The following is a 70,507-nucleotide window of genomic DNA, read 5'->3' as shown; positions in this document are numbered from 1 at the left end:
CCTATAAATACCTCTTAACCTAATTCATCATTCTCCATCTCAGAGCCTCCAATCCTTCTCCCTCTCTACACATTCATCCATCTCATATACCACACATAATCATCCATCTTCCATTGGAGCGGAGCTCTGCAGATCCAGGCAAGAGAAGACTGAAGATTGAAGATTCAACATTGGGTTTTATCTATTTCTTTCATGTCTCGTACTTTATTTGTAGTTTTTACTTGTCTATGAGTAGAACATCAATTGTGGAATTTTTGGTGAAATATTCAATTGGTTTTCCTTGGTAGCTCTTGCAGTTATTTGATTTATCCTTGTGTCTTCTATATTCAATTGATTAGCTACCTTTTGAATACATGTTAGAGTTTATTAGAGTACTCGGGAGACGAAATAGTTGACTTGGACGAGGGATAATTCACACTTTAATTCAATAGAACTCGGGAGAGTTGAGGTTTCACGTGAGGTCATTGGTCTTAACGATCTTTTAGGAGTTAGGTCTAAGAATTAGAAGGGGACTTCAATTATTACACCTAATCTACGGATTTCTCACCTCGGGAGGGGGTTTAATCTAGTTAAGTGACCGACTTAATAACTCTAGAGACCGTAATTCAAGGAAGTCAATTGTGTTTTGAATCCTAAAATTCTACTTTCTTACGCCTGCTTTGTATCATTGTTTTTATGCTTTTTGTTATTTGTTTATTTATTTTCTGTCTAGTTTAACTAATGAAAACCAAAAACTATGTGTCTCTAGATAGTATGTGATGCTTAGTATATGGTAGTCAATTGCAATTTTATTCCCTGTGTTCGATATCCCGGTACTGACCTTTAGCTATACTAGATCTATCTTGTATGCTTGCAGGTATTTTTAGTGCTAATAAATAGTGCATCAAGTTTTTGGCGCCGTTGCCGGGGAATATTATTGCTTTAAGCTGATATTGTAGAACGGTTGATAATACTAATTTGGAGTGTAATATTTTGTATAGTTTTGTTTTGATTTTTTCTTTTTTTTTTATTTTTTTGAAAGGAGCACGAAGCGCAACAATGGATTACTCTACGCCCGTATGGAAGATGCAATTATCCGCTACAACATTTGATATGTTCCGTAGGGCGTAGGTGAGATATAAACATTTGATTGCTTCCTTGTTTTTATTAGTTTTATCCTCCGTAGAGCTGATGTTTCTCCTCCGTAGAGCTGATTTTTAAAAGAAAAAAAAAACTATAAAAAATTCTTTTCTTTTAACTTTTTTTCTCGTTTATTTTTTTCCTTTTTATTCTTTTTACTTCTTATTTTCGTTTTTTTTTTCCTTAAAAAATCTTTAAAAAAAAGAAGAAGAAAAACTAGAACCTTCTTCCCTCTATTTTTATTTTATTTTCTCCACATAATTCTCCCACACACACTTCAAATTCACATCATTTAATAAAATTCTTTGTACTCTACCGATTATTCATGTGCTTAGCTGTCAATCAATACAAGGTACGTTCTCTTTTAATTTCTGAGCTTTGATCTTGAATTTTTTCATTGAATGAATTTGTTGTTGATATATATTGGGAGTTTGGATAGGAGTTTGATGAGTGACGATTTAATTGGGATTTATTCTTGGTGAATTTGTGAGTTGGATTTTTATAAGAAATAATTGTTGGGTGTGCTTGAGTATGTTTGATCTTTGGTGGATGAAAATTGAATATTACTTTGGTTTGATTGATGATATACATAGTTCATGTTCATAGCATTGCGAAGCTATTTTATCTTGCATGAATTGTGTTTTTTAAGAGCTTAAATTGTTTCGCCGCCGGAAACCGGCGGTTTTGAACCGGCACCGGAACCGGCGGTTTTTTGAACCGGAACCGCCTAGGACCCTGCCGGGCCGGTTCAGGTTCATGAAAATATTGAACCGTGAACCACCGGTTCCGAACCGAAACCGACGGTTTTTGAACCGTGTGCACACCTATCTGGTTCATTTGCTTTTGGGAAACTGAGTAAATTTTGTTGATTCAATAAACTTAATACTCCCTCAGTCATTAACAAAACTGTCAAATCTGCTCACAAAATTCATTCTCATTCACATTTTAGTACTATAAAACTAATTTTTTTCAACTCATTTTTTATTATACTATCTCTTAAAATTCGTGTTAAATTCGTGTTGATCAACATATGACAAAATTTAAGAGATGGAGGATGCAGTACTAAATTTCGTGTCGTCACATGATATCGAAAGTTTACATAGTGATACTAATAAATACTACTCCCTCCATCCCACAAGAGTTATTCGCTTTTGGTTGGACACAATTTTTAATGCATATTTGATAAAGTAAGAGAGGTAGAAGGAAAAAGTACTCCATCCGTCCGAACTAAGTTGAGTCGTATTCCTTTTTGGGATGTCCCAACTAAGTTGAGTCATTTCATTTTTTAATAAAAACAAAACATCCAATTACTCTTACTTTATTTCACTATCTACTTTATTCTCTCTTTATCTCTCCTACTTTATTCATGTCTCCTATTTTTCAATACAATTTCTTAATCTCCGTGCCGTTTTGTCTTAACTTAGTTGGAACGGAGAGAGTAATTAAAGTACTTATTATTAGTAGAAAATGAGTCTCATCTCTTTAGAGAGAAAATAGTTTCCAAATTTAGAAATGATATATTCTTGTGCAACGGATTAGAAAGGAAAGAGTAATACTCTTTTGCGACGGAGGGAGTATAAAAATTCTTCAAAATTATGTAATTAACTGACTACTAAAATTATGTTGTGGTGACCAACAATGCCGATTCAACACAATCGTGGACTATAATAAGAAGAAAAATATGAGTAGTAATTGTTATTAGTTCAACAGATAAAGGAAATCTCCTCAACAGTACCTTTCAGCGAGAAATCTACAGTACATAGCACGAGTGCATCAAACGTATAATTCATTTTCCCCCATATCTCGATTTCTTTATTAGAACTTGCATGAAAACATAGATACAAAATAAAAACCGATTAACAGCAAATTATGTATAACCTCTCACCTTAATAGGACTACTTGTCAATAGTTTCTATATGATTCGTACAACTTATCAGGCATAACGTACTGCGGGTTGAGGCCTTCCATTTCGATTTTCAAAACGTGAAGCACCAAGTGACCAAATAACCTTCTCGGTGGCTTGGATAGAGGCACAACAAACTCCAACATAAATCTCAATAATACCAAAATTATGAATGCTACTATTTGATAGTACCTCCATAATTTCTTCATTTTCTTGAATTTCGAATGTGTGTGATTGAATGGTGTGTGATAAACATGAAAATAGATGAACCTGGAACAAGGGCCACAAATTTTAGTGGACTAGCCTGAGGCCGAAGAGAAATTACACTCATTTGGACACGTGAAAGATGGAGATATGCAATGGCTAAATGTTAAAAGATCATTTGACTCAGCGAGATGGATTGGAGACTTTATTTGTTATAAAAAATGAACTTATTTGGCTAAATGCTCAAAACATCGTTTGACTCGGGGAGATGGACTGGAGACTTTATTTGTTGTTAAACAAAAAAACTTATTTACGACCAAGACTTTGAACGGCCTTGTCGTACCAAAAATACTAAATTTTTGGAATACTGCGATTTTGATACGGTATGATATCGGTAAGGTAACGATATGATTTTTCATATACCGCGACATACTGAAATTTGATATACACCGTGAAAGATAAATATAATTATATACTTAGAAAATAGAATTTTATATATTTATAAATTATAAAATCTATTATGAAATATAAATAAGTATAATTATATATCATATATTTTATAATTTATAATTTATAAATTATATTCTAAAAACTCAATATTCTATTTTCATTGATGATAAAGTAAGGTAAGGTATACCGCAAAAGTATGATATACCGAATTTCATTATGACATACCGGAAATGAGGCACGGTATCGGTATTGAAATTCGTCATACCGAAAATTTTGGTAAGGTATAGGTATGAGTTATTTTCATACCGAATTTTCAGTAATGCATACGATGTCAGTTTCGGTAAGATATATCGTAATTACTCACAACTAACCGCAATAATACCATCACTATTATAATGAGTAGGTTGTTGAAAAAATTATACTACTGTACTTAATTTTATTTAACTTTTAATTTGATGTTGAAAATTAATTATAAAAATAATTAATTTTAATATTTTTTCCAATTTTTCTACTGAGTCTAGCTTTGATGAACTTGTATCATATATGACATTTAAAAAGTTCAACTAAGACAACACTACCCATAAATATTCACTTTTCGAAAAACTTAGCGAATAACTCAACTACCTCTCAATCTGCAAAATCAACAAAATAAGTACTCCATTAAAACCTATTGCAGTTACAGCTAATTTTCAACTTCGTAGGATGGATCAGAATCTAAAATTATGATTTTTTTCTAGTAATTTATCCTATTATAAAAGGGTCAGTATATTAGCGATTCAGGCTATTAGACTTCTTTGGAAAGCAACATAAATACACAAATAAGAAGAGAATAATCCACTAGATACCTTGGCGAATTTTAAGGATTAGTGATAAGACTCTCCTTGTGAAGGAAAATGTAATACCAGTTGATGAGTTGCGAGATTTTGAACCAACATTTATCAATCTAAGAACTGGCTTGTAGCTTGCAAAATGACTGTTCAATTATACTACCTATTCCATACTCATATTCTCATGTAGTAATATTTGTACACAAAAATTGGCACCGCTGCTATGCCCTTACAACTTTGGCTATGGGCTAAAACCTAGACAAAATAAGTGGGACAAACATGCCCAGCATCACATTTAAGAGGAACAGTCACGGTCTAAAATAACACGCACCTGCGGCACATACAACACTTCACCATGTCTAAGCATCGTTGAACAGGTTGTATTTCATTTGCTCAGATGATTTTGTGCAACCCAACGTTCAAGTCTGAAGATATGGAGATGAGGAGAGGGAGGGTATGGTGCCATGCTGCTTTGAAGACTCGTTTGTGATGAGCTCGTATTGACTGCGATGGTTTGCGAGCATTGTATCGAATGTCAAAGACATGGATTACAGGGTCAGCTGACCCGGATGTTATGTACAAACCATCCGGCGACCAAGCCTGATTAACAAGAGCCGACTGTGAATCACTGCGCTCTTGAGACCACCCAAAGGCATGAATCTCCATTTGCCTCAATCTGATGTCAAACAGTCTAAGCTGTCTCTCCGGAGTCCTGTCCAAGTGAAATGCTCAGTCACTTTAGTACGGTCAAATAAACCAGAGCCAAATAGACCTATTTTGACATTAGCAAAAGAATAACTCAGTAAAATCATTGCCTTTGATGTGGTTGACTGTCAAAAATTGCTTGACTAGTGTTAGGCTTTCAAGTGCTAAAGTTTCCATGTTTTTCACTTATTCTGGAAACATGTCCAGAATATGGCTTGCAAAATTTAAATTTCAAGCAATTCTAATCAAAATTTGAAAAGTGAGTGTAGTTTTCTTTAATTTCTACCTATTTCTTCACCTGCAAAATTTGACTTTTGCCTAAACAGTTACCTAGCAGACCTCTCAAATTCTCATCCTTACCTAGCAAACCTCTCAAAATCCACACAAGCCCATCAGCATTTTCATGTAGAACAGTGTCCAAACTTTCTGTTAGCATATTTGAATCACTAAAGTGAAGGGCTAATCTTGAGATAGAGATCTATAATATTATTACAGTATGACAGAGTTGAACTAAGCCAATTGTCTTAGAGTAAGATCTGAAGGACCCCTTAAAAGTTGATGATGACCTTAAAATTACTAAAATTCTAGGTGTATGAATGGAGGCAATACAGATAGACATATCAAGATTACTGAAAATGTGGAAGGAACTCTATAAGGCATAAACTTACCCCGTTTGAACCATAAAGAGGTTGAAGTCGCATGGATTTGGTAGAACACTCATGCATTTGCTTTCTATCTGATGTTTATAATCTGCTCTGGAAGTTGTTACATCATACCCGATAATCCGCTTGTCTACACCAACAGACATCACAATCTTTTTTTGCTTCATTCCGGCAATCCCCATCACAGCAGAGGAGTGAAAAGATTTGTGCAATGTTTTAGGTGTCCATGAGTCTTCTTCGGCTTTCTCAGTCCAAAGAACGACACCATGATCACTTCCACCAGTTACGAACAATTTATCGTCCCAGGGCATGAATGCAATGCTGTTGATAATTCCCTTACTGTGGGGCTTGTCTTCAAGAAAGTGCACACGTGTTCTCTGTCAATTATAATTTTCAGATTAAAGTTAGAATCAATCTAAAATTCAGACTGCCATACAACGTCATGTGAAAATATCTTGCAGCCCATTCATGATCAGCAAGCAAGATAACATAATAGCAAAATTAAAGATATACATATAAAATGAAAATGAAAATAGTAGGATGAAATAAGACGATCTGAACATTAACAACCAGCTTGCAGCAGAAAAAAAGTGAACCAGCAGATTTGTAATCAAATAGTACAAACTACAATAAATTTGAATTAAGATGCTACCTCTTTTCCCTTGTTTAGATTTAAAATCGATATCTGAGAATCACCACCATCCGCACTATAAACTGAAAAAAGTTTTAATCCAAGAGGATGCCATGCTATATCTTCTGGCCATCTCCTCTGCTTGTCAGATAGACAATCAGTACTACTCAAAAGACTTGCACTAGAACTGCAATTTTGTTAAATAAGAGAAAAAAGTCAAATTAAAAAACTCAAGCTAGTCAATCATATTGTTTACAAGAGCATAAAAGGATAGGAAATTCTGAAGCAAATACAAAATAAAGTGCAAACAAATTTCAAACATAAAATACAGACCCTCGGTTTTGTACTTGCCACAGGTTGACTACTCCATCCAAGGCACTGCAAAAGCATTGACTAACGAGGTTAAAACTACAGAGGTTGTCAGGGATACATTCTACTATAACGCATGCCACCTTTCAAAACTATGCAGACCAAAAAAATTGACAAGCCAAATTTTTCGCTATTATGAAATGCCCAGAGCATATGAGAAACAAGCAATGATAATGCCACCCGAAAAAAAATGTTACAGGATATTGAACTGTTTGAACAGTCAAACCCATTAAACGAGAAAAAACAGGGTAATTGTGGTGTACATTTGTATCAAATCAAAGAGGTTTAACAACAAAAGAAAATGAAATAAATGATTAACTAGGCTCGCCCAATGATGTCGTTACTACTAACTCAGGGGAAAAAAGTACAATACCAGAATATTTTGTGATCAAGTAGCATTCTAAAATCAAATGAGCAAATTGGTTTAGCTCATATACTCTATGTGGACCCCAAAACATACCAAGATCCACTAAAATTAGGTATATAGCCAGCAAAGTGATATAGTATACGATGTATTAACTTGGACTAGAAATTTCAACATTCAAACAACAAAAATACTGCACATAGTTATTTAATGATTAAAGTTTAGGATCTGTAAACCATAGAAAAATTATGCAAATATCTGTAAACATTAATTCAAGAAGAGATGACAAGAGTATATGCATGAAAATTAACATCATCCTATATCCTTCCTGGCTAAAGCGCTTAAAGTATAAAAGTATACATGCTACATTTTTCCCTAGTCCTACTTGATAATTCTAATAATTCTCTTACTATATAGGGCATGCAATTACCTGGTAGCAAACAATTGATCATTTGTTGGACAGAGAACAAGAGTTCTTTGCTTTCTTTTGTGTTGACTAGGTAAAAGTGTCCCATGCTGACAGCGTACGGTGACAGGTGAAGAGCTTTTGCCAATCAACTTGATTAGATCTTTAAGTTCAGTCTCCTCTGTAATTTACAGAAATAGTCAGAAGAACAAGATTATTATAAAAATATGAAAATTATTTAATGAAAGCTCAAAATCAATTAATCACTAGGGAACCAATTTCAAAAGAATAAGCATACAGAGCATGAGAATTGATCAATGCAAGAGGATGCAGCAGAGAAGACAAACCATGCTTCCTCTTTGTACTTTTTGGTTGTGTTGTGGAATCCAGCTCAGATGATATTTTAGAAGCTTTTTCTCCCTTGGACTTAGCCGGGGTATTGACTAAAGTTGGTGTCGGTAATGCAGAATTACTGGGATGCTTGTTTGCAGATTCCTTTGTCTTACGTTGGGAAATGTTTGGAGCCACAGAAGGAATTAAAATTTGTGGTCTTGACCGAGTTTGGTCAGGAGAGGAACCTTCGTTTCTGTATGGAGGGCTGGATGGTCTTCTGGTAACATTCAGATTATCTCCAGAGGCCTTTACATCATCCTGGCGTTGAGACTGTTTTTGAGAACTTTCGGGAACCGTCATAGGACTTTTAGATCTTTCAACATCTAGCTCTTTCCTTCCATTAGTTAATTGTTTTGAAGCATTTGAGGTCTTCTGTCCTCGATGGCGCGCCAATTTATTTTGGGTATCCTCCAGCTTCCTCTCTGCTTCTTCAAGCTGCATGCCCATTTGTAGGGATATTAGTCAACGAATTCTACTTCATGGTAGAAGAGCTATTGTAGAACAACATAGACAAATATAGTACTAATACAAACTTGCAAAAAGAGGGGGGCTGTGTTTGTTGGATAGAGTCCCAAGTGCTTGATCTGTTCTTGTTAAATTTTATTTAGCTACATTCGCAACAAGGCCAAGTTATATAAAGAGTTCATCTTCAAGCAGTGTGAAGGTCCATTAGGGTCAGAATGAATAGAAAAGTTGGTTGGGTTCAAGGTGTCAGTGGTGGCTCTCAAGTCTCAACACAATGAACGCATTGAATTCGAAACATTTTTGTACTCTCTTAGGGATTGGAGGAGTATTATGCTGCAGTAAGTAACATGTTCCTCAGAAAACCCCTACAATTTTACCTTTTTTCACTTTTATAATAATAACAGCAATGATAATGGAAGTCTTCTCTACATTATTCTCACTCTTACTTTCCTCTCTCCCAATTTATTAAATAGCATTCTCCTAGAACGAGTGCTTAAAAGAAGCGCCTCGCTTATGGTGGGACGGAGGGAGTATGTTTTATCAACGAAAAAGCAAAACAAAATCTAAACATAATCCACTTTAGTAGAATATGCCATCTAGTAATAAACATAACAGCATTAAATCCAGTCTGCCACAGGAGGTCTTAGAATCAGATGGAATGCTTCCTATGTAAGCAGAGATGTATTCAAGCAACAATACAGGAACATTGAGAAACATGTGTTGAAAAGGTAAAGTTCAAGTTACTATCCCACTTAAACCATTATACAGTGAGTTAGTAAGTTCAACATTAATCCAGACCTACTGTTGAATAGAAGTCTCTTTTGAAAACTAAAGCTGGAGTCTATAAAAAACTCACCCTGAAGAATCCTTCTCACACTCAGGCAAGCTACATAATACTGAAGCTTGCCAGGTGGATTGATAATTTCTATAAATCTGGCGCAGTGAGAGAAGTGTATATAAGTTGAATGCAATCTCTTCAAAAATTTCAGCTATTTGAAGATATCATCATTTAATATTTTCAACAGCAATCAAGAATACACCTCAATAAGGCCATGGTATCATTAAAGTTCCAGAGAAACCAACATACCTCCTTCAAAATCCATGAACATTATATTTTCATTGTCCAAAACGTTTCAGTGTATAGAAATAACTAATTTCCCAACCAACCTACAATATGATATGAGTTCAACACTAAACAATGCAATTGCAAAGTCAAAAGTGGATCCAAGATCAATCCATATTCTTAACTACTCTTTCCACAAAAAAGAAAAAAGCATATCAACTCCTACCACATTGTCAAATCCCACTCTGCAAGCTCAGCCGAAACTACACAATGATTTTTAATCATATCCCAGAATGTCAGTGAAGTGATCCAAATCATTTTTATGTATCATATATATCAAATTTCCAAGGCTCCAAAACAACTTATTCCATGCACATGTAACTGTAAAGTTCATAAATAGAAACAGTATGTTCTTTACCTACATTACCTTTTCGTTATCCTTTGATGTACAAAACAGTCCAATAGAAACTACTAATAAAGTACTAATCTTTTGTGAACATCCACAATATCATACTCTTGAAAAAGTTAGAGGAACAAAGGAAAACCTGAGCGTTGTAGTAAGTAATGCGCTGGCGCAAGTGGTCAACTTCTCTGGTGCGATGTTCTATCAGGGCCACAATCGCTTCTTCCTGCTCATTTCTGATTCGCTCTTTCATTTCTTCATCATTGTTTTCCTCGTCTTCTTCGTCTTGCCCGAGTTTTTGCGCTGTTTCTTGAGGCTCGATTTTGGGCTTCTTCAGAAGGGGATACCCGTCCATACTCTCGATTAAGGCGATTATAATTCTTTGTTTGGTTTCTACTTTAGTGTATCTCTGGATTCTCGGATAAAGCCAATGAGAGAATTGAGTGAGTGGGAGGATACGGTTTGATATTCAATTTGGAGGATTTGTAGGTAGGGTTCAGATTTAGAAGAAACAAAAAAAAAATAACATGTATGAGTGGTGGATTGGGGATTCCTATTAGAAGATTTTCCCTTCCGACCTTTCAGTTTTTGCGATTGTTCCTGAATAATCGGAAGAAATTGGCAATATTGGCACTTTCCCGCCAAGAACAATCCTATCACATTTTCAACTCAAAAAATTCGCTGTTCCGTCTCAGTTCTTTTCAAAACTTGCTGACAAATTCTCGCTCTTTTACTGGAAAGTTGATAGCGCGGAAACGATAACAGCAAAAAAACGAGTTTTAGCAGTTTCAAATTCGATTGAAACTGCTTTTGGATTTAAATCTTTAAATTTGGTTGTCGATAATAAATAACGCACTAGTTAAGAAGATAGAGAGATAATGGCATACTAGGCGGCGGCTGCGTGTTGGCGATGGATGGAGACGCGCAGACGGCGAGAGGTGCCCGCGTAACGAGTTAAGTGAAATGCGATAGGCGGCGGTCGACGAGAAAGAATTGGAAGAAGGACGGAAATGGAAGTAGAGAGGGATGGTGAATTATGTCGCAGAGGCAAAGGATTGGCAATGGCGGACGAAGAATAGAGAAAAAAAGGCACAGGGCTATTTGGGGCTAATATAAAATATTTGTGGGTTTATTTCAGAAAAATTTAGTTGTCTTTAAATTTAAAGAATCAGCACAAATTTAATACTTCCTCTGAGGATCCATAGTAATAGAGTCATTTTGTTATTTTGGTAAGTTTCATAGCAATAGAGTTATTTCCCCTATTAGTAAAAGTCAATACATTTTTCCACACATATTTTACTCTCTCTTACTTTTTTCTCTCTTCATCTCTTTATCTTTTTCATTTTCCACTTTATTCCCCCTTTACTTAACTCACCTAACACAATTTTTCTTAATCTCCATGCCAAAAAAAAACGCATCTATTACTATAGAACGGAGGGAGTAGGAACTAGTATTAACATTAAAAACAAAAACTAATATCTTTATGGTACACCTTAAAAAATGTACTTATCTCTCCATTCAGGGTAAATACGGTATACATTATCGAAACCACCATACCGTATACATTATCGTAAATTCAGTATGCAAAAAAAAATCATACCTTTACCTTACCAAAATTTTCGGTATACTGAACTTCGGTATACCTTATTTTCGGTATGGTGAGTTTCCATACTGATATCGCACATCATTTTCGGTATTAATGTAGCCAGTCGTACCAAAATTCGGTATACCATACTTTTTGCGGTATACCTGACTTTCAACATCAATAAAAATAGAATATTTGAATTTTTAAAATATTATTTATTTTATAATTTAAAAAATTATATATTAAATATATTTTATTCATAATGGTATTTATATTTTACAATAGATTTTATAATTAAAAATATATAAATATATTTTATATATAATTATATTTATATTTTACGCTATATACCTTAATTTACGGTATATAACAAATTTCGGTATACCGGGGTACCTTACTTTTTCCAACTTAAATTTTTCAAACATTTTTTTTAAATCTCATATCCAAAAGAAACGTCTTGCTTATAACTGGATAAAGGAAATTATATCATTATATTTTAAAAATATTCTTAAATTAAGTCTATCAGTTAAATTACTATATATTAATGTATGCCATGAGAGAAAATATTTTCTTGATATTAATTTTACAAAACATAAAATTATTATGAATAAACTATAAATAACTAAACTGGAACTTTCCGGCGGTGCTCATCGGACAAAAGTCAACCTCACATAGGTCTATCACAACCCGACATTCTTGCTTGTCGTTGTTAGACTGACCGTCGCACTTAGTTGCCTTCCCCTCTGCAGAACACAAACCAATCGAAAAAAGAAGAAAAAAAAAAAGAAAGAACATCTCTTCTATTCTCCACCTTTAGCTCTTTGCCACCACCGTTGGCACTTTCTTCAGATCTGCCTCCTCAAGATCCACAATAGTTCTCCTCAAGATCAGCCTTAGTTCAAAGGTAGGATGTATAGCTACCTACCTGCATATTTAGATCTATGTTTAATTCGCTCAGATCTATTTTTTTATTTTAACTATTTTTTCTTTATATTAACCCCCAACACTTTATTAATAATTTATAAAAATTAAATAATTTAATGCAATACACTTATTATTATATTTTGTATGTTAAATTATTAATTTCACATTCTCAATTAGTCAACTGAAATGAGAAAAAATATCATTATATGCATTTTAAGAATTATAAAAAGGGTTGAGGCAAAACACAACATTACATAAATTTGAAAAATAAATTAATCATACAATATTACGTTAAATATAAGTTTATAACAATAATAAAGTTGTATTAAAAAGGCAATCGAACTTATGTTCAAAATATAATGCAAAAATAATTAACCACAAACTATTTTGTTCAAAATAAGAAATAATGATTATAGAATTTTGCTTGAAAAATAAAAACTCATAGATTTTGAAAAACTCTTTTATTAACATTAATATAGTCAATAGAATAATCTTTGACATGAATCTTGTACAGGATACGAGAAGAGTTAAAGAATAAAAATAAGTTATACATACAAAAGTGAGAAGAGTCGATAAGAAAAATAAAGATGGCAGTATATATCTATTATACTTGTGAGATTCACAAATTTGATTTCTTTTTATATGAATGTTCCAGATCAATTGATATAGTGGTATTTTCATATGTATATCACCTATACATTAATGGTATTTTAAATATATATAATTTCATCTTATTTTGTAGTAATGTACACTACATTTAAATAAATATATTTACATACTATATAGCTTTAATATTAAATATAAATAATAAATTTAGTTTTAATATTGCATACGATAATTTTAATATCTAAAGGATTATAAAACATATTTAATAAATCAGTTATTGAATTAAAATAATTTAATTTTAAAAATACATACTATTATAATTGTTCCAAATCTTGATTGGGAAGCTATCATTTAATTGGACCAATTTTCTATCCAATGATTATCATTTCTCAAAATGACCAAAAGGATAAACAAAAGAGCTTTATATTTTCCCTCCAAAAAGGGCAATATTGACTTTCCATCCAACTCTCCCTTTTAGTAGCATAGATGGTTCAAGTTTTATTGGGTTCATGTCCTTATTAGGTTAATTAGTAAAGAACTCGATAATTTCAGGTTGGGTTCCGGTTGGATACGGGTCAGATGTGGATAATCCATTAAAATATTTTTAACAAATTATACATTTCTTAAATTCTTATAAATTGGGTTGAAATCATGTAAAACAAAATTTTATCACCTAGACCAGGTTTTAAAATCAGATTTAATCGTCTAATATCAAGTTCGGGTCGTTATCATGTCGTGTCAACACATGTCGTTAGCAAGTTTGTGTTCGGGTTTGAAGGTAGTAGGTCGGGTTTGTGTTTGGATTGACAGTTTGGTTTGTGTTTGGATTTGTCACCTCTAATCCTCAACTATGAATTTTGTGGGTATGGTTTGTTTTTGGTTGTCTACCAAAATTAGACCACAAAAAATATACTACTAACTATACCATTTTTGGTTGTCTACCAAAATTAGAACAATTCTTAAAAATGAAAAGTTTTAAACACTACTTACACTTTAATAATATGAACCTCATAATTCACTAACACTACTTTCACCATATTTTCGCTCATGGTCTCTTGCGTTACTAATTGCGTATTAAAACTCTTGCCATCTACTACAATTCTATTTATTTTTTATGAACGAAGGTAGCATGTGACAATATGGAGATTTTCTATTCATGTGATCCAGGTTTTTTTTGGCTTGTTTTGTAGTATTCTCGTTGTCCTATCGAAAATGACTTATTTTCCTTTTTGGTTTATCTCAATTAAGATGACGACTCATTACTGAAAATATAAATACTTTTATCTCTACTTTATTATCTATTACTTACTTGATTCTCTCTAATAATATAAAATAAAACTATACTATAAAATTTCATGTCACCTAAATAAAGAATACCTTCCTCAAGGCTGAGGGAGTATATGACAATGGGGAGTTTTCTGTTCATGTGATACTAGTTTTGTGGAAGCAAATACTTGTATAATCTAAATTATAATTGGTATGGAAAACTGGTGGAAAAGTTATGATTTTTTGGCAAATTTTAGGCTTTTCATTTTTATTTTTTTTGTATAATCTAATTATAATTGGTAGGGGAAATTGTCGGAAAAATTCTGAGTTTTTGGCAAATTTTGGTCATTCCCATTGTTTTTTAAAAATTAGTCGTCAACATACCAATTTAACTTTTTTTCTATGACAAAAGATTATGGTTTTTAAGTTGTAATATATATGTTGTTGATTTAATGCACATGTGTTTTAATTTTGAAATTACTGACATGGTTACGCAAGAATTTTGCAAATAATATAGTATTAGATATATTTTCACTCATTTTAACTCTGACGGAAATTTGAAAAATGTTAAATTCATTTTTTTTCCACTGATTTTTAAAATCAAATAACAATCCAAAATTTGACCAAATTCAATATTACAATCCAAAATTTGACCAAATTTATGATTATTCTAATTATTTTCCCTAGAGTTAGATGTAAAAGATGTGTAACTATGAATATCTTTCTTGTCGTGTCTATTTCATATCTAAGATCTTCCATATCGTGTCCATTCCGTGTCAATAATACATTGTTAATAGCATTAATTTTTTCGGATGTATCATCTATCATGTATGTCCTACACATATATGTACCTTCCATTCGCTTTAATGGAACACTTATTTTTCATTATTATTGATTAGTAATCCATTTGTCACATTAAAAATAAATATTTTTCTTTTTGGATTGTCCTATTAATATATAAGATCTCATGTCGAAAAACAAACATTTCATATTGTTATGGATGGGAAGCTATGCGTGGTGTCTAAGATAGCATCTTGAGGGTGCATGAGAAGGAGTCGAAGGGATTAATGCAGCATATCAAGAAGAGTTCAAAAGTTAGTTGGGGAGACTAGCCGTTGGAGCGGTTATCTTCTCGGTTGTAACAGATTTGAGTGAAGCCTCTTTCACTCAATGCTTTTGGTATAAATAGTATAGAGCTTTGATATGAGTTAGTAATTCTAGTAGTTGTATCTCTCTTCTTGAATCTTCAATAAAAGTTTCTCTCCTTCAAGATTCAATTGAGTTCATCTTTTACACTATCAACCTCTTACTTGTTCGATCACTTTCTTGGCTCACTTTCATCAATTGGCGCCGTCCGGTGGGAAGCTAAGATCGATTGAAGGCGATGGTTGCGCGGTTAGAGGCAGAAAAGTTCACGGGCAAAAATGATTACGGATTGTTGAAGATGAAGATGAAGGCGATTCTCATCCAGCAAGGATTGGCTGAGGTGCTCACTGCCACAAAAGCCGACGATAAGGAGAAGTCGCCCGCTCTTGACGAGAAGGCACAAAAGAAGTTCGATGAAATGCAAATGAGAGCTCACAGTGCCGTTATTCTATGTTTGGGTGACAAAGTGTTGCGCGAGGTGCAGACCGAGACCACAGCCGCTGGCATCTTGAAGCGGCTTGATGAGGTTTATATGGCCAAGTCTCTCGCAAACCGTCTCTACATGAAGCGGAGGCTATATTCATACAGCTTTGCGAAAGATAGATCCATTGTTGAGCAGTTAGAAGACTTCAGCAAGTCGATTGATGATCTTGAAGCAGTCGATGTGAAGATCAGTGATGAAGACAAAGCAATCCTAGTCTTGAATGGCTTGCCTAACTCATATGATCAGATGAGGGATGCCATCCTCTATGGGCGTGATAAGCCCATTACATTAGCTGAAGTACATTCTGCTCTCATGGAAAAGGAATTGCAAAAGGGATCAGTGAAGTGCCAAGAGCCCCAACCAGAGTCTCTCATTGTCAAGAAGTTCCACAAGTAAAAACAATTCAAGAAAAGGGTGGAGGACTCAAAGGCTGAAGGATCTGGGATGAAGGAGACCCGCTCTTGTCATTGGTGCAAGAAGCCGGGGCATTTGAAGAAGGATTGCTATGGTTGGAAAAAGAAACAAGCTACTGAAAATCAACCTCACAGCAATGTCATCAGCAGTGAAGGGGAAGAGCCTGCTGAGGTGATGAATGTGATGGAGAGTGGGGAGAAAAGCTTATGGATTCTGGCTGCTCTTTCCATATGTGTCCAAATAAAGGTTGGTTTCTTGATCTTGAGGAATGCAATGGATCTGTGTTGTTGGGTAATAACAACACTTGTGCAATCAGAGGGATTGGAAGCATTAAGCTGAGAATGTATGATGTCTCTGTAAGAATCCTATCTGATGTAAGATTCATTCCTGAGGTTAAGAGGAACCTCATTTCCCTTGGAACTTTGGATTTCTGTTTATTTCAGAAAATGGAGAGATGAAGGTCTGTAAAGGGGGTGAAGTTAAGATGGTGGCCAAGAGAATGGGCAGCCTATACTACTTGCAGGCCAAAACTATCTCTGGAGAGTCTCATGCAGCCACCAAAGATGATCTAAGAAGCTGACAATACAAGCTAGGACATCCAGCTGAAGGCACCTTGAAAGCACTGGTGCAAAGGAAGCTGATCCATGTTGGAGATCATGCAGAGCTGGGGCCTTGTGAGGATTGCTTGCTGGGAAAGGCCAAGAAACTATCCTTCCCAACAGGTAAACATTCTTCAACCTCTCCACTGGATTATATTCATTCAGATTTATAGGAGCCTGCTCCAGTGAAGAGTTTGGGTGGAGGTAGGTACTATATGTCTATTATTGATGACTTCTCTAGAAAAGTGTGGGTTTATATCTTGAGGAAGAAGTCAGAGGCCTTCACTACTTTCAAGAATTGGTGTAAGGAGATGGAGAATGAGAAGGGAAGATCTCCAATGGTGCTCAGAACAAATAATGGTTTAGAGTACTTGTCTAAAGAGTTTGATGTTTTTTGTCTAGAGAAGGGCATAAGGAGGCACAAGACTGTTCCTGCCAACCCCCAACAGAATGGGGTAGCAGAGAGGATGAATAGAACGTTGCTAGAAAGAGTGAGGTGCTTACTGTCATCCTCTGGTGCTGAGAAACACTTTTGGGCAGAGGCTGCTTCTACTGCAACATTCTTGATCAACAAATGTCCATCTTCAAGCATAGGTGGCTCTATACCAGATGAGATGTGGTATGGTTCAAGCCCTGACTACTCAAGATTAAAGCCATTTGGGTGCAAGGCATTTGCACATCAAAGACAAGGAAAGCTTAATGCAAGGGCAGTACAATGTGTAATGCTAGGATATCAGAAGGGTGTGAAAGGCTATAGGCTCTGGTGTGTTGAGCCTGGGAATCAAAAGATTGTTGTGAGTAGAGATGTGGTCTTCATTGAGGACCAGATGCCCTTCCTGATCAATAAGCAAGCAGTGAGTTCTGGTCAAAAGACTCATTCTGAGGCTAGTTTTGAGGTGGAGTCTGGGATTTCTTCTGATCAAAATGCAGATGGCATATTGGAAGATTATGAGGAGACAGTAGAGCCTCAACAGGATCAGCAACACACTTCTCAAGATTATCAAATTGGCAGAGATAGGCCAAGGAGAGCTAATGTGAAGCCACCAGCAAGGTTTAGTGATTATGAGATGATGTTTTATGCTCTTCACATAGCTGAGCAGATAGAGTTGTCTGAGCCATGTTCTTACACAGAAGCCATTAATGGGCCAGAGAGAAAGCAGTGGTTACAAGCTATGAAAGAAGAAATCCAGTCTCTTTTGAACAATAAAACTTGGATTCTGGTGGACAAAGCAGAGTTCAGGAAAATTATTGGTTGTAAGTGGGTGTTCAAGAAGAAGATAGAAGCTGCAGATTCTCAGAATGTTAGATTCAAGGCTAGACTTGTTGCAAAGGGTTTTAACCAGGTGGAGGGAGTGGATTTCAGTGAAATATATTCCCCTGTGGTCAAGCATAATTCTATCAGAGTGTTACTAGCAATTGCAGCTAAGAAGAACTGGGAGCTAGAGCAGATGGATGTTAAAACGGCCTTCCTAAATGGAGATTTGGAAGAGGCTATTTACATGACCCAGCCTGAGGGTTTTGTTGTGCCTGGTGCAGAGGATAAGGTGTGCTTGCTCAAAAAGAGCATTTATGGTTTGAAACAAAGCAACAGACAGTGGTATCTCAAATTTGGTGAAAGTCTAGCAAGATTGGGATTCTGCATGTCTCTCTATGATAGTTGTGTATTTGTGAAGAAGGAAAAAGGAAGAGCAGCTACATACTTGTTGCTATATGTAGATGATATGCTCATCTCTGGGCCTGATGCTGAGGAGATCAGAAAGATCAAGGCTCAGTTGAAAATGGATTTTGAAATGAAAGACCTTGGAGTTGCCAAAAGAATACTTGGTATGGATATTGTCAGGGATAGAAGCAAGAAGAAGCTATGGCTGTTTCAAACTGACTATATTTAGAAAACATTGAAGAAATTCAAGGTTGAGAACATGAGAAGCACCTCAACCCCTTTGGCAGTTCATTTCAAGCTCCAGAAAGGTCAGAAGGCAGATAGCCCAGAGGAGAAAAAGGAGATGCAGCTGATCCCATACTCCAATATTGTTGGGAGTTTGATGTACATGATGATATGTACTAGGCCTGATATAGCTCATGCTATTAGCCTCACCAGCAGATACATGGCTGAGTTTGGCAGACAACATTGGAGTGCCTTGAAGTGGACCTTGAGGTATCTGAAAGGAGCTGATAAGTTAGCTATTTTGTTCACTGATCAAGGTGGAGCTGATGGGGAAGCTCTGATTGGCTTTTGTGATTCAGATTTTGCAGCAAATCTGGACACAAGAAGATCTCAAACTGGTTACATTTTCACTTTGTTTGGAGCTGCTATATGCTGGAAGTCTAGTTTGCAAAATGTAGTGGCCTTGTCTACCACTGAAGCTGATATATGGCTCTCACTTCAGCTGTGAAAGAGAGTAAGTGGTTGCTTGGGCTGATATCAGAATTCGGGATAGATCAGCAGAGTGTTGCAATCCACTGTGACAACAATGGTGCTTTGTGCTTAGCTAGACATCAGACATTGCATGAGAGAAGCAAGCACATAGATGTCAAGTTACACTTCATCAGAGATGAGGTGGAGAACGGGAAGATTAGGGTGGTGAAGATTGGGACTGCTCACAACCCAGCAGACATGCTCACAAAGCCCTTGAGCAAAGAAAAGTTTGACTACTGCTGCAGATTAGTAGGCTTGCTTCCTACAGGTCTCTGATAGATACTATGCCTTAGACAAGGTGGAGATTGTTATGGATGGGAAGCTATGCGTGGTGTCTAAGATAACATCTTGAGGGTGCATGGGAAGGATTCGAAGGGATTAATGCAGCATATCAAGAAGAGTTCAAAAGATAGTTGGGGTGACTAGCCGTTGGAGCGGTTATCTTCTCGGTTGTAACAGATTTGAGTGAAGCCTCTTTCGCTCAATGCTTTTGGTATAAATAGTATAGAGCTTTGATATGAGTGAGTAATTCTAGTAGTTGTATCTCTCTTCTTGAATCTTCAATAAAAGTTTCTCTCCTTCAAGATTCAATTGAGTTCATCTTCTACACTATCAACCTCTTACTTGTTCGATCACTTTCTTGGCTTACTTTCATCACATATTTAATAGGACGGAGTGAATATATAATTGATTAGTAGTATAATTTTTATCATTATTATTAATTTTTGTATTTTAAAATGGGGATCAATAATACTATTCAAAGTCTTGGGATATATAGGAGTACGCAAGTTCTAAACGCCTCGTAATTTTTAGCTTAAAATTTAAGAAATACTCCGTACTTGATAAAATTTATGTTTTCCAACTCTCCAATTGGATTGTACTTCGAAATACCATATCCATATATAACACCAGAACAATCGGATTTATAAAGTCGAAATCCTTACAAAACAATACTACTTAGTTTCGAAATTCGAATTCATGATACAAGAATGAATCAATTTTCAACTTCTTGAAGCAGTTGGTCTCACTCAAGATGATCGTGAGGCCTGATCGACATAAAGAAGGCGGCATACTGGCGGAGACGCCGATCGCTATCATCTCCGGTGGAGCGAAAGCTCAGCGTCCGCCGCGTTCTGTCAATGTAGCGCCGCCAAGCCAGCTGGATGTTGACGGCGGCCCAAGTCCTCCAGTTGGAGGAGTAGTACCTGGAGGTGCGTGTCAGCCTCTCGTTGGCGAATTTGTAGCGAAAGTGATCGGTTATGTATCTCAGATGTTTGGCTTCCAGGGCGAATGCTTCGGTGGACTCGATGCACGTGAAGGTGGCTGAGGAAGCCGGGAGTCTGTCCATGAAAGGGCGGCGGAGGCACCATGACATGAGCTCGTCCCCAAAGAAGCCTCCGGGCTCTAGCATGCTTGTCGCCACCACTCCCCGGCTTAAGTTTTGGCTGCTCTGCACACGGCCCCGGACAATGAACACCATCCGTGGCACCGGGTCTCCTTCTCTTATGATCTATTTGATGGAAGATGTAACATTTGTAAGACTCTTTTGCTACTATTACTAGGAGCAAAAGTAGAGCAGTACTCACATAAGTTAAGGACATTTTGATCTAGAGTTATATGATAGGCAAAGAATATCCAAGTCATAATGTATCCAACCAAATACGCCAATATTAATGGATTTCATAGTCTCTAAATACTTCTACAATTTGTACTTGATGGATATCAAATTTAATTTGTTTAAGTATCTTATTCTTTAATTATTAATCATCTATACACTGTAGCGAACTTCCAGGATTCGAATATAAGATGGAACGGACGTTACCTTTTCATTTTTGGAGAACACGAGGGGTTGAACACGGTCGCATATGTTGTCGAGGATCAGGTCATCCAAGTTGTGGAATATCGGTACCTAATTAAACATGAATCAAATTGTAAACTGGAATGCTTCAAGAAAATGCAATTGTTTTGTAGTCAAAGAAGTCACCTTTTTAATAAGATCAAGGCAGAGGAAGCGTTTGATGTCTCGCCTAAGCCCTTCAGGCAAGTCTTTAATGAGTTCCATCTCATCATCACACCCCAGAGTTGCCCATTTTTGATGCTCATAACGCCGGACTCTTTGCCTCAGCTCCGAGGGCAGCTGTCTCCGCTTCATCCACCATTCCGTGTCACGGATCCTCAGTTGCATCTTTCGCTTTTTGGCCATCACGGCGTGCAAAAATACCTATGGTACATGAGAGTTGAATAGGTTTGTTAGAAATCCAACAAGTGGGATCCTTTAATTACTAACAATCCAGTCCTACTCAAAATTTATCCAAGGATAGATTTGCACAGTTACCTGAATATTACCAATTAACAAGGTGAATAGCATGAGGCCACTGAGGACAGTGCATATACTGAACATCACTTCCAACCAATGGCTCGTGGGCTCCAAGTCATTTCCGAAGGTGCTGCAATCAAAACACCATTTAATATTTAGCAGCAAATCCTAGTGACTAATTATTTTGTTGTTGCAAGAGCTATTCAATTATCACCTCAGAGTCATCAATCCCCAGAAAATGGGATAGAGGATCTTCACAGCGATGGAGTTGCTCGAGACGACGGGGAGAGCCCACTTGTATATCCCATACTGGAACGGTCCGTTTACATCCAAACACAAGGGCTTTCTCATGGTGGAGTTACCACCACAGGGGATGTCCATACTCCCTGATTTCAGTATCTGATAGCAAACCTCCTCCGAGCAGGACAACGACAGGTTACACGTTTTACTCATATCACAGCGTTTCTTCAGGCACGATGCCACACGCTGTATGGCTAGAACATACCAGCATCCACCAGCAACCTGAAAAATACAGACAATGAATGTATAACATCCTTTTTCAAGTAACTATACAGAATTTTATCTGGATATGAACTTACATGAGAAGCAATGAAGTATGCTATGAGATTAAGGCCAAAGCCCCACCAAATTGTACCAAATATATACCCTGTGACCTTTTGCATTCTTCTCATCAAACATAGGCAGTGATAAACCTTGGGAAGGAACTGGAACAAGAAGATGAGTAGGAGAATGGTCATTATCAGCTTTATCTGCTCGTCTCTTATCAATCGCGGTACGAGTAGCCAAAACGCCGCCTGCATCAAAATCAAAAACCAGATTGTAAGGCCAAGAAGCCAAACATTCAAGGTATAAAACAACGATTTCTGAAACCAAATTTGTCACATCCAACTCAAAGCACAATCTCGTAGAGATTCTCCTCTTGCTGTTAGATTAGATGGGTCATTGAAGCAGAGTTTTCAAAAAGAAAATCTAAAATTATAGAAATGGAAGAGTAGTATATTTCAATATTTGAAATTGATCAATCCTAATCTCGGTATAGTATTTAATTAAAACAAAATGTAGTAGTAGTATGACCTGAGGCAGGGGCAGAATAACAAAGACATCAAACCAGAAGCCTTTGAGGGAGCGGAGGTAGTGTGCGGCGATGACACGTGGGTCCCAGACGAGCTTGCCGCAGCCGATGACGAGCGACTCCCGTGACACGAAGGCGAGGCGGAACTGCAGCCAGAGGTGGACCAGGTGCACAGCGTCGACGCACGTGCGGAGAATGGCGACGGCGGCGGCCAAGCCACCGTCCATGTAGAGGCAGGGCGATCCGCCCCGGCCGATGGAGAGCGCGTAGAAGAAGAGGGGGTCCACCGCCAGCGCCATCCCACGCGCCAGCAGAAACGCCCTGTTCCACCGCTGCACGCGCTTCGTCCGCGGGTCCAGCACACCGCCCTGCCCCTGGCGCCGCTTCTGCTTCTCCGGCCGGTTCTTTATCGGGAGCAGCGAGGAGCCGGCCGAGGCCTCCCACTCCGACTGCCCGGCTCTCTCGCAGCTGGTCGAGTGGAACACCGGAACTCCCACTTGAGTGCATTCGTAGCACTCGCCGGAGCCCGAGAATTGGTAGTCCTCGCCGTATTCTGGCTGGACCGATTTCCGCCGGAATAGTCCAAACCACCTGCGCTGAACAAAGTTGAGTTTAGCTAAATTAAATTAAATTGGGAATTAATTAAATAATGAATTGAAGAACCTTGAGATGGGGAAGGGGAGGTGAGGCATCTTGGTGGGTAGGAAACCATTTAATTTGGTGCAAGAAGAAGCAGAGATAATGAAAGTGGAGATTGGAGGTGTGTGGTAATATGTAGGGAGTGATAGAGTTGATGAATGGATGTGAATCATCCATCGGCCATGTTGTGTTCTGTTATGAGCATGTTTTGATGCTGACAATTGGTAGGAGGCTTTGTGGAGACGAGGTGAACGTGTAGGACATGCATGTCTTTCTCTTTTTTTCTTACACTTTTGTGGGGTTGGCCATTGCTTAATAATACTTCAAGTAAAAAAAAGTTACTGCACTGCAGTTTTTAAATTTGATGTTGCAACTGTCATATAAACACTAGTTCTCGGATGTATTGGCAATTGGCATTGATTTATTTTGACGACTTGTGTGTACATTTTGGACTAGAGGTTAATGACGAAGTACTTCTACCTCATCTATTCAATTCGATATGTGTGATAGCATTTCAAGGTTCACAAACTTATTATGATCTAAATGAACTTTTTATATGTACATATATTATGTTTCAAAATGTATAAATTTTTTTATTGAACACGCATTCTAGTGCATAATTTGTAAAAGAGATATTGGTCCCTAAAATCATGAACTTTGGTCAAAATGTATTTCCCATAAACTTTAAAATTGGTCTAGACTATCACAAACTTTGCACTTTGTTTTATACTATTTCTCACGGCATGTCTATCACCATATTTGACTAATTCATGAGACTTTTTTTTATCATACATGACACAATTAAATCAATGTGGTTTTCTCCGTGACTTTTTATCATACTTACTTGTTATGAACTTAAAAAATGGTTTAAAGAATCATAAAACGTATCATGGTTGTCCACGTAAAATAAGATTTTGATGAAAATATCTTATTTGGATTAGTATTAAAGTGCAAAGTTTGTGATATTCTAGACCAATTTTAAAATCCGTTGGAAATATCAAATTTTGGCCAAAGTTCATGATTTTAGGGACCAATATACCTTTGTAAAATAAGAGAGTAAATAAAATTAAAAGTATTATTAGTAGATAATGATATACGTATTATTAGTAGTCTAATTGGGTATATTAAATTAGAAAGTTTACACTAAATAATAACTGGATAAAAAGAAAATATAGTTCCTACTGACAAAATAAGTATTTTACTATAGTAATGATCTCTTCCACAATAATACATTATTGTATATTACTAATTGGTTTCTTAGTATGAATAAAAAGTGATTAGATCTTTCATCAAATAATAACTGGATAAAAAGAAAATATAGTTCCTACTGACAAAATAAGTATTTTACTATAGTAATGATCTCTTCCACAATAATACATTATTGTATATTACTAATTGGTTTCTTAGTATGAATAAAAAGTGATTAGATCTTTCATCATTTTATTACTAAATGTAGAAAATGTTAGAGTTTCAACTAAATCACTTAACAAATTTAGCCGTGAGATAATAAGTTTACTACCATAATCAAATTTGGTTCAGTTAACTAACAAATTTCACTGAACAAGCTCGAATGAGCTATTTTATGGGATAGGATCCTCTGTGTGCAAAGAGCACAATAAGAAATACTTTAGTGGTTGTTGTTGCATTTCAAGCACAATTTTGAGTATTTTAATCACAGTATTTTCTGTTGTGCTCTTTGGCACAACAGAGGATCCTATCCCGCTATTTTAGCCGTATTTTAAATAACTTGCGTTTATTAACAATCTTCATGTCATGTTTTCGAAATGTTTTCGAAATGCATAGAGCCGTAGAGCCGTCACCCATTGTTTATATTTCAAAATGATACTCTCTATCTTATTTAAAATGGCCATTTTGTAAGATGAGATGAGATTCTATATAGAATTGTTAACTGTATAGTTAAGCAAAAATAAATTAAGTAATTGATACTATTATAATAAATAAATAAAAAAGAAATTTATTCCAAAAACAGAAAATGACCAATTTGGTCTGGACAAATAAGAGCATTCCCAACAGTTTCCCTAAAACCTCCCTTATTTCTCCCTAACTCCTGCCACATCAGCGCCACATCAGCACTATAATTTATCCCCAGTTTTAGCCAACTGCTCCAATGGTTTCTCCCTTATTTATCTCTAACTCAACATTTCATTTTTACATCATCACTAATTTAATTGTTTTATTTTTGTATATAATAAAGCTAGCTAATTTAATTTATAAGACAAAACAAATAATAGTAATAAAGTTCGTTGTATTAAACACGGGTAAACATTACAACGACGAAAATTAATTAAAAAAAAATAGTACAGGAATGGGAAAAAAAAATTCAAAGTAAAAAAATTCAAGGGCGGTGGGCGCGGTTTCTATTTGCCCACAATTCTTCGATCATATCGTGTTGTAGTGCTCGATGGGCCTCCTTCTGGTGTATGTCCATGAACGCCTTGAACCGTTCATGTTCGTTGTACGGTACACCCCGGCGGGCGGACTCGGACTCGGTTGAGCCACCGTGACTCGATGATGCAACACTGGGAGCGGGAGGTACCTCCTCTTCGGAAGAAGAATGAGATATCTCCTCGTCGGACCGAGAATGAGAAGACGATTCAGAATTCATTAAATATAGATGGAGAGAGAGAAAATAAATGAAGAGAGAAAATGGATGAGGATGAGGAGAGAATGAAGAGAGAAAAGGGATGAGGATGGGGAGAGAATGAAGAGAAGGTGTGTATTTATAGGGGGAAATTAAAAAAAAAAAAAAAACAAAAAATATATTTATCGCCGAATTATCGCCCACAGTGGTCGGCGATAATTCGGCGATTTTTCGCCGGTTGGCGATAAAACGGGAGGAAAAATCGCCGAATTATCGCCGACCTCTCCCATTGGTCGGCGATAACTCGGCGATAGACGGCGAAAAAACGCCGACTTTTAGCCGGCACCATTGGGAGTGCTTTAAAAAAGAAATATAATCATCTTGAGTGAGAAAGGAGAGCGTCAATTATTAGGTCCTTTTGTGATATCATAAGATCTATGATTGAATTTGATTTGAATAACTATGAAACTTTATACTAATTCATTTGGGAGTTATGTTTCACTAGGATGATGAGATTTATATTGCTCTATCTATTGTTTGGAAGGAAAGATAAATTATCTTGCTAGTTCATGTAATCCCCATTTTCTGCGTATTAAATTACCTCTATATGACTGTATCTTCCGACTTCCTCCATCGGGAATTTTGTGAGATTCTTTTCTTATATCACAATTTAAATTTAAAAATAAAATAATTTATTAAATAAAAAAGTAAAATTATCTGATTTATGTATACAATTAAAACAACCACTCATGTCCACCTATTTATATAAAACTAAATAATTTATCTAATTTATTAACTAATCAACTAAGCTACTAAACATAGGGACGAAACATAACTAAGTTAGTATAACGTTTTTTCTCCGATTAATAAATTGAATGTTAAATCCACCATAAAATAAATAAAAAATAATTAATAACAATTATTAAAAAATTAACTTACGATCATTTAATATAAGTAGTCTATTATAGTACCCATTTAGAAGTACTACGCGGAGCGCACTCGGAGATGACCAAATTTTAAAAATTTAAGTCAATTTTTTAACTCGGGGCCTGCTTTCTTCCCAAATTATACATTTATGCTTTCGAAATGTAGTACATTTAATGAATAATATATTCTTAATGAGGGCAATTATGTATTACAAACATCTCGTCGCTTTCTTCCTATGTTTTTAATTAAGTGTTATATTCTTCATAAGTATATCCAATTGATTCGATTCGACTTATAATTAATTTTGGGAGGCCGAGTATGATTGCCTAATTTATTTCAATAGCATATAGTATCTCTTAATTTTTACAATAATTGAAATTGAAACAATAATGCAATCATTTATAATCTTGGAAAAGATTTTGATGTGCTAAATGACAATTATGAATTATCGGTTATATTATCATGAATTTGAATTATCAATTATGTGATCGATTAGTTTCGATCTCGACCACCAGAAAATAAAAAGGAAAACAAAAAAAAAATTGAATGATAAAAGGAGGAAAAACGGGACACGATATATGCATGTACAGAAATTACTTAAGTCCGGTCCATTGATGTGGATGTCGCACTGATCGGCAGTTAAAAATAAAGATCTAATAACATATGTTATGAGAAACAATATGCTACATATTTTATGTGGGCTTCTTATATGAGCACCACTCTCATTTGACACACATTTAGCGTTGTTCGTTTCGATTTATCTATTTAGTTTTATTCTAATACATTAAAAAATGTTATTACAATTTTTAATTTCACAAAACTCATAAAAATCAAAGCTCGATTTGCTCGATTTCTCTATAATTTAAAACAAATGAATAAAATATTAACTCAAGCTTTGATTTTTATGAATTTTGTGAAACTAAAAATTGCAATAACATTTTTTAATGTATTAGAATTAAACTAAATAGATCACTCGAAACGAACGACGCTAAACGTGTGTCAAATGAGAGTGGTGCTCACATAAGGAGCCCACATAAAGTATGTAGCATATCATTCCTCCTCCATATGTTCTTTTTATTTATTTACTTATTCTTGTACTAGTACTATTTTTCTACGTGAAAAGATATATATTTTTAAAATAAAATATAAGTACACAATACCTCTTAATATTTAAATTGGATCGGGTTGGTTTATTGAGTCGATTCTATTTTTAGTGATATAATAACTAATAGTATATCCTTAATACATAATTTTGGATATTTTTAATACTATTATTTTAAATTAACTCAATATAGTATAACTGTAAAATAATGTTATAACTGTAAAATAATGTTATTACTTAATATAGTACAGTATATACTTACTAGTATATGTTATTTCAAATGAATTTTCATTTAATAATTTTAAATTCTATTTTTTTTTTTTTGTCTTTTGTGTTGTTCTTCGAAAGCATATTTCATTTTATTGTTGAATTTTCTAAAATAATTATAATTTGATAAAATATCCACAAAATATCTCAATATAAGTGAAAATATTTAAAAATTTGAGCATTTTCCTAATCACACGATTGAATTAGTTAGTTAAATAATAATACTAATAATGATTAAGCATTTTTATTTAACGTTACTTTTCTATTTTTTTTTTATCTTAACTTCATTCTTTTTTCATTAAATATACAAAAATAAATTATTTGAATATTTTCATTTTTGTTTATTTAGAGATGAGTATTTTTACATTAAGAAAATCAAAATTCAATTAAAATGGATATCCCAGTATATTCAGAAATGATTATGATATAATTATGTAATTTATAATTATTCTTAATCTTTATTATACTTTGTTTTATTATACTTTGTTCGAATGAAGAAATTAAAGATATGGAAAAGGTTCACATGGTACCTAATATGACACTGTTGTCCAAATTGATTTTAGCAGTGCTCAACGACATTACTGTTGAACTCCGTTCCGACTAAAAGTTTTCGAAACCAATGGAATGTAGTTTTTAATTTTAAATTTCTTGGAATTTTTAATTTTTAAATTATTAACAACATACTCCTCTGTCCCGAAAAATATGAACTATTTCCTTTTTAGTCTAAAAGTACGAATATTCTAATTTTGTAAACTCTTTTATCTATATTGAGGTGTGACTCATTCTCCTCTAATAATACTTTAAAAAAGAATTTCTATCTATCTCTCTCTTCTTTTACCAATTATGCACTAAAATCGATGACAAACCAAATGTTCATACTTTTCATGGACTGAGAGACTGATAGAGTATAAATTTTAGGTCCCGTAATGTTTTCTAATGAAGTAGTTTAGTTATTTATAATATTATATATGTACCTTTAATTTGTAATAAATAAATGAAAATTTTAAATGAAATGAAGGAGGTATGATATGAAGCATAAATTGGGAAGAATGGTGATTGTAAGTGAGAAGACCCATCAAAATTTGTCAGCAAGAGAGAGCCGTATGAAAACTGGCCTTTGTGTATTCATGTGAGCTGTTTCTCAGCCTCACCAATAATTCATTTTTGTATTTATATATTGATTTTGCCTATACATATTGTTATCCATCGAAATCGCGGTTGGCATGTTTCTAGATTTCATAGAATATACTACTTACCATTCTTATATTTACACATACTACTCCTTAATTAATCATGTTTCGAAAAAATCATCATTCATTAGGAAGAGGTAGGTTGATCGATTTGAAGGTAGCCCCCACTGGAGTCTTTGCCCAACTCAATTATATATGTACGAGTTTCTATTATTCTATTAGCATGTGTAACTAGTATTTTTTTCCATATTTTAAAAGATTGATTGATACTAGTAGTATATCACATTTGTCCCTGACTTTATTCTTATAGGTCTTATCAATAACATGTGATTCATCATTTATATATATGTCCAAGTTATCTTAATTAAATTTTATAATAACATGTGCACAAACAACTCAGACCATCAAGTACTAGTACTCCTATATTGCATTTTTGCTTCACCATTTTTTGCTGTTGCTCTATCTTGTATTCTAGCTAGTATTTTATTTCCATATTCCATGTGCTAGAGGTTTATATTTTGGGCTTGGATATATGAAGAGATTGGACTAGAGATCAGTTTTTTTTAATATAATTAATAGTATTAACGAATGAATATTCTTTTCTTACAAAATAATAAGTGGGCAATAGATGAAGATAGACTGCAATTATTTTTCCTATTTTATCTTTTATTGCAACATTTTACCAGATACAAAACTGAGAAATCCCACTTTAAAAAATATTATACTACCTTGTACTTGAAAAATACTCACTCTGTCCTATGAGAGTATGCATTTTTAGTTGTACACAAGTTTTAATGTACAATTAGTAAAATAAGAGAGAAGAGAAAAAAAAGTAATTGAGTTTACAAAATAAGAAAATGCATATTCTTGTGGGACGGACTAAAAATAAAAGAGTGCATATTCTTATGGGACAGATGAAATATAAACTATTGAAATGACATGAGTTTTAATGCATAGTTGGCAAAGTAAGATAAAATAATTAGTAAAATAAGATAAATGAAGTATAATGGGTGAAGTAATAGAGGGGAAGAGAAAAATAGTGGAAGTAGAGTTAGTGGATTGTGGGGTTTATATCTTAAAATAGAAAGTTTTTATTTTAAGGGATCGCCCAAAATGAAAATAATTCCTATTTTTAAGGGACTGATGTAGTAGTAGAACTTGTGTCCCACTTTTATGGAATATGAATTTATATTTAAAAGGTGTAATAATGTAGTGGAGTGTGGAGTCAACTTAACAAAAATGAAAAAAAAAAGTAAATGAGATTTTGAATCTTCGACAACACGAAACGACAAATGTGAACATTTTTTCATGAACATTATCTTCTATAAAGGTTAGTGATAGTTATATATATAATCAAACCTAATAATCTCCTAACAAAAATATTAAAACCATGGTAATTGAGAAAAGAAAAGTGGTAAATACGTCCCAATAATAAAACAATGATTGAGTAGATTGATTGGGAAAAGTTAAACAACTAGTTGAAAGGGCACCTGTCATTTGGACTGGTCTTTCAAGTTAGCGATCTCCGTACACTTCTTGCAAGTAAACGTACATCTCTTTTCCAATTTATTTTGGACATTTTATAAGTAAATATTGACGGTTAATAGAAATCACACACTATAGAAGTACTCTACGGACTCAATTCTAGATGAATAATCATGGGATAATTAGTTATAGCTAATACTTTATGATTAAAACAATTTCACAACTTAATTCTAGATTGTATCTTAGTATTATTTTATTTTGAAAATCGAACACCACCTACTAGTAATAACTATTTAATGGCTCATGATACGATTTCTTTTTATTGTTTAAACTTCTCTACTAATACTACTACGAATATTATAATACTATTTATTATTATTTCCATGGGAAACAACACGTTATTGTAACTATAGATTGTTTCATTAGAAAAGAGAAATAAAATATCGAGTAACAAATATAGAACCGTCCCTTTTGTCCAACTTGAAGAACGATAAATGCTAAGATGTGAACTACGAAGGTTCCTTCCGATTACGAATATAAATTATACTTCCACTTCAATTAAATTTTGTCAATTTTATTTTTAAAACGAATATTAATAAATACAGTACTATGTAAGGCCATGTTTGGTTGACGGGAAAGTAAAGTTGGCAAGAAAAATGATTCCTGAGAAAATGAATCACGAGAATATGATTCCTAGTAACTTTACTTTCCTGTGTTTGGAAAATATCAAGATTTTAAATTTATATTTAATTTAAACACCAAACTAAAAATATACTTATTATTTTTTATTTATAAAAAAGAATAATAATGTAAAATTCTTAATAAACTATTAATTACAAATAATAATAATTATATTATTATATTTATTATTACAATGAATAGTTTAAATATGGATTATCTATCATAATAGAAAATAATACATATAATTATAGTTTGAAATATTATACTCATTTATAATAATAATAATAATTAGTATTATAATTATAATTATAATATTTAAGGATGTTATAAGTGAATAAATTTAATAAATGAAAATTACACTATAACTTTATTGATTAATTATTAATTTATAAAAATAATAATTATTATTTATTATACGATTTATATTATATAATTATATTTTAATTATTTAATAAATTATTAATTATTATAAAATAAGTTATAATTATGATAATTTTAATCATAGTTATTTATTTCTAAAATTAAGTAGTATGATTTATATTTTTAAATTGTTTTTAAAACATTCTAAATAATAATAATAATAAAAAAAAACTATACTATATTGCATTATATATGTAAGAATCCTAAAACTGGGAAAAAGAATAACTAAGAAAAGTTAGGATTCAGAATCCTGGAAAATTGTACTAACTTTCCTTATTCTCGGATTCTGATTACTTTCCCAGTTTGATTAAAAACTGAAATAAACACATGAATTTAAAATTTAAGGAATCAGATTACTTTTCCAGATAGAATCCTGGCAACCAAACATGAAGTGTATAAAGGAATGGGGAAATAGACTCACATTTATTGTAGAGATATTATATTTAGTGTAAATATTAAAATATTGATATATTTTAATTTTTTTTTGCAAGTTCAATTTGAAGTTTCGCTGTTAGCTCTAATATTTAATTAAATCTACTTCAAAAAATACTTTGATGTTTAGATATTTGGTAGTAGTAGCAGCAGCAGCAGATGCGGACCTAAGTGGTGTTCTGGGGACTCTTGGAACCCCCAACTTTTTATTTTAATTATATATTTCCTCTATCCCATATTTGTAGTAAACATTTAGTTGTGGCACGGGTTGTAAGGAATTGGTGGAGTGTGTAATTAATGAAGTGAGAGATGGAGTGTGTAATAAATGAAGTTAGATGATGAAGTGTGTAATAAATGAAGTGAGATGATGGAGTGTATAATAAATGAAGTGAGTTGGTTGAAGGTGGGTTCCTCTTTGACTTTTTGGTTTTTTATTTTTGTTTTGATTTATTTTAATATAGATAATGGCATTTGAGTGTAATTTTAGTGAATAATAGGGTAAAATTTTATGTGCAAATATGGTAAATTCTAAATGTTACTCCAAATGTGGGACGAACTTTTAGAGCATCTCCAATGCTATTAGGCCAGCCATAGGCCAACCACTCTCTCTCCCTGCCACGTCAGCAGCACTAAAAATCCACCTGCCACATCATATTTAGTCCAGCCATAGGCCAGCCGCAAAAAAAATAATTCAAAATATACTACATTTTACGGAATTAAAATTACGATTAAATTACGAAATTAAATTTACGAGACATATACGGGAAAACTCATTAATTGCATTTAAAAAGGTACATAGATAAAAAAAAATTACATTTAAAAAGGTACATAATAAAGAAAAAAAACTATCGCCGTGCAGTCCTCCGTGCCCACAACTCTTCAATTATATATCTTTTTGGAGTTGAATATGAGCATCCACTTGGCGCATGTTGGCAAATTCCTTGAGGCGGCCGGCTTCATCGAGAGGTACCCCCTGTCGTACACTAGGGGTGGCCGTTCGTGGCTTGGACCGGCTTCATCGTCATTGGCCCAACTAGTCAGTTGTACGCCTTCGTCTTCGACGATCATGTTGTGCAGGATAATGCGGGCGTACATTATTTGGGATACGCATGTGACATCCCACAAACGCGTTGGACCCTTAATTGCCGCCCATCGAGACTAGAGCACACCAAATGCGCGCTCCACGTCCTTGCGCGCCGACTCCTGTCGTTCCGCAAAGTAGGCCTTCCTTTCATCACTTGTTTTCCTGACCGTCTTCACAAAGACAGAGCCACCGAGGGTATATCCCATCCGCCAAGTAGTAGCACATATCATGCCGGTTGCCGTTGGCCACAAATGAGACGGCTGGACCGACGCCCCGGCACTTCTCGTTGAAGAGGGGAGACGAGTTCGGGACGTTGAGGTCGTTGTTCGACCCGGCTATCCCAAAATACGCATGCCAAATCCACAGCCGGTAATCAGCCTACGGCCTCGAGGATTATCGTAGGATTTTTTGACTTGTAGCCGGTTGTGTAGGCCCCCTTCCAGGCAGTCGGACAGTTCTTCCACTCCCAATGCATACAATCTATGCTGCCTAACATCCCGGGAACCCATGCTTCTCCCCGTGCATCTGCATCAAATTCCGACAATCTTCGGGAGTAGGGCTTCGAAGGTACCGCTCACCGAAAATGTTTATCACGCCCCCACAGAAATTCTTCAGACATTCCAGGGTTGTCGACTCATCGATGTGGAGGTACTCATCCCACATGTCTGCCGCGCCTCCGTAGGCTAACTGCCTGATTGCCGCCGTGCACTTTTGAATAGGGGTGTGGCCGGGTCTGCCAACCGCATCGTGCCTGAAGAGGAAACACAGATATCGACGCTTTAATGCGACAACGATACGCATAAACAACTCCCTGCGCATTCTAAAACGCCGCCGGAACATGTTGGCGGGAAACCGCGGGTTCTCTCGAAAAGTAGTCGTCGTACGGCCGCTGATGTGCGCGGCGTGATCCCGATCAATCACTGCTCGACGGTGGATAACCGGTGGAGGGCGAGGTATCGCCTGCTGTTCCACCCTACGCATGTACCGCTCCATCTCGCGATTCATATAGGCCTCCATAGCCTCGTTCATCCTCCGTTCGTACTCCTCGGCATCCCCACCACTACCACCACCGCTACCACCCGCGTTACTCATCGCTCGATGATGCTCTTGTACAGAAAGTTAGAGAGAGAGAAAACTCATTAAAACAAGCGGTGCAAATGAAAATGAAACTAAAATCGCGTTTATATAGGTTTAAAAAAAAATTAAAATTAAAAATCGTCGCTGGCCGATCGGGCCGCCACAATGGCGGCCAGCGCATCGGCCAGCCACACGCAATCGGCTAGCCTTGGCAGGTTTTTTCACCGAAAATCGGCTGGTCTACTCCAATGGTTCGGCTAGCCACGTCAATCAGCTAGCCGGTGGCTAGCCTACCATTGGAGATGCTCTTATGCAAAATGTTACTATAAATCTGGGACAGGGAGAGTATATTAATAGACGAAAATAACAACACATGATGTAGGAGAGTTGGTGGGCAACAATCTCTCGTAAACTTGAGGTCAGCTGTTCGTACTAGAGCTGGGCATTGTGTGCTTATTTCGTGCTCAACAGTTATGTAGTTTATTTTAAATTTTTTCACTTTTAATAAATTTTTTTACTCCTTCATTTATATAAATATTAAGTAATGATATTTATAACCTAAAATAAAAATAGGGAGGCATTGTGGGTGGTTTTTTCATGCTCAACAGTTATGTAGTTAGTTTATTTTATATTTTTTCACTTTTAGTATTTTTTTTACTTCTTTATTTGTATAAATATTAAGTAATGATATTTATAACTTAAAATAAAAATAGTACTCCCTATGTTCTATGTTAATAGAGTACTTCCTTCGTCCCAAGGAAGATGACCCCTTTCTTGGGCGGCACGAGATTTTATGCAATTTTATTTTGTGTGTTGAGAGGAGAGAGTAAAGTAAGATAGAGAGAATAAAGTAAAGATAAAGATGTTTCCATTTTATGTAATGAGTCATTTTAGTTGGGACAAACTAAAATGGAAAGTGGGTCATCTTCAATGGGATGGAGGGAGTAATATTTTTTTTTGAACATTCCAACATAGTATTAAAGTCATTTCTATATTTGGTAAAAATCAATACACTATCCTCATACTTTTTTCATACTATATTTTACTTTATTATTTCTTCATTTCCCTACTTTATTCTCTCCACTTCACATATTTAATATCTATTTCTCAATCTTCGTGCCGAAAGATATTCCCTCTATTAATATAGAATGGGGGAGTAATTATTTAGGGTTCATACATTAATATTAGTAAATATAATTTGAAACTTATATTATTTATTTTAAAATAAATATATTTCTTAATTATTTCGGTGATGCCAATAATATCATATGCAACAATTATTAACTGTAGTTTGCATCTCCCACTAGAAAAATTATGCGTCTGCCACTAAGTAGCAGTATAAAAAATTCTAATAATCGCGTCGGCTATGTATTTGAGGCACCAAAATAAATAGCAGCCCAGCTGCTTGGCCCTCCAGATATAAAAACAACTTGAAATGCAGCCCAACATACGTAAAATGGGCCACCCATTCATTATTTTGCGGCCCAACAACTTAGAGGAAAGCCAGCAGCTTTTCTTCTTCCCGTCACCCTCCGAACGCCGACACGACGTGGGAGGGACGGGCGACGGCGACGTGATGTTGTTGTGATGTTAAAATATACAGAAATATACATTCTTCGATTACTCCCTCCGTCTCAGATAATTTGGGACACTTTGATCCGACACGGGTTTTAAGAAATCTAATGGAAAGTGAGTTGAAAAAGTTGGTGGGCCGTGGGTCCTACTTTTAAAGTATTAGTCTTATAATAAAATGTGAGTAAAAATGAGTTAGTGGAATATGAGGTCTACTACCAAAAATGGTAAAAGTGAAGTGGGACAAATTATATGGGACGGCCCGAAATGAAATACTGGGTCAATTATCTGGGACAGAGGGAGTACTATTTAGGTTTTTCACAAATTGGCTTTTTTCTAATTCATGGCTTCCCCTTTCCTACACGACCTTATTTGGCTGATTGGATATACATTCTTCGTTTTTTGTTTATTTTTAATTTCGTATTTGTGAATTTATTTGCACGGCTAGAACGTTGGTTAGACTATTGTTAATAATCTATTGCTAGGTTGTTGTTTGTTTAGCCTATTACTAAGCTGGGAGGGGTATACTGATGTAGCATGAGGAGTTTTTGGCTAGGCTATTGTTAGGGCTTTCCTATTTGGGATGTTGTAAGGTTCTAAGAGGATCCACAATAGTGGACTAGCGCGCGGACTAGCTACTAGTCCACTATTGCGATCGGCTAGCGGGCGACGGACTAGCGCGAAGGACGACCTCTCGCCGTCACATATGGTGCTAGTCCGCTATTGTGGGCTCCCGACGGATTAGCACACAAACTAGCGATTTTTCATTTTTTTTTTCTTTTCAAAACTCTATATAAACGGCTCATTGCAGTTCATTTTCATTTGCACCACTTGTATTAACGAGTTTCTCTCTCTCTCTACTCTCCTATTCAAGATAAATGGAGCACGACAATGACTCTCCAGCCACGAGCGAATCGCAAACCCCGACGTTCCCCGTGAGTGGTGGGGTGGTCAGGAATCCTACCGGGATGGCCGAACTATTTTTTTTTTAATTACGTATGTTTTTTTTTTAATTTATATAAAATGGTTGCATTTTCCTTATATTCGTGTCGAAATTTTATTTCCTTATTTGTGTGAATTTGTGATTTTGTTTGTTGGGATGTTCTGGTGCTAGTCCCAGTGCTAGTCCACTATTGTAATTTGTGCACTGGAATGTTCTAGTAATGTGACAGTGCAATGACTAGTTTTAATGACGTGGACACGTAGTAGGAGGTATTTTTGGCTAGTCCCTGTGCTGGTCGTCAGTTAGTCCGGTCTACTATTAATACTCTAAACAATTGGTTAGCTATTTTCAGTCAACCTGACTTCGTTAGTAAAAAACAAATGAATTTACAAGTAGACATAGTGAATGCATATACGTGACAGCCTGGTAGAGTTATCATATCCCATAGCTCTTCTAGATATCAACTCCCATTCTCCAAAACCCTTTTATTTACTCCATCCAAATCGCTCAATGCAAAATCTCTTAGCTCAAAATTGATTTCTTCTTCCCATTTATGGGTCAAAACTGTATCCAAGAATCGGCAAGGTTCACCATTTTTGCTCGTTATCAGGTACTGGCAAAATTTTTGTGCTTCAAGATTTGCTTTTCGCAAATCCCTAATTTCTTCTTTCTTATTCATGCAGCTGAGCCCGGGGGAATATGCTAACTCGGGATTGCTTTTGAAGTGAGGTTAGAATATTGCTTTTCATGGAAATGAAGACGTTTGCTTATTTATTTCTGTATTCGATTGATTTACATTTTGAATTTGAGGAAATCTTTTCTACAGTTTTGGATGATGGGTTTGTTTGGGTTTCCTTATGTGGAGTTTGAGGTGGATTTTAGTTCTAAGGACGTTTAGTCTTGTGATTGCTGGTTTCGAATTAGTTGCTACCAATGCAGGTTGTGTTAACAATTCCATGTATTAAGTTTTTTTGGATGGTTGACATTTTTCTTTCAGGATTTTGCACAGACTGGTTTTTTCGTTAAATTCGTGTAAATTACATGTGCAGTGACATGAATCTTTCAATCACCTCGCCAGCCAGTAAGCTTTTTAGGGTTCAAACATATATAGCAGACAAAGCTTTTCCTTCCGGAAAAATTCTAATGTCATCCTTTGGCTTAGAGCTGTTCCAATTTGGTGGTGTGTTGTTAGAGGATAAAGCGCTTGCTCTTGCTCTGTGTCTGTGTATGTCAGACACCAGTCACTTGTGTGACTGGTTGTGGTTGTCTGTTTTCTTGCATGTAGAATGTTCCCATTCTATTACTACTTGTTGGAGTAGTTGGTTTATCAACATTCGGTCTACAAATTGGCAGACCATGAGTCCCTAGGTGGTTTTAAACTTCCAGTTCTTGCTCACTTAGTGTCTGGTTCCAGGGAGGTTTCCTGTTAGCCTCCATTTGTTTAATTAGTTTCTGCTACCTAGAAGAATAGCTGAACTACATGTATAATGAAAGACTGATTTGCTGCTACTATTTATGGAAAGGCAGGAATTGTTCTAGCACTTGTCTAGAACTAGAACTATTTTAGCCAACTTGTTTATCTTGTACCTATAGTTATGGGTCTGGATCTAAAGATACAAGTAAAGGCAAACACTTGTATTCCTTCATGTTTTTGCACACAAATTGCCTTCTTGTTACATTTGATATGTTATGCCGTATTCAGTCTTTATTTTTAAGATGCGGCCTTTGTTCCCTCATAGCTTCTGAATCCTGCTTTTTTGGATATACAACTGGATTCTTCTTGCATATGTTATCAGTGACTGTTGGTTTTTTGGTTACCACTTCCTGGTCAAGGATATTGGTGCCACTGGGACATCTGGCTCCGAACTGGATATTAATCACAATGTCTCTTTTTGTTCCAGGTTAGGAAAATGATCCTGACAAAGCAATACCGCTGCGTACATTCTCCAAGTTGTGCTTGTACAAAAGGTCACCTTAGTGAAGAAATCATATTTTTAGTTTTTAACCATTTAAATTGGAACCCAAAATTGATTGCAGCACTTTCTTGTGCTTGCAAATGGTTTGATGATCTTGCCAAACGTGTTCTTTGGAAGGAATTCTGCAAAACTCGAGCTCCTAAGATGATGCTTGATATGCAGTCAAGTGGGAGTCATAGTGTAGATGGAAACTGGAGAGCTCTTGGTAAGCTGCTCATATATTGTTCTGGATCGCGCAAGGATGGGCTGTTCAGTAGTAGTCACATTCCAGGTCATTTTGTCTACCGTACACGCTTCTCAAGGACATCAGGGAAGAGCTTTTTGCTACCACAATGCAGAACAGATGTCTTGTACGTATCAGATCCTTGTGAGCACCTTGACCAGGGGGATGATGGTGATGTGGGATTCTTTCGTGGAATATTCAAATCTTTTGCTACTTCAAAGGCCAGGAAACTGCTCATAAACAGAAGCGCTCCACTACATCCAACTGAGATCTGCCCTTACTGTAAGGCAAAGCTATGGAACATGCTCGCGGCAAAGATGATACCATCGAGTGCTAGCTGCCGGTTGGGTGCTTATGATGATTGCATCGAGTACTATGTTTGCCTTAACGGACATGTGCTTGGGATTTGTACCCTCTTGCCCTTGTCGGACACCGATGAAGCATCAGAAGAGTGAGGCATGATTAGAGGCCAGGTAGGCTTTGCTACTTGAATCTCATGTTCAGTTCTGTATTAGACAGTTTTGACTTGTTGTTTGTAGCTAATAAGAGTGCATTTTCTTTCATGGTATATAGGGTGGAAAACATATATTTGCTCCTTTTCTACTCTTTCACATATTTTTTAGAGTAAATAAATTGTCCAGAAAATGTGTTTACCGGTATCTCTATTTTATTTCAGCAGGTGTCACAGACTTGATGCGTAATGGTGGCTGCTACAAATTGTATTTGCTCAGCTGGCCACACAAATGATTGTTAACTACTCTATCTAGCCCATTGTTTGTACATTTTAATGGAAGTGCAGCTTGAGAGTTTGTAATATACAAGTGCTTGTCTTCAATTAATTTAAACGACTCTTAACTTGAGGGGAATTATTGGTGTGGCAATAGGGGTGAAAACACTTGGACTTGGCTTCTAGAATCTACGTCGGAGACCGCTCCTGATCCCAACTTTCTAAATACAAGCTTCTGCTGAGGCAACTGGCCATTGAACAATATAGCATGCTCATCTTTCAAGTCTCCTCGCAAAATCCCCTTGGCTAGCTCGTTCTCTACGTATTGTTGGATCACAAGTTTCACTTTGGATCATATCCCAGACAACCCAGCAATTATATTGCACTGTCACTCACCTCTATCAGTATCTTCCGATCTGCTTAGCACTCTATCCAACTGTCGACAACTAAACTAACAGATACTAGTCCAATTTTCATCGCCAAATGAATGAGGGATGTAGCCTTTGGGTTCAACTATAGATAGTGGACTAAGCTCCTCCTTTCAGTAAAATCCTAATGCCATCCTTTGGATTAGAGTTGTTCCAATTTGGTGGTGTGGGCCTAGAAATGACTCCATATCTTGGCATTTCATCGTATTTCATGTTTTCTATAATACACCTATTCCATATATTTTTTATGATAGACAAGTAAAAATTTCATTAAACCAGCATTTTATGGCCTTCATGCCACATTTCTTGACATAAACCACCATTTTTGACGGTTTATTAAATGGACGGAGATGGGCTTACGTTTTTTCACAGGCTTTTAGCTAAATCTTGGTAACTAAACAACTATGAATGTCATAAAAACTCTTTGCTTGGCATTTCATGTCCGCAGTTAATAAGGTGCAAAGTCCACAAATCTATTGCTTGTATAAATACTAATGAAGGGCATTTCTATCTTTTTCTTCTTACAAGGAAATGCTCAACCTGCATAACAGTGTCTAAGATATTGGCTCGACCTATAAAAGCTCAACCTGTGCATCCATTATTGGTTCAATGACAAGCAAGAGAGAGAAAGAGACTTCAGAATCTCTCCACCAAGAACAGCTGTGGCAGCTGCCACACCTGACCTATTGAAATAGTGCAAGAAAAACAATATCCGCCCACCTTTTTGTACGCAACTACAAAGGCACATCGTGCACATGGATAGCTATGCTGCCCTGTGCTAAATAGTATTGTGGCCAGTTCAAGGAACAACTAAAACTTACAGCACATACAAAGCAAAAATGAAATTGGATCCAAGAACTAAACCATTTGCCCATTCAGCAACTGTAAATGTCTTATTTCCAAAAGACAGTGTATAAATCCTCAAACGAATTAAGACAGTGATATCAGCAACTATAATGGTTGCGAGAAATGCCTGATATCTGAACACCTGAATCTAGACTGAGTATGATTTATGAGGACTTCACATTTGACCATCTGCTTTCTAAGAACCAAGAATTTCACATGTCTCCTTGTTGTTCCTAACTCCATTCCCTTATCTGTATTCAATCATTAAACAAGAATCAAGTTTTCCATCAACAGAACATTTTTGTAAGTGAATAAAAACGTTACTAACCAACCTGGAATACGTGGAATTTTGCTTCCGGAGCTGCATCTCATAATATCACACAGCCACATTTATTCTGCTTTGAATCACTTAGCATTTTCTTCTCTGTGCCAAGATGAAAACAGTGACATACTTTAACGAGACGTGACATGGAAAAGTGGAAGGAAGAGAAGGCAAATGAGAGTGATTTTTCGCACAAATTGCAAACTGATCAAATGTTATTATTGTATTTGTACTCCATTTATGAATTCTCAAACAATGTTAGACCGAACCTTTCTCCTTGGCCGGAGGTTGAACAACGACATGCATGGTCGTTACTCCACCTGGAATATCATATAATGGGCCCCTGCATTCTCCTAAAGTTATGCTGTTCTCTAATATTCTCCCTCCGCTAATCAACTTGATGTCTTTCACTGTAAGTGGACCATTTTGTTTATCTGTTTCAAAGATACATATTAATATCAGTAGTAATATGATAGCTAGAAATTATTAGAATTGCCAACATTCATAACACTTCATATTATCATTTTGAGACAGATCAAACTTTTTTACAGCATTGTGAGATGCTTACAACATAATGACTATGGTGTTATTACAATGCAAATGCAAGTGACAAGATGCATTCCCTCATATCTCTAACTGTATTTGTTCATCAACTATATTGTCGACACTTCCAGGAGTCATAAATATGAATTTTTGGGTGCATTCATGCACATCTTTTACGATAATAAAGAGGTCCCTATAGGCTAGGCTTTATCTATATCTAGAGCCATACACATTTTTGGAAGGTCCAAACTCTAGACCTTAATCATAAAATATCAGTCCGGTAATAAAGGCATACAAGGCTTATCATATCATGACTAGAGTTACTAAATTCCTGATCTTTTAAAGTAAATAAGATATAAATCATTCTCTAGTCTTAATTGAAAAGACTGAGGAAGTCATAGATCAAGATTTCAGTTTCTCCTTGAGGGATACAGAATATGAGGTTAACTACTACACATACATAACTATCTCAACTTTGGAAACAACCCACATTAAAGATTTGCAGCTACATGCCCCATCAAGTGCACATGTAAATTCCAAATTCTAGCACAACCGCAACCAAAAAAAAAGGGTAAAGTGGGCTCTTAATTTCAATCGTAGGAGCAACATAGCTAAAAAGCAAATCAATGGAAACCACAAATACACACATAGAGAATCATATCTATTTGAAAGCTTTATCTACCTTTAGGCCACTGAGATATGATATTTTCCTTCATGGTGGCAACATTCGTTGCTATTGGAAAGCTTTTTGGGCCAATATCTGATCCATCGATCAGCCTAAACTTGATCTCTAACTGTTCTTGTGCTCCAGACATCTCCAGATCAGACCCCACTCTTGTAGTTGAGAATTAACACCAATTATTCACTCCACGAAATCACGAAGCAATCTATCAAGAATTAACTATAGGTATTGAAATATTTGCTTCTCCTGCTGATTCACAACAGCAGCACCCCCAATTCTGGGCAGCTGATATTGGATTATTCGATTAAACGCAGGAACATTATATCAATCCCTATCAAAGAATGTCAATGCATGATTAACTGAATGCACTAATTCATCACTTCGATTCAAAATAGCAAATTCAAGAATACGTAAAACTAAACTGACACATAAAAGCTAAATAAAACCGAAGCTAATTAACTGACACCAGAATCTAAACCAGCTCTTTTACAATAAACCCTTTGGGATCAAGATTATTTGCTCTTTCTATGTCCAGATTCAACAAAGATCGTGGAAATCTTTATTTTAATTCCACTTTAAGATCGAATTTATCGAAAAGTCGAAACCCCAAAACTAATGAAGAAAAAAAAATTAAATTCTACTGGATTTCCATATATCATCAGAATCCCAAAATTCAAATTCATATGTAGTAGAAAAAAGAATTGCAAAAGCAACGTACTTGATGTGGGATCTGCTTCCTTTGAAATTGGTGTAGAAGAAATTTAGTTTCCAAGAAACAACGAATCCAGTAAGTGGGAAAGGAAGAAGAACAAGTTGCAGTAGGTTCTCAACATATGGAAAAGGAGAAGCGGCCAATGGATTAAATGTTAATGAAGTAATTAAATGTTTCTATTCAACTTTAATTGGTGGAAGTTTGACAATTGACATGGATGTGGATCTATGAATATAACCTATCAAATTCATTTCTAAATTTTCATTTATGTTAATATTACCAAATTTTATATTTTAATTTTGATTTAATTTTCTTTATAATATTTTCTTCACATGGAAATTAAAGCCACATATGTTTCCTTTTTAACTTTTAGAAGATTGTCATATGATTATCTATTAAAGTGCCTTTGCTATAATTATTTATTATAAGATTAGTTGCGATATTATTTAGTTGAAGGGATAATTATAATTTTTCAAACTAAAGAGGATAAGTGGTTATGAATATTGTTAGGGCGTGTTTGATAAGTTAATAATATCAAGATAGAGAATTATATATGGACATTTTGAATTGTTTGATATCATAGTTAAGCTTAACTCAAAGCCCAATATAAGATAAGGGTTCTTTCCAATCTTACCAAAATTATAACTTTAACCATGTTTATGTAACCCACCAATTTATCAAGTTAAGAGCATCCACAATGGATGCCCGATCGCGCGTCCGATCGGCCGAGATCGGGCTCCGGCGTGGTCGGGCATCCATTGCAGGCCTCGGTCACGACCAATCGCCCGCCCGATCGATCGGGCGTGAGATTGGGCACCCATTGCAGAGGCTCGCCCGAGCCTGAGCCCGATTTTTTTTTTTTTTTATAAATTATTTAACCCTAATTTAAACCACTATAAATACTCCATTTTCGTCACTTTTCACACACCAAACCTTTCACTTTCTCTTCTATATTCTCTCAATATCCACACTTTCAACAATGGATCTGAGTTAATGCCCAAGCCCGAATAATGTCGACGACGATATGCCGATGTTTGGAGGAGGCGGCGGTGGCAGCGGCGCCCGGTGGCCCGGCCACGAAGACTACCGGGTTGAGACGCCCGGATCTGTAGGATCCACTTTCGTCTCCGACTCTGAGTTCGATCCGTTCTTCGGCACCGAGGAGTATCGGGTTGAGGATATGGAGCCTAGTTGTGGGCAACCTCCTGCCCCTGTGCGGCCGCCGCCGAAGAAAGGGAGGAAGAAGATGGCGCGGAAAGAAAAGGCGCCATCGGTCCCAGTCCCACTCCCACACGACGAGCCGAACGAGGAGTACGCAACAGGGCGTACTGACTACGAGTTGGATGAGTACCTGAAGGTGGCTCAGTGTTTGGTCGATGTATCGGAGGATTCGATAGCCTCCAACAACCAGACTTCGGCCAGGATGTGGGATCGCATTGAGGAACACTACAACGAGGTGAAACCGAAGTGGGCGTTCAAGGTTCAGCTGCGCAAGTGTTGGGATCGGACATTCGTTCCTTCGTCCAGAGAATGTGGGAAAAACTCCGAGCACATTTGTCTTGATATCAATAGACCTCCGGCGCGGGTTTGAGACTATGGCATGGGCCGGCTCGCCGTCTAGATGCGCGGTGAGCGAACCTATCTCCGGATCGGGGTCCACTATGTGTGCCATATTCACGTCCTCCTCTTCCTCAGTCTCGGATTGCTCTGTTTCGGTGGACGACTTCGGGTCCTCTTCTCCTGATGAGTTCCACTCCTTCTCACTTTTTGATTCGAACGGAAATGAGTCCTTCGTCCTTAAACCTGATCTGGTGGTGATGGTAGGCGTAGACTCCTTGACTCGCCACTTGTATTGACCGCTCCCTGACCCAGATGAACTAGCCCAACTTCCTGAATGGAAGCCTGCGTTCATAAATTGTCAAGGAGAACAAAAATAACAAAAATTAAATCATTTACACCAAATCTTTAAACGCAATAACAATATACGCCATACTTCCCCGGCAACGGCGCCATTTGAAGATACGTAGTGTGGGTCACTGTGTGCACAGAAAGAAATAACAGGTTTCCTAGGTCCAGCAAATCCGCTAGATCACACGGTCTAGGAACTCACTGGTCGTTGGAAAATCCTGATCGTCGGACACACAGAGCACTTCTTCAAAAACCCTCAACCACTTATACTAAAACTAGCACAGGGAAGTAGGGATCGATCCCACAGAGATGGATGCGTAATAATCATGCTCAAGGATTTGGGAATTGTTTTTGGGTTGGCTGCTGCCACGCATTTTTTTTGGGTTGAAGAAATCAAACTAAACTTGGAATTTTAAACTGCTACGCTAACAGCTAGATCTAGGCGAAACAACAAAAGCATGCACGTAAACTAGAACCGAAACAATCACTAGATCTGAGAGACTATTCTAAATTACCTAGATCTGGGAAATAAACCGACGGTGGGGACCATAACTGAAAAAGCAGAGTACGGACGAAAAGCTAGAAAAACAACTAACTAAGGTACTAACTAACAACGACATCATCTTCTTCAACCAATTTGCATAAAAACTCAGAAGAAACAGGTATGAGCATAATCGGAAACAGAGCAGACTGGATTTTAACGATTAAATAAAGAACAATTAAGAACTAAACAGATCTACGGATGCTAGACGAAGTAAAACAGAAAGTAAACAGAAAACTCAAAATCCATGCATAACTCGACTTCCCCTGTTCAAATCCAACCTTCGGATGCTAAATCCACTCCGGATCCAAGCATCCGACACAAACTCCAGCAAAAAAAAAACATTCCATAACTTCAGATTCAACCAACAACCTCCGATCAACAACAACACCGCAGATCTACAGCCAAATTCCCAGATCGAGCACCAAAGTGACAAAAACAGAGATCAACATGCAACTCGCCGAAATAAAAACTCTTAACAGCAGGATCAACGTAGATCAACACGAAATAACACAAATATAACGAAAACTAAGAAATGCATGGATAATTAGTAATATCAACAACCAAATCGACTTCCAAAAGTGAAGTTCGAACGAAATAGAGTGCAAAAGAACCGAAAGTAAATAGATTGTGTCTTCGCCCTCACGTGGACGGTGTTACGACGGAATTTCTCTGAAGATTTGACCCCTTGAAACCTAAACTACCCCAGAACTCCCATTTCCAAGTGTGTGTGTGTGTGAGCTAAGAGTGAAAAAGTTCTTCTTTTTTTTGTGTGTTGCATGCTCCTCTATTTATGGGCGTTGAAGTGGGGCCCAGCGAGGTATAGATAGACTTTGTTGCCCTCAGCTATTGACTCCCTTCTTCTAGCCTTCTTTTCCTTAAATTCTGCTCACTTCTCCTTCATTCTTTCGCTAGTCCGTTCCCTCCAGCATCTCCTAGATCTAGTGATTCTGTCAAACACCTGGCTTAGAAACCGTGTTAGACCCAGAAAAATATAGTGCTTTTCACATATAACCGATGCATGAAATTAGCCTTATCAGTCCACATCAACAACTTCTGCTATATCTACAACAGGAACAGGGACGGAAGAGCTAGCGGTAAGAGCATGGAGGATGTCCTCAACAAGTCGTTGTCCGAGTACCAACGGCAGTTCGGGCAGTTCAAGCTGTACAATGTTTGGCTGATCTTGAAGGACAAGGGGAAGTTCAACGGAGGGATACGGGTTGGATCCTCGGCTCCGAAGCGGACGAAGAACACCGCCGCTGGCGATTACACGAGCAGCGGCCCATCTCCTCTGGATCTGAACGCTGAGCCGGAAGGGAGTTCCGGCATGCCTACGTCTACTTTTAGACGTCCCATTGGTACCAAGGCTGCCAAAGCCCAGGCCAAAGGGAAGGCGAAGCCGGGCGCGTCTGGATCAGCGGCCCCCCCGCAGGCTGCGCCTCCTCCATCTGTTCAGCTCATGGACAGGGCGATCGAGGAGTTTGGAGGTTATCGCGAGGTGGTTAAGTATAGGTTTATACTTGACGCCCAAAACAGCCTTCGTGAAGAAACCGATCCGGAAGCCCGACAGAGGACTAAGAATATGATCAAGAATTTGGCGCAGAGGTTGAATTTAGATGACTAGTTTGGTTTTTTCTTTTTTTAGTATTTTAGTTTTAATGTAGTTTTTTTTTATCTAAGTATGATGTAGTTCCAATTTTCTATTAAGTAATGTAGTTTTTTTTTTTTTTTTTTTTTTTTTTTTTTTTTTTTTTTTTTTTTTTGCATTTGTGGTGTTTAAAATAATATATTTTGATATTTTATAGTAATTAAAAACAAAATTAAAAAACAATGATTTAAAATTGAAATGAAAAATGGATAAGAGATAGGGCATGCACTAGGGCTCCACCATTGCAGAAAGATAGGGCAAGCTGACGTGGCAACCACTAGGGCTCTCACTAGGGCTTCCACTAGGGCATCCATTGTAGATGCTCTAAGCCATATTATTTAATATGCTATACAAATTTAGATTATTTCTGTTCTATTAAACAACAACGAAAAAAAACCACATCTTTGCATAACTTGTCATGAAACCCATATTTTTTATCTTATTTTATATATCTTCTCATATCTCATCTTTTTTATCAAACGAGTCTTATATGAGATGGGATACAAGTTATACAACAACTCATTAGAGAATAGACCTAGGTGATGTTCAGTTAATACAACACAGTACTATACTTCCTCCGTACATGAAATATTGTTCAAATTTGATTCGGTATAGGTTTAAGAATGTATAGAAATTTTTTTTAAAAGTTACTGGAAGGGGGGTTCCATATTTATATATTAATTTTATAATATAACGTTGATAACTTTTTACGGATGGATAAAAGTAATAAAGCTGGAAAATATGTTACTAACAGAGTGAATATTGATTACCTATTTATAATGAAAATTTAAAATTATTTTAATTAGAGGGAGGAGTATGATAATATTTCAAATAAATTAGACTAATCTTGGTTGACTGCTACTTTGAATCTCCTTCCACTCTATATGGTCTTGTGTGCCTCGTTCGCCAACCAAAATTCGCTTCTCATCTCCTTCACTTCATACTCATTTTCTCCGCATTCGTGTCTGTCACCATCTGCTCCTAAATCGAGTTCCTTCAATCAGGTAATAGTCGATTTTATCCAACGAATTCAGATCATGCGACCTCATTTCATGATTTTGCTTTGCAACCTGATCAGTGGAAAAATGCCAACTTATTGCTCGCTTTTTTTTGATTGATCAGAAACTGTGCTTGTTTAATTGTTAGATTTTCCTAATGAGCTCTCCATTCGCTGTTACTGTTGCTTCCTAAGGTTTGCTTTTGATTTTTTTCACGGTTAGATCTGCTGGTTGAATCAGTAAAGCTGTCCATTTTTGGTTACTTTTTTATCTTCTACTATGAGATTTATGTGAAGCTGAGATATGTAGTCGCACATTTATGGTGAAACTATTATTAGGGTTTACGGTATGACAGAAAATTAAGTGATGGAAATATGATTTTTGTTCGATTCTTTTTTATTTTTATTGATTATTTTTTGCACTTTTACATGCTATCTATTTTGATGTTGATTTTTTGTTGTTGCACTAGCATGTGGTATTCCGCCAGTAATTAATTACGAATTTTTGTTTGTGGATATGTGCTTTATTGTTCGGTTTGGAGTTTGGTTGGGTTTTAGTTATTGCCGATATTTATTCCATTCACTTTCTGGTTCAGTAAACACTTGTAGAAAGTTAAATTTATAGGACTCTTCTCTACTTATTTTTTCATGGTAATCTTGAATGGAACATTTCCAAGTGATGTTTTTTCCTTAGTTTTCTTTTTTGAGCCCTCCTCAGGAATGACAACGCAAACTGAGAGTTCTCCGCGAGCTCCGAGTGCTCAAATGATTGGAGATGCCTTTGTTGAGCAGTATTACCATATTCTCCACCGTTCTCCTGAGCTGGTTTATCGGTTTTACCAAGATGCAAGTATGTTGAGTCGACCGGATCTTAATGGTGACATGAAAACTGTGACAACCATGAAAGTGAGTCAAGCTTTCATTTTCATTACTTGCTACATATCTCAGATATCTGAGTTAAGTCCCCTTACTCCTCTCTCTTTTGAATACAGCACAGCTGTTCCACTAATTCTTGCTGTGTCCATATAATATCCTATACTATATGAGATCGATTTCAGGTTTTTCCATGCATCATATAAGAGAAAAAGATTCTTACATTCTTGTAAAAATTGAGTGGAGATCAGATAACTGAAACGTGGAATCAATTAGGCTAGCCTTCACATCCTCTGTTTTCACCTACCTGAATTGCTATGACCTATGACTCAAGGCCCTTCTTTTGATCAATAAGTTTAGTTCTAGATAACCTAATTTAGTTATACTGTTTTTTAAGTTTAGCTTCTGATCAGCATGGGAGGTTTACTGAAGAGTATGGTGTTAATGCCAGTCTCATTTTTTACCAGTGCATAAATGACGAGATATGTAACTTAGACTACAAGAACAACAAGCCAGAGATAAAAACTGCTGATGCTCAGAGTTCTTTTAAGGAGGGTGTCATAGTCCTTGTGACTGGGTGCTTGACTGGAAAGGACAACATGAGAAGGAAATTCACGCAAACATTTTTCCTTGCTCCTCAAGACAAGGGATACTATGTTTTTAATGATGTTTTCAGATACGTGGATGAGAGTAAATCAGATGCTGTCTCAGATGTGGCTACTGTAGCTGATGACATCCCATCAAGTTCTTTGACACAACATCCAGGTTTTCACTTCTCATTCTAAAATCTGAGCAAAGATGACTTTTCAGGATGACTTTCTTATCTTTGCCAATTTGTTTTCAGAGCCTGTGCAGGTGGTTGATCTCCCCAAAGAAGAAAATATAACTTACACTGAGGGAACTAAGACTGTTAAGGAGAAAGTTAATGACCTAGTGATTGAAGAGAGAGTATCTAGCCACCCTAGAGACATTGTGGTGGAAGCTGAATCTTGTTCAAATGAGAATCATGCATTAGCAGAAGAACCAATTATTTCTGCATTCCACGAGGACGCTCCAAAAAAGTCATATGCTTCAATAGTTAGTTCAAAAACAAAGGGACCTGCCAAAGTTTATGTTCCTACTAAAGCAAGAGTAGCTTCTACAAAGACTGAGCAGCAATCTATTATTCCTGCTGCGGAGGCTTCAGTTTCTGAAGCATCAGAGAACCATGCAACTGTTAATGCCCCAGAAATTGATGATGCCCGGGATGAAGGTATTTTATCCTTTTTGGAGCTCTTTTGCAACATTCAAATGCAAGAGCATATAAAATGAGAAATCGGGATTAGGAAAACTTGATGGAAGCAAAGACCTCCATGATGTGTAGCCAACAGTTCAATAGCTGTCAATTCTTACTTGTGCCCTTATTTGATGAATCCATTGATTTTTTACGTTTGTTTCTTACAGTTGAAGGTCATTCCATATACATCCGGAATTTGCCTCTATATGTGACTGTTGCTCAACTTGAAACCGAATTTGCAAAATTTGGACCTATCAAGCAGAATGGGGTCCAAGTCCGCAGTAAAGAGGTTAGCCATAATGCAGGTTTTACTGCATTATTCTTTTCTTGAGCTAATACTGATGTTAGTATGTAGTATGTTAGTATGTTATTACCTATCTGGCATACATGCCACAGGGTGTTTCTTACCCCTGGAATCCATTTTACATCTATTTTTGGACAGTTTGTATAATATCTTACTCCTATCTTTGCAGCTACAAGGATTCTGTTTTGGCTTTGTTGAGTTTCAAGAATTCAGCTCCATGCAAAGTGCAATCAAGGTCTGTCTCTACAATTCTAGTTATTGTCAACAGTCCTCAAGAAAGCTTTTGCTCTTCAAAAACCAGCCTCCTTGGAGCTCTTATGTTGACATTTAATTTTGTTCTGGACCACAAAGGCATCGTTAGACTCTTTCTGCTATCCTTTTCTTACTAATGCAGTTATGCCTTTCTATCTCACGGCGTCATGATTTGAGGGTTTGAGCCATCTTATTCAATGAGAATCATGCAATTCTGACCTGGCAAAGAAGCTGTCTATATCAATCATCTTTACATCAACTCTTTATCTTATTGCCGTGATTTTTAGCTTCTGAACTTTTTCCCTTTTCATCGTTGCTTGTTCTGCGTTTAGCTTTAAGCATTGGAGCAGATATCGGGACTATAGAACATCTCCATCTTATCGTATCTCATTTCAAAACCCTATAGATGGAACTTACTAACTCTGCATGAAGTGAGATCCTAGTTATTTGGTGAAATAATTGATTAGTGATTTTCAAAGATTGCCAATTTAAAAAATCTATGCTAGAATGATTTTAATTCTCATTTAATCAGGAGTTGCAGCACACAGCACACTCATGAATTGAAAACAATGTGATGTTTTTTCCTCCTAGAAATGAGTACAATGGATGGGGGTTGTTGCAACATTAAATTAAAATACTGCATCACAGTGCTTTTCTTGTTGATGTACAATTTTGTCTACTTTTGTTTTTTATTTCACCTTATACGTGCATTCTATGCAACAATTTTGCATATTCTCCGATCATTACACTCAATTGATCTGATGATTTTGTCCATGCTGTTAACAATTGGCGATCCTTCTAAGAATGGGAGAGGCTGAAGTGTTTGCATTCTATTATTCTTTCCTCTGAATGCTTCAAATGCACACTTGTTTATGATTTGGAAATTTTCTGAAGAAGAGTTAGCTTAACTTCTCTGTATTTGATGCTCATATTTTGCTTAGCTCTCCAATCAGTGGCCTATCATATACTATTAGTTATAGTGTGTTTTTTTGTTCTGGTAATTCATAATAAGAACTTGTAGATGATCTTTATAGTCCATGTTATAATGTTAACTATTCACATTTCAGGCTTCTCCTATAACTATTGGGGACCATCAAGCTACTGTGGAGATAAAGAGAACTACGACTCGAGGTGAGCCAGAACCATTAACTTTATATATTCTTCTAGTTCTATGCATGTGATACTTAATAAACTGAGATTGACATATTTCCTGTAGTAGGCAGCGCGAGGGGCCGTTTTAGTTCGTCCAGGGGAGGGTTTCGTAATGAAAATTTCAAGGGCCGTGGCAACTTCAGTGGTGGTCGGACCTATGTGAGGAGTGATAGCATCAGGGGTCGAGGAAATTTCAGCAGTGGGCGGAGTGGAGAAAGTTATCACCAACAGGGAAGAGGACAAGGCAGCCGTCGCCTCAGTCCAATTCAGAATGTAGCTTCAGCGTAGATTGAATGTGAGATATATGCCTGAAATATCAGATGTTACTAGTCCTTTTGACTCAGATTTAATCATAAATCAATTATCTTCTTGATTTGTTTGATATGAGTGTGGGGGCATGTTAGGGTGCCACCATCCCTTAAAATAACACCATACCACCCTTCCTAGCCAATCATTTGTACACGTGGATGAATAATAAGCTGCCACGTGGCAAAAAAATAAAATAAAAAAATCTGAAAAAGACGGCCAACAATTTGTTGGTCTTTATTCAGCAATTTTTCTTGTCCAGCAATATCCGACACACTATACAACAATCTATAGATTGTTGTGTAGTGTTTGTAATATTGTTGTGTAGCGTTTATAATATTGATGTATAAATGATGTCATGATGTCACTTTAAGAGGGATTGTCATTTTAACACAAATCTATATGAGTGTGTCTACAATTAATAATTCGATTAATATATCGTCAATACTTAACTACTACTACAATAAATTAATCAGTACTAGTATTACCATAAGTTGGGACAATTTCGTTAAAAATGCTATAACGACGGGACATTATAAAGTTGAATTGTACGAATATTTATATGTGGTACTAGTTAGAATTGTAAGAATCGTGATGTAGGAAGCTTGTGCATTGATATTATTTGAACAGCATATTCATATTTGGAAATTGGAAACGAATTCTTCTAACCCTAAACTAGGACAGCAGGGGAAAAATGGGGCAAGGAAGCTATACTTCTCATTTACAATTACAAGTAGCTACAGATTACATCCCTAAACCACCTTCCTAACAAGACGGCGGCTGCAGCTGTTTCAACCGCCGTACCACCTGCTTCATGGTTGGCCTCGTTGATAGCGACTCCACCGTGCACACCACTGCCAAGTGCAACACTTCCACCAGATCGTCATGTGGGCCCGCATCCCACAATCCGGCTGTGAAGAACTCCTTCGCCCTCCCCTGCCTCAGTAGCATACACCCCCAAGCCACAATGTTGAATCCGTTCCCATAGGAAGAAAACGAGGGATCTAGTGCTTTCTTGTCCGAGATCAGCTCCAGCAGCACAACCCCGTAGCTGTAAACATCCGCCTTGTCTGATACACGGCAGGTCATGGCATATTCTGGGGCCACGTACCCAAATGTTCCAGCCACGCCAGTGGTGGCGTGAGTCTCCGAAGTCCCGAGAAGCCTGGCCAGTCCAAAATCCGAGAGATAAGCATTGTACTCGTCGTCCAACAGTATGTTGCTAGGCTTGACATCGCGATGGAGAACGCGTGGCACACACTGATCGTGCAGGTAGGCCAGTGCCCGAGCGATGTCCAGAGCAATCTTGTGCAGTATCCTCCAATCAACAGCTCTTGTGGATCTCTCCTGTATGAACTTCTCCAGATTGCCTCCCGGTAGATAGTTATATATCAGAAACATCTCTGTTTCACTGGCGTGGTATCCGATCAGGGTCACAAGGTTCGGATGTCGGAGCCTGCCCAGAGTCTTGATCTCTGCATCGAATTGCTGAACTCCTTGGAAGCGGCCAACTGCAAGGCGTTTGATGGCCACCAAGTGACCGGGTGCGATTTCTGCCTTGTATGTCGCCCCAAAACCTCCATTGCCTATGCAGTTGCTCGCATTGAAGCTGCTCGTGGCACGCACCACGTTCTCAAAGGTCAGTGGGACTCCAATGTCGTTGAAGACTATCACTTCCTTTCTGGCAGTTCCACTGACTCTGGACCTCGGTTTCCATTTCCTGGTGTAAAAGAAAAGCACGACAAGGGCAAGGAAAACTGAAAACACTGCTGCTGCTGATGTGATAGAAGCAATTTCAACTGAGTTTAGGCTGCCGTTGCCTCCTTGTTGCCTTGAAGTTGATGGTGGCGAAGAAGCTGTGTCTGGCGAGTTTCCCACTGTTCCTTGTTGCTCTGCAGCTGATGACGACAATGAGGACAGAGGGCAGTGCAAAAAAGGATTCCCAAGAAAGCTGTTGCACTGATTCATATTACTGTTGAGAGGAAGTGGCCCAGACAGATTATTGAATGACACATTAAACGCTGAGATAGAGGATACATTTCCCAGTTCGGAAGGGAGCTGCCCCGATAGTTTATTGTTGTTCAGGAGGAGAACCGTCAAGTTTTTCAAATCTGCAAGACCTTTTGGAATTTCACCGGATAGAGAGTTTGATGACAACTCAAGAACCTCAAGAGAGTATAGCTGCCCCAAACTTGCAGGGATTGAACCATCCAGATTATTTCCAGCCAAAGAGAGAGTTTTGATATCCTTTAGCTGGCCAAGGCTGCTCGGAATCGAACCTTGCAAAGGATTCCAGCTTAAATTAAGAAGAACAAGTGAACTCAAGTTGCCGATGCTGGGAGGTAGAGTTCCAGAAAACTGATTCTTGGAAGCATCTAGCAGTACCATGGACTTGCACACTGTGGCCATCTCAGTTGGGACTCGGCCCGATAACCCATTGTCACTTACGTTCACTATGACACCTCTAAATTGATCACACTTATCCAACAACGCTCCGGGAAAAGCCCCTGAGAGCTTGTTGCTTCCTGCAAGAAAGGCATAAACAGTTTGCTTTCCTACTCTTTCAGGTGCAATAGGCATCGGTGGCAGGGGCCCACTGAGATTGTTCGAACCAAAGTTATGCAATACCAATAAACTATCTACATCTCCAGAAAGTGGTAACGAGGATTCGAGCTGAGCTCTATATCTGAAATACGACAGGTATGCATAAGCAGGATCATAAGTTCCGGTAGAATCTCCATACAAGGACTTTACAGGAGCACATGATTCGTAACTGAATCTGGGTATTGAACCCGAAAAATGATTCCCACTGATATCGAACACTTCCATACAAGGTACAGGAACTTTGTCGCTGATCTCCCCACCAAGCCGGTTGGAGCTCAAATCAAGAAACTGCAGCTTCTTGCAGTTGCTGAAGCTGACAGGCATTTTCCCCGAGTAATAGTTTTCAGCCAAATTCAGCATCTCCAAGTTACTGCAGGAACCCCAACTATCAGGAAGGTCCCCATCCAACATTGCTCTAGGCACCCACACCATCTTCAAGCTTGAGAGACGAGTAATTTCATTTGGAAGGGTACCCTCATAGAAATTGTACTCATCAGCGGGCAATGCCAGCTTTTCCATCGAATAACCACCACCTAAACTCGAAACATTTGGTAGAGGATTCCACGAGTTTGCCAATACAAGAACTGAAAGACTTGTACAGTTACCAATCTGAGGTGGAATAGGACCCCCAAAATTGTTCCTTGACACGTCCATGACTTGAAGTTGACTCAACTGACCCAGCTCACTAGGAAGAACCTCCTCCAACAGATTCGAGTACAATAGAAGGGTCTTCAGCCCACTGCATTTTGCAATTTCTCTCGGAATACCATCAGTCAAAAAATTCCCAGAGAGCTCCAAATGCTGGAGCTTCCCACAATTATCACCAATCTCAACTGGAATAGATCCACCAAGCATATTAAACGACAAATGAAGCCCGCTCAAATCCCTAAATCCGCCCACAAACCCCGGAATTGATCCATTCAACTGATTCCCAGCTAAATTCAGTACTTGAAGGCCCATACAATTTGACAAAGAACTTGGCAGCCCTCCAGCAATTTTATTGAATCCCAAATTAAGAACTTTCAAATTTCTCAACCCACTAAATCGAGAGGGCAAAGCGCCCGAGATCAAATTCCCTTCAAGATCAAGCACTTCAAGCTTTTCCATGCCCCAAATTTCAGCAGGAATTTCACCACTCAATTCATTGAAAGGCAGTGATAAAATCTTGAGTTCGCTAAGCTTAGCAGCAGAAGCCGACAATTTACCCAAAATTTTACGATCCCTACCCAAACAATTCCTTCTAATCCCAAACCCATAGAGCGGAAACTGAGCAATTCGAGCACAAGATAAAGAATTACCTCCGCCGGTTATATTGAGCGCCACGACCCGCGAACCCGGCCCGCACGAAACCCCGGCCCATGAGCAGTGATTCGGGTTGTCCGAACCCCAGCTGCTCAGCACTCTATAGGGGTCGGAAATTGAGGCCTTGAGCTCCAAAAGCGCAGATTTATCCAAATCGGAGCCCCAAACAGCTCCATTTTGAGCTGAGAAGAAAACGAAGAGCAGAATCAAGAGCTTCAACGGCTTGTGGTTGCGGAGATGGTGCCATTTCATGATGAAAGAACAACGTCAAAGCCCGGCCCGGACCCTTCCTTGTTTCCCCTCCCCTTCTCTATTGAAAACACGTCAAAGCCTTCAACCCTAGCCCTAATTTTGGGGCTGCTTTTGGTGCAATTTTTAATTGAAGTCGTGACACAGAGTCTACGAGGAGTAAAGAGGAGAGAGTGACAGGAAAAGAGAGAGAGAAAGAGGAACAGTGAGTTGTTTCTTGGTTTGAGAAAACGCGTTGGTCTTCCTATTTCCTTTTCTCTTTAAAAAATATTATTATTTTCTATTTTCTTTGGTTTTACCAATTGTTTAAATTCCACATAATTTTGGTCTTAAGCTGGACGACAATATAATTCGTTGCACTAATTGGTGATTCTTATATCCACACCACTAATTTACTCTTTTTTAATTTGTTTTATATGTTTATTGATGGTATACACATTTTAACATTGTTGAAATCGAAACTATCAGAATCTGGAGTAATTGGTTAGTTAAAACCTCGATTACATTGAGGATATAGAGAATCAGGTTTAATAGTTTTCTTTTTATTACGATATATCTAGTTGGATAAGCAAGTTTTTTGAATTGAATATGATTATGAACTAAACAATTTGACATGCTTTGGAAACAGTATTTTAAATGCCATTCTAAAAATTAAACATGTTGATATTTATTCTCTATATGATTATATCCACTTAAAAAAAAAAAAACTGACGATATATATCTGTAGTAGCATATATTCATACGAGAATCAATCTTTGATGAAGAAAAAATATTCGATCTAATGGGCATAATAAAACTATGTGGAGATAGTATTTCATAAAATAAATGAAACGAAAGCGGTGAGGAAGGAAGATACGAACGTTATTTTAAACATGATATAGTATAACATATAATGCAATTTGAATTCAAATTGAAAAAATAGTACATTTACCAGTATATTATGATCGAATCTACCCATTTAGAACTGGTTTACTGCTTAACTAGTATATTTTTACTATCTATATACTCCCTCCGTCCCGGGTTAGTCGCACGTTTACTGTTGGGCACGGAGGTTAAGAAATTATATTAAATAAATAGGAGAGATGAAAAAAGTAGGAAAGATAAGAGAGAGTAAAGTAAATGATAGAATAAAAAAAGAGTGATTAGATGTTTTGTCTTTTGTTAAAAAAAGGAAAGAGTGCAAATAACTTGGGACGCCCTAAAGAGAAACTATTGCAAGTAACGCGGGACGGAGTTGTATGCAGGAGATAAATACTCCTTATCCACATTTTTATTCACTATACATGATTAAGCAAATCACTGGCATTAAACGATGAGTTTTCATATTTGAATTCTGTTAACCAACAGGCAACAGCAATAAATATCCTTCGAATGGGACATCCAATAATGACATGACAAATAATATTGGACTCTATTTTTCTAAGAGTTACTAGAATATACCAGCCATGAGTTTAATTGATTAGATACATGGCTGTTTAATCAATTTATTTATTGAGTTCTGGGTTTTTATATTTGTATATAGTGGTAGATGAGAGAGAGGTGGGGTTGAGGAATGGGTGCCAGAACATGGTCAATAAGTAAATAGGCCCAAATGTAGGCCCAGTGGTCATAGAATTGATTTTTGATGGGCTTCCATTATTTCCTTTACTATTGTCCGAATGTGCATGATATTTTATTCACTCCAATGTAAATTGAAAAGAATGGCTAAAGAGAGATTTTATTTTAATTGAACACCATGATTATTATTTCTAAACATTTTAGAAAATGTACCTATTCTTTAAGGAATTCTTTATTGTGCCTAAATAATACAAGCACATGATATACATAGAACCAAACTACAGGATGTAAGTGTAACCCCTGGGTGTGGGGAATGAAAATGCAAGAATCAACATATTTGATTTCACTAATTCTAAATTCAACACACAAAACATTTAATCTAACACACACCAACTCTGTTGTAGGTCACTGGGTATACGAAAGCCTTCGCTGCCCGGACGAGGCAATAAGAACTCCGATAGCCACAACAAACATAACCAACATGCTCACTAGCAACACATAGGTCCGTCGCGACGATCTCCAGTACTCTCCAAACAACAGCACCCCCCAAAATGTACTCACCAGTGGCAGAGCCTGCACCATTTATATTAGCATACTAAGTACACCATTTTACTCAAGTAAACAATTTTTTCACAAACTAACTAACCTGAACGCAATCAGCGGCGGCATATCCAGCAGCCTGCCCTCCCACAAACTGCAGCCCGTTGCCTAACCCACAGAGCAGACCGGCCAAAAAGGCGAGCCATCTCCCGTCCCAATCCCTAAGGTACTGCATTATGGAGGATCTTGGCAGCTTTAGGACGGGGCGGTAGAGAAAGATGATGTTTATGAGTGCTGCAACGACGAAGAATGAGAGGGAGAAGTAGAAGAAGGCTGCGTAGACGACTAGCTTTGGGACGCCCGGGCTCAGCACGTGCCACTGGTCGTTTGTGGCTAAGTTGAATGCCGGGGAGAAGAGAGCGTAGCACACACCGGCGAAGAAAGTGATGCTCAACCCTAACCAGATGCTCTTTCCAAAAACCTGTTGCAATGCAACATGCTTAAAGCTTAACTACAAATTTAACGCATCTTCGTCTAGGGACTAATAACCTTGATGGCTCTGTTGTTCTCAAGCTGGATCAGATGTTGCGCTGAGCCGGTTCTTGCTTTGCCCTCTTGGCTATTTGCGCGCTCCATGTCTGTATATGTGAGTTCAGTTGCAGAAATTCAAAAGGATTATATATGTAGTACTCCTACTATATATACCTTTGTGTTGATCTGTTTCTTGGTTATTGGATGTGACAACACCCCTGGTAAATTGATGATAAAGTGATTCCCTATTGCAGAATCCATATATAAGAAGCAAATTGGGAGAGCAAGTAGAGGTTGTAGGATCATACTGTGCATCAATATGAGAGAGTTTTGCTGCATTGTCAGCAGCGTTGGAGGAATGAACGGCAGAGCCCAAAAAAACTGCAATCAGGAAACATCCCACTCCTGGGAAAAGTATTTCTGCTCTGTTGATTTTATCATCCAGAAAATAGTTCATGCTTGTGCCTGTTGCCAAATGAAACAAAAATAACTATATAACAATATCTCACGTAGGTATACAATAAGTCTTACATACCATTCCTTTTTATCACCAATTAATTTTTTACAATAAAATATGGAGTATTTCTATCATTGTGTTTTAATTGCTCTCTTACAACAATTCCCCGCATCTTTATTAAAATTAAAAAGAGAACTAAAACTATTGTGTTATAAAAATTAAAAAGAGAAGTACAATTATTGTATATAAGTTTCATGAACCACTCTTCCTATTACTATTAGTCTTTTATTTTTCACATTTTTCATACAAACATTAATTAATTAATGTGTTTGAAGTAGTAGTTAGTTACCTAAGACAACTGCTAAGCTTGATGTGATGACCTCCGTGACTGACAGCCCTACAAAGGGCCAAGCATACTGCGTCGCCAAGTTGCCCAGCCCAAGGAATACTCCGCCGGACATGGCAATCAAAACACAACCCCAATTCTTCTCAATCTGAAAACAATTTATTCACTCAAACTTGATAAATACTGTATGTTACCTGAGAGAAGTCCTGGCTAGATTCCAAGTCCAAAATAAAAGAGTTGATGATGGTACCTGAGAAAGTTGAGTGATGAAATTGGGCATGTTAGGTTTGGTATCGCCAATCTGACCAAGCGTTAAAGCGATGAGGATAGCGGTCAAGAAATTGGTGATAGAATAATCGAGATAGGTATGCTGAGGAAGGCGGCCGCGCCGCTCCAACTGCGCCAGGAACGCCGGCCATGTCCCGAGAAACACCAGCGCAACAAGCATGCACCCTATCGCTCCACTCTTACTCTCCACCAAATACATTTTTATTTTATGCTGCAAATCTCAAACATAAACTTATATATCAAGAACACGGAAACACAACTTTCCATACAAACAATTAAACTCTAGATTTCGTCAAGTGTTGGTGTTTTAGAATGTCACTCTCACTACCATCAGGCGTAACATATTCAACAACTGGAATATAGTACAATGTTATCTATTAGAAATGTGGGACAAGATATTAGAATTTTAACACGCCCCCTCACGTGTGGGCCGGAATGACACATCGGACTTCCATCACGTGGATAGGCAAGGGAAGAGATAAAGAAATAAACCATCATCGACTTGGGCCTTGCTCTGATACCATATTAGAAATGGGCCACTCACCCCTTAAAAGGCCTCATAAGAGGGAGGGTTATCCACACTTATATAGAGAAGCTAGGATCATCACCAAGCCGTTGTGGGACGAGATATTAGAATTTTAACATTATCCAAATACATATTGTATGTATTTTAAAAGCTCTATTAAAATGTACATTATTCAGTTATTATAATTCCTTTTTCTCCTCTTGTTTTACTCTTTATAACTCAAACACAAAATTGTATCAAATCATAAAATTTCATGTTGAATAAAAAATATTCCAATTAAATAGGATGGAAGGAGTAGTACTTAACTATCTTCAACTTAAAGAAATTCAAATGTACTTATTTTAATATATAGGGTACACGGTGCGTGATCAAATACTAACTAAGTTACAATAATAACTAATACTACCTCTGTCCCTGAAAATTTGATACATATTACCATTTCGGTCCGTCCCAGAAAATTTGATACATTTCACTTTTACCATTTTTGGTAGTGGACCTCATATTCCACTAACTTATTCCTACTCACATTTTATTATAAAATAATACTTTAAAAGTAGGACCCACATCCCACCAACTTTTTCAACTCACTTTCCATTACATTTCTTAAAATCCGTGTCGGGTCAAAGTGTAGCAAATTTTGGGGGACGGAGGTAGTAACTAATATCAACTTTGTTTGTTAAAAATATCAACATAGAGACATAAATTTATCAATCTTCTTGTGCTGATAAACTTATGTCTTTGTGTTGATATTTAAATTTTACACTTTGTATTGATATAATTATGTCTTTGTATTGATATTTTTAATACACAATATTGAAAGTTATTAGTTATTACCGTAAATTAGTTAGCACACTAACGCAACCCGATGGTACACAATTCATGTACTATTAGTTTACTCTCACATTTTATTTGCAAGCTACTTATATAAAATCGAAATATTTTACCTAAAATGCCTGAAAATAATAATTCTAAGTTTCGGATCGATCATTCATACACTTTTATATCCATTGAGAATATTGCGTTATTCAAATGAAATAATTATGTATGAATGTTTTTATAGTGTATGTTTTAAGAACAATGTAATCATTTTAATGCTCTAAAAGTCTAAATATAAGAAAAATACAAAGAAGCATGTAGATCCAAAAGTGAGATAATGTGGTGGAGTCGGTTGAGAGGTGGGATAGAAATTGGAATTAAGGTATCTGATTAGGATTTAGATATACAGATGGCAACACTGCCATCATATGATGACAAACTAATTATTGATTCATAAAATTCTTATTGAACTCGTGTAACCTAATCTTTATGACGAGGTACTTCACTTAAAAAAACACGTTGATTACCAACGGTAAAATCCATGGGTAAAATCAAATTATCCGTTGAAAAATGTGATACTAAGGGATTACCAAGGGACACCAGACGTAAGGAAAAGGCACGTCGCAAATTTTTTTTACCAAGGAATATTTGCCGTTGGAAAAATTCCCAACGGCAAATCCCTTGGTAAATCTTGGGTTATGGTTGAGGGAATTTCCAACGGCAGTTGTCCGTTGGTAACTGATGATTATGGTTTAGAGAATTACCAACGGCAATTGACCGTTGGTAATAATGCAGAAATTTTATACAGCTCCATTTCACTTTTCATCATGCCTGTACACAATATCATGTTTCTAGCTATATAATAAAATCTATAACAAACAAATAATGACCAACAAAATAAGAATCACAATAGATAAAATTCACCAAAACATAACCAATATTGTACGAATCAAAAAGAAGCATAGAGTATCAAGTTTAGAAGTTAGTTTGTGAGACATCAATTCTAATAACTAATAGCAGCAACATCATCATCATCATCATCATCAATTCTAGCTAGTAGCATCATCATCATCAACAACAGGAGTGTGACTTGATTGTTGGGGTAGCTTGGACATAAACCGCTTCATCATCTCTTCCATCTCCAGTTTTCACTCGCGTCTTTCCTTAAGCAATTCTAGCTCCATTTTAGCCATCATTTCTTGTTGCAATCCATCTCGTATTCGGTCCACAATGGAGGGATCCAAGCCAACTGAGGGGTTTTGTGTCGAGTTGTTACACATAAGGCGTTTTGCAAAGTTCCCTGCCCCTATCATCCTATTTTTCTTGTCGAGCTTGCCTCCAAGAACATCATCTATGAAAATCTTGCTCAAATTTGGATTGTCACCATTTGTTGCAGCAATAGCTTTCACTTTCGCCTAAATAATAACAAATTTATACGTGTAAAATTAGCATTCAAGGATATTCTGACATGAACAGCAGCCCTTCGCCACAAGCAAACAGATATTCAGACCTCCATCACTCTCTCACTCTCTCACACTCTCACACACACTGTGACTTGTATACGTGTAACTCCCATCCTCGTAAGTGTGTAGTGCGTGGAACGAGTCATAAGTAAAAAAAGCAGTAAGTCCAAAGGGAAATAGTAAACATATGCTAGCAGGTAGAAACACATGTTGCCATGTAATATTGAAAAATATAGGACATATTTTCATTGAAGTTCCAGAAAAAATAAATGAGCTTGCACGAGCAGTAGGAAGCAGAAAATTGGTCCTTCTAGCTAAAACTTTTGGTTACTCGGTTACTCTGCTCAAATTGCAAAGAAGTAAACAACACAGTGGATCCTTCATTCATCCAATAAGCAATAAAAAAATCATACCTTATCCAGAAAATCAGACAGGAATCCGGTAAGCAGTCAGCGATCAAATAAATATTAAGTAGGATTTATCGGATCCTTGGTTTATCAATAAGATTCAATATCAGCAAACTTGAGGTAAACCAGAACAACAGAAAATCATCAATGTCAGTTAATTCCTCACCATTGAAAGAAGAAGAAAACGATTGGAAATCAAAGGTAAACCAAGATCTAATGAGAGGAATACCCATAAATGAAAACACAAGGTATGCTCATCCTCTCACATAAAAGAAATGGAATTTCTTTGCTTTGTTGTGATGAGAAGAAATGGAAGCAGATTAGTGGCATGACTATTCTACCTTATTATATATAATTGTGTTATAAGTTACATGTCAAAAGACAAATGCAGCTAGAAATAAAAAAGCAGCCTGAAATATTCTGATGATTGTTACTTTAACTACAAGAATTATACTAGTACTCCGTATGAGTATCATAAATCTCTCTTTCAAGGGAAATGGAATGTCGTCTCAAATATTAGTTAACAATCGCTGGAACGTAATAAAAGTCAGTATTTTGCAATAGTGTTCCTCACCGTGGAAGTTGCATAAGTAGGCCCCGATCCTTCTATCAGAATTAAGCCTTGCTCCGAAGCCTGGTCCATTGCCTATAGAGCATAAGCAAGTAGCAGATGAGCACAAAATAAAATGGTACTACATTTGTTCGTCACTGTCCATTTATTTTGACATGTAACTAATAACACCAAAACCAAAAGAAATCATAGAATGAACCATCTATATTTGATCAAACAACTAGCATTTTCTCCCCATTCATTCTTCGCTGCATCAAAGAGTTCAAATAAAAGCAAGCAAAAGCAAGAATATCTGCCAACATAATTAAAGTTAATGATTAGCAACAACAAATAATCAATAGTACAAAAAGAGTTTATTTATCAAAGCATGAAACTAGAAAAGACCGACTCGGCTATCAAGTTTATTTAGTTTACACGGGAATGGTGGTCTATTAAACCCATATTTCTGCGTGATATATTTCGGCAAATGTTTTTCTTCCGTGAAATATGTATATTCCATATTTCATCTACTAGACTGTACAAATGCATTTTGCAGCTATTAGTCCATAACTTCTTATCATTACCGATGTCCTTTCCTCCTCAGTGGCAGCCTTGCGAATGTATTTGGACAGAAAAAGGGTTACACATGAGAAGTATAAAGAAGCTCAACTGAACAATGAGTTTAACTTATATATAAAGAAGCTCTTAGCAGTAATAACTCTCAATAAGAATGAATGCAAACACCACAATTTTTAAGTCCCGGCCAAAGCAATGCTACATACAGAGATCGCTAGAACATGAAGGTCATACAAATATGCTCTTTTGTTTTCCACTGAGAAGTTTCTCCGCTATCCACAAATCAAAGTATCAAACGCAGAGATATAGCAGATGATAGTCACATCAATGTGAAATAATTTCCATAGCCTTGATGGATTCTACTAGTTTGAGAGTTTTTCATAAACTAACGCAATGAAAAAAGGGCATTCTACTGTCAACTGAGAAATGTTTGTGAACACCACAACCTTCTAATGCAATGTATACTAGTAGTTCATAGTTTAACCCAAAACCAACACTAATTCTGAACTAAAAATCAGATGCATCAAACTATAGTTGAATGACAGAGTTGAATATAGAGAATGAGAAAATGCACACCAACACTTAGGGACGAAAATTGACAGAGTTGGACTGATAGAAAAAAATGCATAAATAAAGCAGAAAAATGTGGAGAATTCCTAAAGTAAACCGCAGAAAAGAAGAGAGAAATCACCGAATCAGTGTGGGAAAAAACGACAGCTCTCTCTCTCCTTCTCTCTCCTTCCTCGCAGTTAAAATGCACAAGCTTCAAAGCAATTTTCACATATTGGAGATAGAGAACCGAACAATTTTCACAGATTGGAGATATCAATTTTCGCAGATTGGAGGAGAATCGAGCAATTTTTGATTTCACAGAGCTGAGGAAGTAGAACTGTCGAAACGGTAGAAAGAGCTAGGGTTAAAGTAAAAAACGGAATAGTGCATTTTAATTTCCCACGGATAATGGCCCTCGGAAATTAAATTCATAAATTAATGATTAAAAATGGAATATAGCATTTTAATTTTCCCACGGATGTTCCCCTCGGAAATTAATTCCTAAATTAATGATTATTAAAATAATAGCTTTACCCACGGAAATCTTCCGTTGGTAAAATAAAATGCCAAACTCCGTCCCAGATACGTTGGAAATGACGTCAGGAAAGTTACTAACGACAAATCCCTTGGTAATCCATCGGTAAATTCCTACGGATATTGTGTTCTCAGTAAATCCCTTGGTAATTAGTGATTTTTTTGTAGTGCTTGACGAAGTAATATTGTGGTCGTTCTCATAGACCAAATCACATCACAAAGATATTTCAGCCTTCTGTTAGTCAAAGAAAATTTATTTTTCTTATAAGGGAGGAAAATGGAAAGCCGCCAGTGTTTATCGTTTAGAATTATGTACACACATTCATCGATAAATCGGAGTAAACTTTTTTCTAGATTTGCTTATTTCTCTTAATTTGTTTTTACTCTAAGTGATTTAGATAGGAATCCCAGTCATCTAGGTGTATTATATCAATCAAATATATCCATGTATATATAAGTAGCGATTTCAATCCTCGATTTATTAATTTTGTGAACTGTAAAGCTTCAATTGATCATCCAAATGGTTGAAAATGACACATTGTGTGATCATTTGACTATGGTGTTCTATTTGGAATTGAAACAAAATAAGAGATTTAACATGTGTTTCGATCACAATAAAGCTGCTTACGGCTACTATCATGGCCGGTTGCCAAATCTCTATTTAAGATAAATGATTATAATACACATACAAATTAAGTCGACAACTTTTTTTTTATTATTACAAGTCGACAACTTAAAATATTAAAAGTGTGAATATGGTAGATGTGAAACTAAGTATATTCCATATTTAAAGAATAATCAATTACGCAAATCTAAACACATTATAATAATTGACATCATATGATCATAGCATAATAATCTCGGGTGTCCCGTTAGTATTTGGATCCCCTTGTGGCTGAATGCACATTAGGGGTATTTTTGCTCGTACTTCAATACATATACTCGCTTGAGTCATAGTCTTTTTTATTAATCCTAATATAGTTGAATTATTTTCTTTTTTGACAAAAATTCTATCTTCACTTATTATTCTCTTTTATTTTATCCACTCTCTTATCTTACTCTGGTCTCTTTAATTTTTAACACCTCTATTTATTAGTCCCCGCGTCCAAAAAAATGCTTCAGCCACCTTGAAACAAATGGAGTATTAAAAAAATACTTTAAATTATAATTAATGAATAAAATATTATGATGTGAGAAACACCGTCCCGTGTTGTGCATCCAGCCACAACAGATAGGGCTGACAATTTTTGACATGACACGATAATCCAACACGAATTCGTACGAAATAAATGGGTTTGAGTCAAAGCTTGTTGGGTTCATGTTACCCGTTAAGAAATAATATTATAATAATATTAATTTTTAATATTTTAAAAATGATATTTTTTTGTTGGATTTTGTTGCTATGAATCTGTTGATGTTGTTGTTCATCAGATCAAATTGTGTAATCAAATTTTAGGTTTTTAATCTGATCAGATTCAAGGTTCTGTAACTTTTGTTAATCAAGAACAATTGTTATCAAGTTCTTACCGTGTTATCAGGTTGTGTTGTTATAGTGTCGTGTCATGTACGTGTTGTTATCGTGTCATGTTGACCTAAGGTGGTTAGTGTTGTTAATAGGTTCGTGTCATGTTCGGGTTTGAGGGTAGCAAGTCGGGTTCGTGTTCGGGCTTGGAGTTTTCTTAACATGTATTTGTCCTTATTGGGTCAGGTCGTTAACAGGTTGACCCGATAAAGACCCAACACGCACGATTTGCCACCCCTAACAGTAGGGGATCCAATCCCGTCCCGTTAGGCATGAAAATTTAATCCGCGGGTTTCGGGTATTCCCGCCCCAGTCCCAATACCCAATGGGTTTTGGGTACCCGAAACCCGAAGTTATGGGTTCGGGTACGGGTTTGGGTGGTTAATGTTAGGATTCTTCGGGTTTAGGGTACCCGAAACCCGTATTAGAGTACCCGACTAATACCCGATTAAACCCGATTAATTATGTACTTGTGATAAATATTTTGGGTTATAAAGTTCTTAGTTTAATATTTGGATTATGTTTGGTTGTTTTGACAATTTAGATTATATGTTTGGTTGCTTTGACATTTCATTGTTCTATTATCTCGATTTTAATACTTTTTTACATTCGTGTTCGGTTCATGTTGCATTATTTATGTTCTTACTTGCTATCTTTTGAAAATATATAGTTAATTAGTTATGCTTTCTCCATTTTATTTACATGTTCAGTTAATGTCTTAAAAAATTTATCTCTTTTATATTTTAATTTATACCAATTTTTTTTTATTTTAAAATTAAGTAGTGCCTATTTGTCTAATGTCTATTTTATAGTATAATATAGGAGTAGAATTATAGTCAATAAATAGTATAAGTATTGTGTTATTTTAATAATTTATATTCTCACAATTTAATTTATATAAAAGAATAAATTTCAAATATAATAATTTCGGGTTTATGGGTACCCGATTAGTTGGGTTCGGGTACCCGCATCGGGTATTAGGGTACCCGAATTCACATACGGGTCGGGTATTGGATATGATATTTTTGAGATTTCGGGTTCGGGTACCCGAATTTTCGGGTTTGGGTTCCCACGGGTACCCGAATTTACACCCCTACGTCCCGTCATGGTGGATCCTAGTTTTGCTCGTCTCGTTGGGCGCTTAGATGCGGATTTTCAATAAATGTACTCTGCAGAATGATGCTTGATTTTAATAAGGTTGGTGGTTAGGTCTGAGAGTGGCCTTACGATTATATTGTAATTGTAATCGAGTAAGAAAACTGTTGGGCTTATATTCTGTTAACAATTGAAACTACCGTATAACTATTTAAGATTGATGTCAAAAGAAAACTAAAACCATTATATAAATTTCTTGGGCTAATCCTCCAACCACCCAATGGTTTGGGATAAATTTATGAATTTGTATCATGATATCATAGTGAGTTGTCGAATGTTAGTTAAATTTAATTGACCTAGATCGAAATCAAAAAAATGAATGCGCCATAAGTATATATGGACTTTAAATTTGTGCCTTCGGTCTTTTCTTTTTTTCCGTTTTCTGTTAGAGTTTCTTGGTCTTTTGGCAATTGAGTCTGTAATTCGCCTTATAATTATACAATATACTAATAATATTGATTCACATCCTTTTGCAGGTCAAAGAGCTGATTCTGATTAATGCTAATGAATACACAATTGACACCGAAGTTCTTACGAAACTACCAAAATAAGTTCACCATGATGCAGTCTTCATATTTCATATTTAAATTCATTTGTTTCGCTTATATAATCAAACACAATTAAAAAGCCGATTCTGATTAATGCTAATATATATACAATTGACACCAAAGCTCTTAAGAAACTACCAAAATAAGTTCACCATGATGCGGTCTTCATATTTAAATTCATTTGTTTATGTAAAAAACGCTTATATAATCGAACACAATCAATACTGCATCATATTTAAATTCATTTGTTTATATAAAAAAACGCTAATATAATCGAACACAATTAAATACTGCATCATATTTAAATTCATTTGTTTATATAAAAAACGCTAATATAATGGAACACAATGTATATTTCTCATAGATTATTACTACACTTCTTACCCAATAAAAACAACTAAACCCTCTTCTCCCTTAAACCCTAGCTGCGCCGCGCGCCCTTTTCTCTGCATCAACGAGAGCAATGGATATTGACGGAGACGGAGAAGCTAGGCAAGTTCAGGTGCGCTTCGTAACGAAGCTACCACAGTCGTACAAAGTGCAGCAAGCTTCTATCTCCATACCTGCCAATCTCACTCGCTTTGGCCTCTCTGCACTCATCAACAATCTCCTCCTTACAAGTATTTATTTTCTTTGATTGTGTATTTGTTTGATTTTTTTATGAATTTTGAAATTTGAGAGGAACCTTGTTAGCTCCGAGATTATAAGCCTTGTTTGTATAATGCGGTGTTAAATTGCTTGTTGATTGATTATGATTTAATGTATCAGCGGATGAGGATTGGACAACAGAGCCCTTTGATTTTCTTATTGATGGAGAGCTGGTTCGCATGTCACTTGAAGAGTTCCTCCTTGCCAAAGGCATTTCTGCTGTAAGTTCAGTTTTTGCCTTTTTGCCCTTAATTTACTTCAGATGTACTATACACTGCCAATTTTGATATTTGAGATATGCTTTACAGTTTAGGAATAAAAAGATATTGTGACAATTTGGAGTTCTGGATTGATTCCTTTACTGGCACCAAGTTGTTTCATC

General features: G+C 36.5%; 8 protein-coding genes across 18 annotated transcripts in view; 3 read left to right on the top strand and 5 right to left on the bottom strand.

Moving 5' to 3' along the window:
* Positions 1-4,634: 4,634 nt before the first annotated feature.
* Positions 4,635-11,046, bottom strand: LOC125197532 (U5 small nuclear ribonucleoprotein 40 kDa protein). Of its 4 annotated transcripts, none has more exons than XM_048096291.1 (8): positions 10,852-11,046; positions 10,107-10,380; positions 7,988-8,468; positions 7,665-7,821; positions 6,835-6,879; positions 6,523-6,688; positions 5,877-6,247; positions 4,635-5,215 (listed from the first exon to the last, which is right to left on the bottom strand). In XM_048096291.1, exons 2-8 carry the CDS (start codon positions 10,317-10,319, stop codon positions 4,897-4,899), a joined length of 1,752 nt encoding a protein of 583 aa, XP_047952248.1. In that variant the 5' UTR covers positions 10,320-10,380; positions 10,852-11,046; the 3' UTR covers positions 4,635-4,896. The 4 variants fall into 4 exon arrangements, with proteins under 4 accessions (XP_047952248.1, XP_047952247.1, XP_047952246.1 ...); XM_048096290.1 differs by having other exon boundaries at positions 10,107-10,373; XM_048096289.1 differs by having other exon boundaries at positions 10,107-11,046.
* Positions 11,047-20,279: 9,233 nt separating this feature from the next.
* On the bottom strand, positions 20,280-23,643 carry LOC125195708 (cyclic nucleotide-gated ion channel 2-like). Its single transcript, XM_048093879.1, has 8 exons — positions 23,478-23,643; positions 22,817-23,405; positions 22,321-22,536; positions 21,936-22,243; positions 21,740-21,851; positions 21,389-21,625; positions 21,227-21,313; positions 20,280-20,914 (listed from the first exon to the last, which is right to left on the bottom strand). The coding sequence occupies exons 1-8, from the start codon at positions 23,624-23,626 to the stop codon at positions 20,429-20,431; spliced, it is 2,184 nt and encodes a 727-aa protein (XP_047949836.1). The 5' UTR covers positions 23,627-23,643; the 3' UTR covers positions 20,280-20,428.
* Positions 23,644-37,688: 14,045 nt separating this feature from the next.
* LOC125196476 (EID1-like F-box protein 2) lies at positions 37,689-40,300 on the top strand. Of its 4 annotated transcripts, XM_048095009.1 has the most exons (6): positions 37,689-37,845; positions 37,919-37,964; positions 38,062-38,174; positions 39,137-39,416; positions 39,483-39,907; positions 40,114-40,300. In XM_048095009.1, exons 3-5 carry the CDS (start codon positions 38,169-38,171, stop codon positions 39,887-39,889), a joined length of 693 nt encoding a protein of 230 aa, XP_047950966.1. In that variant the 5' UTR covers positions 37,689-37,845; positions 37,919-37,964; positions 38,062-38,168; the 3' UTR covers positions 39,890-39,907; positions 40,114-40,300. The 4 variants fall into 4 exon arrangements, with proteins under 4 accessions (XP_047950966.1, XP_047950964.1, XP_047950963.1 ...); XM_048095007.1 differs by having other exon boundaries at positions 39,137-39,907; positions 40,111-40,300; XM_048095006.1 differs by having other exon boundaries at positions 37,690-37,845; positions 39,137-39,907.
* Positions 40,301-41,434: 1,134 nt separating this feature from the next.
* Positions 41,435-43,856, bottom strand: LOC125192398 (membrane-anchored ubiquitin-fold protein 2-like). Of its 3 annotated transcripts, none has more exons than XM_048089937.1 (5): positions 43,701-43,856; positions 42,983-43,313; positions 42,027-42,191; positions 41,768-41,859; positions 41,435-41,686 (listed from the first exon to the last, which is right to left on the bottom strand). In XM_048089937.1, the coding sequence occupies exons 2-4, from the start codon at positions 43,113-43,115 to the stop codon at positions 41,804-41,806; spliced, it is 354 nt and encodes a 117-aa protein (XP_047945894.1). In that variant the 5' UTR covers positions 43,116-43,313; positions 43,701-43,856; the 3' UTR covers positions 41,435-41,686; positions 41,768-41,803. The 3 variants fall into 3 exon arrangements, with proteins under 3 accessions (XP_047945894.1, XP_047945895.1, XP_047945896.1); XM_048089938.1 differs by having other exon boundaries at positions 42,983-43,134; positions 43,701-43,852; XM_048089939.1 differs by having other exon boundaries at positions 42,983-43,187; positions 43,701-43,848.
* A 4,792-nt stretch (positions 43,857-48,648) lies between these two features.
* LOC125196907 (nuclear transport factor 2-like) lies at positions 48,649-53,030 on the top strand. 3 transcript variants are annotated; one of them, XM_048095572.1, is made up of 8 exons: positions 48,649-48,798; positions 49,510-49,697; positions 50,132-50,429; positions 50,509-50,916; positions 51,108-51,229; positions 51,414-51,479; positions 52,564-52,627; positions 52,716-53,030. In XM_048095572.1, exons 2-8 carry the CDS (start codon positions 49,512-49,514, stop codon positions 52,934-52,936), a joined length of 1,365 nt encoding a protein of 454 aa, XP_047951529.1. In that variant the 5' UTR covers positions 48,649-48,798; positions 49,510-49,511; the 3' UTR covers positions 52,937-53,030. The 3 variants fall into 3 exon arrangements, with proteins under 3 accessions (XP_047951529.1, XP_047951527.1, XP_047951528.1); XM_048095570.1 differs by having other exon boundaries at positions 52,713-53,030; XM_048095571.1 differs by having other exon boundaries at positions 48,655-48,798; positions 49,486-49,697; positions 52,713-53,030.
* A 519-nt stretch (positions 53,031-53,549) lies between these two features.
* Positions 53,550-57,328, bottom strand: LOC125194251 (LRR receptor-like serine/threonine-protein kinase RPK2). The gene has a single exon (XM_048092371.1). It carries the CDS (start codon positions 57,110-57,112, stop codon positions 53,720-53,722), a length of 3,393 nt encoding a protein of 1,130 aa, XP_047948328.1. The 5' UTR covers positions 57,113-57,328; the 3' UTR covers positions 53,550-53,719.
* A 1,584-nt stretch (positions 57,329-58,912) lies between these two features.
* LOC125193016 (ureide permease 1-like) lies at positions 58,913-61,166 on the bottom strand. Its single transcript, XM_048090715.1, has 7 exons — positions 60,791-61,166; positions 60,544-60,688; positions 60,046-60,202; positions 59,912-59,982; positions 59,756-59,844; positions 59,313-59,687; positions 58,913-59,239 (listed from the first exon to the last, which is right to left on the bottom strand). Exons 1-7 carry the CDS (start codon positions 61,025-61,027, stop codon positions 59,072-59,074), a joined length of 1,242 nt encoding a protein of 413 aa, XP_047946672.1. The 5' UTR covers positions 61,028-61,166; the 3' UTR covers positions 58,913-59,071.
* An 8,683-nt stretch (positions 61,167-69,849) lies between these two features.
* The window catches only part of LOC125196952 (ribosome biogenesis protein WDR12 homolog), a 5,616-nt gene continuing 4,958 nt past the window's right edge, over positions 69,850-70,507 (top strand). The window contains exons 1-2 of the mRNA XM_048095618.1: positions 69,850-70,097; positions 70,246-70,346. Coding sequence (XP_047951575.1) covers positions 69,941-70,097; positions 70,246-70,346 — 258 coding nt within the window. The 5' untranslated portion in view covers positions 69,850-69,940. The remainder of the gene's footprint in view (positions 70,098-70,245; positions 70,347-70,507) is intronic.

The sequence above is a fragment of the Salvia hispanica genome, chromosome 6 (assembly GCF_023119035.1).
Source record: "Salvia hispanica cultivar TCC Black 2014 chromosome 6, UniMelb_Shisp_WGS_1.0, whole genome shotgun sequence".
Taxonomy (NCBI): Eukaryota; Viridiplantae; Streptophyta; class Magnoliopsida; order Lamiales; family Lamiaceae; genus Salvia; species Salvia hispanica.
This window is presented reverse-complemented; position numbering and strand designations above follow the sequence as displayed.

Coding starts and splice junctions, on each gene's coding strand:
- LOC125192398 (XM_048089937.1), bottom strand. CDS start 43,115: ATGTCTGGAGCACAAGAACAGTTAGAGATCAAGTTTAGGCTGATCGAT. Junction 42,192..42,982: donor CATATCTCAGTGGCCTAAAG/GTAGATAAAGCT, acceptor TCTTTGAAACAG/ATAAACAAAATGGTCCACTT. Junction 41,860..42,026: donor ACCTCCGGCCAAGGAGAAAG/GTTCGGTCTAAC, acceptor ATCTTGGCACAG/AGAAGAAAATGCTAAGTGAT.
- LOC125194251 (XM_048092371.1), bottom strand. CDS start 57,112: ATGAAATGGCACCATCTCCGCAACCACAAGCCGTTGAAGCTCTTGATT.
- LOC125195708 (XM_048093879.1), bottom strand. CDS start 23,626: ATGATTCACATCCATTCATCAACTCTATCACTCCCTACATATTACCAC. Junction 21,314..21,388: donor GCCTTGATCTTATTAAAAAG/GTGACTTCTTTG, acceptor ATGTTTAATTAG/GTACCGATATTCCACAACTT. Junction 20,915..21,226: donor TGTTCTCCAAAAATGAAAAG/GTAACGTCCGTT, acceptor TCCATCAAATAG/ATCATAAGAGAAGGAGACCC.
- LOC125197532 (XM_048096289.1), bottom strand. CDS start 10,319: ATGGACGGGTATCCCCTTCTGAAGAAGCCCAAAATCGAGCCTCAAGAA. Junction 7,822..7,987: donor AAGTACAAAGAGGAAGCATG/GTTTGTCTTCTC, acceptor TGTAAATTACAG/AGGAGACTGAACTTAAAGAT. Junction 6,880..7,664: donor GATCAATTGTTTGCTACCAG/GTAATTGCATGC, acceptor ATGCTTTTGCAG/TGCCTTGGATGGAGTAGTCA.
- LOC125193016 (XM_048090715.1), bottom strand. CDS start 61,027: ATGTATTTGGTGGAGAGTAAGAGTGGAGCGATAGGGTGCATGCTTGTT. Junction 59,688..59,755: donor AGAACAACAGAGCCATCAAG/GTTATTAGTCCC, acceptor GCATTGCAACAG/GTTTTTGGAAAGAGCATCTG. Junction 59,240..59,312: donor CCGCCGCTGATTGCGTTCAG/GTTAGTTAGTTT, acceptor TAAATGGTGCAG/GCTCTGCCACTGGTGAGTAC.
- LOC125196907 (XM_048095570.1), top strand. CDS start 49,512: ATGACAACGCAAACTGAGAGTTCTCCGCGAGCTCCGAGTGCTCAAATG. Junction 50,917..51,107: donor TGATGATGCCCGGGATGAAG/GTATTTTATCCT, acceptor TGTTTCTTACAG/TTGAAGGTCATTCCATATAC. Junction 51,480..52,563: donor CCATGCAAAGTGCAATCAAG/GTCTGTCTCTAC, acceptor TTCACATTTCAG/GCTTCTCCTATAACTATTGG.